Source organism: Lactuca virosa, chromosome 3 (genome assembly GCF_052849685.1).
Source record: "Lactuca virosa cultivar CGN04683 chromosome 3, Lactuca_virosa_CGN04683_v6, whole genome shotgun sequence".
Lineage (NCBI taxonomy): Eukaryota > Viridiplantae > Streptophyta > Magnoliopsida > Asterales > Asteraceae > Lactuca > Lactuca virosa.
In genome coordinates, this window is record NC_136428.1 from 339,695,912 (window position 1) to 339,768,000 (window position 72,089).

Sequence of the window (72,089 nt, forward strand, 5' to 3'; positions counted from 1 at the left end):
GAGGCTTCCACACTATTGGGGCTAAGCTCTTAAAGCTTGAAGACATCAAGCTACATCAAAAGTTATGTTATCTAACTAGAACTTTGTAGTATAGGTGCTTCATAATATGCTAGTTAGGATGAAACCTTGGAATAGTTAATATTTGCATGTATAATAGAGAAAACATAGATCCAAGGTTTATAGGGTTGCATGTACACCATAGGAGTGTTAGAATGCTCAAAATCCAACAGTGGTATGAGAGCCATGGGTTGTTTTCTGTTATATTCATGCAAATGTTCGGTTTTCAAAGTTGAAAAAAAAAAGAAAAAAAAACATGAAATTTGTCAAATTTTAAGATAATTACTTGTTTTGTGAAAAACTAATTATTTGTAAAATTTGAATCATTTGCTATATGAGTTGAATTAGGTCAAATTTAGTAAAAGATAAAATGATATGATTATTTTATTAGTTTTAAAAGTTTGATCTAAATGTTTTAAGGAGTTACATATTTTTTCATAAAATTTTGGAGCTCAAAAGTTTTTTTTTTAAAGTTGTGATCTTAAGGGTTTTTGAAACTTCCATAAGTTATGGATATGAAAGTTTTTTTTTAAAAAAAAATTTGATTCAAAGTTTTTATGGAGTTACAAAATTTGGTGTTAATGTTTTAAATAATTCCATAAGTTGTTCTTAAGTTATGGAACATGAAAAGTTTCATCATAAAACACCATTAATTCCATAAGTTATGGAATCCAAAGGTTTTCAAGAATTACAAAACTTGCCCTCAAGTTTTGGAATTTGAGAAAAGTTTTTTATGAAAAAAAGAATTGAACTCTAAAACTCTTGGGTTCATAAATTAAACAATTAATTAAATGGTTTTAATTTTGAGTTTAATAATTGGAATTATGATGTTTTGTTGAATAGTTCAAATTAACTCTTATGGACTTTATTAATAGTTAATTAAAGTGTTTAATTAAAAGAGTATTATTAATCCATAAATATATGGTTTGAGTTTAATTAAATTAAAAGTCTAGTTTAATTAATAGATTAAACCACCAAGTATTTTAAATGTCTAAAATACACCCTTATACTATTATAATATTAAAAGTTTAATATATTATATGTATAAGAGCAAGTCGTCTTACCATTAGTAGGCCTCATTCACGAAGTCGGTCTATAAGGGGGGTATAAGGTTACTGCCTATAAAATGGCAGTTTAATGGGTGTCCACTCTCACTCACCGCTTCCTTGACCAGTGGAGGGTCGTTAGCCGAACAGGTAGGACAAGGACTATAATTCTCCCTTCATTATAAGTATAATGATAAATACTAAGTAACTAAACACTTATAAATTCCCAATCTTAGTTACTTAGGAAAATGTGAATAAGGTGCTAATCCATGAAATTACACTTTGCACTTGGTTTAAGCTATTAGTGGAGCGTGTGTGGTTAACCGGCACACTAACCTGGACTTAACAAGGTAGGCAAAGGGTAACTTAATGTTTATCATAGTATCGTTGGAGCGTGTGTGGTTAACCGCCACATCGATTGAGGGGTAAATATTAAGGGTACCAAGTATATTTGCATGGTTACTTCACACCTTGTTTTGTGATCCTCGGCATCCCAGTCATAAAACCTGAAGGGCACACTCGAGATTGAAACATGCCATTAAAAAGTTCAATGAATCTCAAAAGAATCTAGGAGTTTCAAAACCAATTAAAGCCTAATAATTATTTCGTTTTTCATGGTGGAAATTGGTAAATCGTCATTTACCTACCTTCAACTATTTTATAACTCGGATTACGGCATCCCTCTTCCAGTTATAAATAGGTTGTTGGATCCTAGCCTTAATATTTCATATTGGGTGTTATATTAAGGACTTTAAATCAACTATCTTGAATATCTCCCAAAAGATGTCGAGTTCAGACATCTATGATCTTCCCAAATCTCTTGGAACTTTACTTCGTCCACCTCCTCCAATTATTCTCCCTAACCCACAAGTTCAAGGTCACTCAAGCCCTACTGGCAAGCAAGGTCTATGTGTGATCACATCTTAGAGATGAAGTAACATATTGACAAGCCGGGAGAGTTGGGTTTCAAAGTCTTGAGAAAGTTGGATGTTCAATCACTTTCTAAGTCACATAGTGAGTTCCTTTGGGACTACTATGATACAGACTATGACATGAACCTTAATGATCATATCTATTTGCTTGGTGCTGCTGAATCAACAATGATTTGGAACGATAGTGAAGCAAATTTTATTAGAAGATCAACTTCCCAAAAACTTTATGGACAGTGACAATGGTGACACTGGAAATCCAGAAAAAGCATTCTCTTCCCAATGGAAAGGGATTGGCCATAGTCAACCCGGTTGACCAAATGGTAAAGAGAAAGGCTAAGTATGAGATAGTCCCATTACCAAAGGGTCCATATGTTTATTTTGCCAAAGGAAGGGGCGTTGATTGCAAAGCTGCCAAATTTACCTAAGGATGTTAAAGTCAATAAGTTTGACTCTACATCAGGTAGAGCCCATTATCTAACTCTGTTAAGTTCTTTTCTGAGATCCTCATTACATGATGTGACTGGGTCACATGTTGATGTTTTAAGAATCAAAGAATAGAGATAAATCTTAAAGTAAGTATATGCGGATTCTGATCGCGAAGGTGGATTTCGATCGCATCAGAATTTTGAGCAGTTGCTTAAGAAGTTATGATATATTGCTAAGGAATAGATAACAACAATTTTCTATGTGGATTATAACGATAAGTTTTTCCGCAAAGTTTTAAAATAAAAGAAAATTGTTTAATTTTGTTTATTTGAAGTATCCTTACAATGGCATTTGTGGAAAATTGTTGCTTATATGATTCCACTGACAGCAATATTGGAAAATGGATTTGATTCTTTCATTTGTGGTAGTGTCTAAATTTACCAAATCAGGAAAGTTCCTCATCACCCAAGTTTCAATTGGACCGAAACTTGGAATCATGCAAGTTGAATAGTATGATGAATGAGAACTTTCAAGCATTGGAAAATCAATACTAATTACTTGTTCACATGGATGTGTGAGTCAAGTGAAGGACTAAAGGGATCGAGTACACATTCTTGTGCAGTGGTCATGTCCACCACAAAGCTCGTTAAGACTATTTGATTTACTAAAGTTTAGTAAATATGGTTATACTTACAAGTTTAAGTATAATTCTGAAACATTGGAAAAGTCTCAATGTATGGCAGAACGAATGGGAAGAATCAAATTAGGAAGAAAGATAAAAGTTTCTCAAATCTGAAAATATGGGAGAGTACTTTAGTATCATGTTTGTGATCATCTTAATGATTTAGAAATCATATCACAATTAGTCCTCTAAAGGTCATCTTAGTGCATTCTTATGACTAAGAAGAGGAGTCATGAATTGTTGAAATGGTTAGATCAGGAAGATGAGTCATACTTCGTTCCAAAACAATTCTTAGAGTCATACTCCAAGATTGTAACTTGAGTGACATATCTTAAAGAAAGGTTTAAAAGACTTGTCAAAGGTAAGAGTAAAAGTGTCCTACTCTTGTACATTTGAAATTGGTAAGTTGTGATGTTTTGGATAAAACAAAGACCAAATAAGGCCAATTGTGTGAAGTGTTTGTCTTGATAAAGAATCCGCACTATCTCTTGAATATTTGGCAAGATAGTCTTATATGTCAAGAGGATAGTGGGAGTCTTAAAGATCCTAAAAATAATTTCAAGAACTAATCAAGAATAAAACCTGAGGTTCTTCACTAGCACACGACTTGAGGTTTATAACCTATCGTGTTGACATATTATGTCCCCATTCCAGTTAAAGTTGGCTTTGCATAGGAGTTTTGAAAGTTCTCAATTGGTTGCATAACAACTTGGAAGCAATGGCAGGCCCTGTACTGCCAGGTGGCAAGAGGTTAAGATTGCATAAGTTCAGTCCATATGAGTTTGGATTTGTCATTATCCTTGTCTTGTGACTATGGTTTTGACGATTCACATGGATAAGAACACATACACCATAAAATCTAAGGGTCATAAGGTTTCTCTCCGATTCATGAAAATGATGGTGAGGAAACACTTCCACCAAGTAGATTTGAAGCAGATGGCAAAAGGTCTAAACAATTGAGACTATGATTACGACATCCCTTTTCATAGTTTTGAAATTGTTTAGACACACATGCATGCTATCTAAGGAAAGGTGTATGATTTTGATAAAGTTTTATCAAAGCATCTCGTATCAGAAATCTAAACTTTGGTAAGAAATTCAATAAAGTATTGATTTCTAGAAGTCCAACTGATTTCTGAGTACATGTCAAAGCTAGTGGGAGCATAAGTGTTATGCTAATAATCATCATGTAAGTGGGAGCATGATAATTATTGTTAGTGTTGCAAGTTAGCAATGTTAATTATAGAAAACAAAAGTTTCAATTCTTTAGGCTGCAGGGATTGAAAAAGTTGTTTTGCTATAATTAAGGGAGAGGATATACTTCATTTCAGTTCTAAAGGCTTAGATTGAGACCTTAATCATCTTTAGTCAAGAATATATATATGAATTTCATGTTGGATTGGTTCAACTTAAGGAAATTCTATATATTGCGTTCTCAAAATTCGATTATGATTATGGCATCCCTCTTCATAGTCAAATTTTGAAAACATGGCAAATAAAAATATTGTAGCAAAAGACTGGTCTAGAATCATGTCTTTATGTGAGACATCATGAATCGTGTACCATTTGCTTTGGGTACAGGATCGATTGCATGTGCTATAATATTTGTCATTTCTAAATTTTTCCAAATGCCCAAAGGCATTAAGAAGGGAAAAGGTCTAGAATTGGATATGACTAAAATGATTAAGCAATTGTCGAGGACAATCTGAGGTTTACCAAAGATTGGTTGCTCAGGGACAGTTGGAATTATAGTGCTAATTTTGGAAGGACCATATTGACATATTCTGAAAAGAGGCATCTCTTATTCAGAAGTGATAGTCAAAATGAGAATATGGAGTTGTCTCCATAGGTGGAAGTTATTTGTGTAAGATTAGAAAACTTAATGCAAGAAGCATGTCCAAAGCAATGTAATTTGAATATGAGACTTAGTTTCCATGGAGTTGATCTCCATTGGAATACCTTATAATGACTATTGACAAGTCTTTGTGACTTTGTACATATTCATTATAGGAGGGTCAGTGCATATAAGTTTAAAATCTAAACAGATTTCGATAAATGATAGGAATTTGAAATTCTCACATTTTTCGATAAGGATTTGGGAGTGTGAAATTAGAATCATTGAAAATATGTTCAATTGGTTTATTTCACAAAGTAACGATCAGAGACAAACAGAGTGCATACTTGGTGTATGGCAAAGCTATTGTTGAAGAAAAACATTGTGTACATGCTTGGAGCATGGGACGACTAGTGTTTTTAATTCAAGTATAAAGTTGATAAAATCGAAACAATGAATAATGAGTAATCAGTATGGTGATAAATAAAAGTGTTTATTTATATTCATAGGGTTTGATACCATATTTGATTCATTTATTCTTGTGTTTCACTTTGCATGTTTTGACTTCCAGAATAACTAAGTCGCTCTTCCTGAATGATTAAGTTATTCAAACCATCCACAGTCGGTCATATGTTGGAAGTAGATATGAATCAAGACTGTCATGGGTTGGTTTGTAGAGGTCCAAGTTGGTGGACAAAGTGGTGCTACAACACTCATGAGTGCTCATAAGTTCTGAGTATTGGATTAAACCCACGCTCATTTGAATCACTTCATGTATTTTATCACGAGTGATCATGAGACGATAATATCTTATATTCTTAAAACCTAGAGATATGAGTTGTTACTATGAGTTGGTTATACATTGATTGCACGAAAACGCATTGGTAACTCGATGTTATAAAACGTGCCTTTGTGTATGATTCAACAAGTAGTAGAACAAGCCATATGAGTCGAAGTTTATCCATTCCTTTTACCTTCGGGATAAAAGCGATATCTGTGGGCCTCTCGATGATTTAGCGATGACACATGTGAGTGCTTGGCCAAGCCAGGACTGATTTGATTTGTTCAATCAGTCAGTCATCATAAATCGAAAATCGGGAAACAACAAATGGACAGAGAATGATTATAATCCATGTCTCAGTCCATATGATATCTAGAATGGAGGAATATATGATCCCTTATCTAATGGACAAGTCATTGACAAGGTCAGAGTTCGACAGCAGCTTTAAGAGCTACGATTGCCAGTTAGGTTTTGAAGTCATACTCAATAATAGTTTTAGACTTATCCAAGTGGGAGACTGTTGGATTAATGTCTAAGTCCATAACTATATTTGGTATGTACTTGACCCGACCCGGCATGGTTCATTTGGGTTGTACTTCACCGTCACAATTTATATGGATAGTCTTTTGAGAATAGTATATTTATGATTTATATTAATATATTATAAGTTCTAATATATTAATATGGAATCATATTATTTAATTAGTATTGATCAAGAATTAATTTAGAATTAATTAAGTGATCAAAAAGAACTAATTAAATATGGACTCTTATATATATGGATTGGGCCAAGTTCATTTAGGTTGGGCTAAGCTTTCATGGATGGCCCATGGAGCTTTTAACCCATGGATCCTATGTAAATGAAAGGTCATGGGTATTAGGGTTTACATGGATGTAACCCTAATCCTCCATAATATATAAAGGGGTCCTTGGCTCACAAAATTGGCACAAGTGTGTGAAAATAAGAGTGGGCCGATTTTAGTGTGCATACATATTCTCTCAAGTTCTTCCAAGGTGTTTTGGTGATTTGTGATTCCATTTGAGGCTTCCACACTATTGGGGCTAAGCTCTTAAAGCTTGAAGACATCAAGCTACATCAAAATGTATGTCATCTAACTAGAACTTTGTAGTATAGGTGCTTCATAATATGCTAGTTAGGATGAAACCTTGGAATAGTTAATATTTGCATGTATAATAGAGAAAACATAGATCCAAGGTTTATAGGGTTGCATGTACACCATAGGAGTGTTAGAATGCTCAAAATCCAACACATACAACACCAGGAAAATGACTATACTCCCACTAGCTTTGACATATACACAAGATTCATATTCACTTCTAGAAAAGCCAAACTCTTTAACCTTTACGTCAAAGCAAAGATTCCATCTGCGAGAAGCTTATTTCAATCCATAGATTAATTTCTCAAGCTTACACACTCTATTGAGGTACTTAGCATCCATAAAACCCTCTGGCTGACTCATATAAACATCCTCAGTCAACTTTCCATTAAGTAAAGCGGTTTTGACATCCATCTGCCAAATTTGATAGTCATGAAACACAGATATGGCTAACATAACCGTAATAGATTTAATCTTAGGCACTAGTGAGAAGGTCTCATCATAGTTAACCGCTGGGGTTTGATTAAAGCCCTTCGCAACCAATCGAGCCTTGAAAGTATGTACCTTTCCATCCATGTCATTCTTCTTCTTGAAGATTCATTTGCACCCAACTGTCTTACGACCCGGTACATTGTCAACAAAATTCCAAACTTGATTGTCATACATGGGCTTGATCTCATTGTCCATTGCCTCTTTCCACTTAGCAAACTCAGGGCTTGCCATAGCTTCCTTTTAGTTAGCAGGTTCATCCAAATTTACCAGTGTACTATCACTGATAAACATATCACCTTCTACGGTTATATGGAAACCATATAATACAGGTGGAACGCTAACTCTACTAGAATGCCTAAGAGGTAATGACTCGTCAACAGGTTCAATAAGAACTTCTTCCTCATGTTGATTGCTAGTGTTAGAGGTTCCTTTATCGTTTGACTCTTAAATTACTTAAAGATCAATTGTACTCCTATTATCCTTTTTGCATCTGATCTCTCTCTCTTTCTCGAAAGACTCCCCTTCGTGATACAAAGACCACATTCTCATTAGGTCTGTAGAACAAGTACCCAAATGAATTTTGTGGTAGCCGATGAAAATACATCGCTCACTTCGAGGTTCAAGCTTGTCGTGAGTCTCTCGTCTAACAAATGATTCACAACCCCAAACCTTGATATGTGCCAACGAGGTAACCTTCCATGTCCACATCTCATGAGGTGTTTTGGCAACTTTCTTAGTTGGAACAAGATTAAGAATGTGGGTGGCAGTCTCTAAGGCATACCACCAGAATGATATTGTAAGTGAAGCTCGACTCATCATGGAATGAACCATGTCTAACAAGGTTCTATTACGTCTCTCAGCTACACCATTAAGTTGTGGTGTCCTAGGAGGTGTTAATTGTGAAACAATGTGACAACCCAGAACTTCTATCCTGTACACTTAGTCAATTCAATCAATATTCAACTCGTTTTGTTGATTTCTGGTATTGTTTAAGGGTTCATTTAAGTCTTCTAAGCTTGAATTTGACCAAGGTTGAGATTAGGAATGAGTTAGCATGTCACATAATGAGAAAACCGGGCCATACACACCTCTTGGAGGAGTGTATGGCCGTACACATGGGTGTGCGGCCGCACACCCACTCCTTGGCCACACTCTCACTTTTTGGCAGCACTCTCTCCCCTATATAAAGGGTAGACTCTTTTCCCCTTCATTCTTTTCACTCCTTGGCAGCACACTACTCTATTCTCTCAAGTTTCTCCAACCTTGAACCCTCCAAAGCTTCAAGAACGTGAGTACTTCATCCTCTAGCTTGTAATCCATGAAAAACCACTCTATCTAAGCCTTAAGTGTGCAAAAATTGACATGTTCTTCATGTTTCGAAGTGAGTGCGGCCGCACACCCTCTTAGGGTGGCCGCACACCCTTAAAAGACCCTCCAAAGTGAGAGTTTGAATTCCATATTCGAGATAGACATGCCCCTAGCCTTGTTGCACCTTGGAATGGACATTTTGGACATCATCTTGTGGGGTGTACGACCGCACACACCTGTATACGGCCGCACACATCCTTGTGCGACCACACACTCAAGTGTGCGACCACACACCCAAGTGTGCGACCACACACCCAAGTGTGCGACCACACACTCATCATAGGGCCGCAAACCCTCTTCTAGGACCCTTAACTTGCACTACAATTGAGTATAACCTAGAACACTTTGTGTATGCAAGTATGGACCTTGAGAACACTTCAAAGGCACCTTATTTCATGAGTGTACGGCCGCACACCCATTGGGCCGCACACCCATGGCCGCACACACCTTAAAGGTGGCCATACACTCCCCTTACTCAATCCTACAAGGTTTTAACACTTGGTGCAAGTAATTCCAAGTCCCTAGAGTGATTCTCTATCGTATCTAGTAGTGAACAACCTTTATTTGACTCCTTTATGTGTCATTAAATGTTATTAGGATCAAATTGAGTTTGAGGTTTCACTTGTCACTCAGCATCTTGTACCGATCTTGCATACAAACCACTCGCTCAAGGTGAGTTCATACCCCTTCATTTTCCGTGTTTTTAATGTTTTCAGGGGGGGGAATACAAGCCCAAGATAAATTCCTTTAACAATATAAAACTCATGGAATTCTCTTACTTTAACCCTTTTGTACTGTGTTGAGCATAAGGGACGTTTTCACCAAAATTGCATAGTTTTCCAAACTCGATACTCACTACACTGTACATGCAAACTATAATAGGTATAGTTTGGGATTTTCGAAACGTAAGACGCACAGAAACTTTCACTACTAAACATATACACTATGACAGATTTAACTTACGGTTTACATCGCTACATGAACATAACATTCGTAACAAAAAGTGTCACTATATGCGGTATACATACGGATTTCAATACGGTATAACGCTACAACACTACATGTAAACTAGATTATAAGATACTATGAGGCACTACTTCAATACTGTACCCTTAGGTGTGCAGGGATAAATCCTATCATAGTATAACCAGAATCTCCTGGAGGGAGAGCGTGAGATTTGTGAATAGATCTATTCGGGACTGACAATCCCACACCTGTACTAGTAGCTACAGTTGGGTAGGCATGACTAGGGTGACAAATGTCATTTAACTCGATGCCTGAAGAACGTTGGAAAGGTCTCTAGTCATATCAAGTATGGTTATACGACTCACAATATGTATAAATCACCTTTAGTTTGCAAGTTGGCACTCTTCAACAGTTTTATTTATACTAAATAGAACTAATACACACTACAACTGGAGAATTTCCAGGGTTTTTAAACAGAATCGATCCTCCAATAGTTTCACGTACGAAATACTTATACATCATGATTAGCATTAGCTAGTCACATGAAGTATTATTTTCGCATATCACTACAGTTTTCAGTAACGAACATTCATGGTTTTACATTTTCACTAAAGAAAATATCGGATTTTCTTGAAACTATACGAACACCTTTACAAGCTCCTCAACAAGTTTTCATTACAAAATACCGCTTATGAACTCACCAGCTTTATGCTGATATTTTTCAAAATGCTTGTATTCTCAGGAAATCAGTAGACATGTACCATCTGGATTTTTGAGAAGCCGGAGCAATAAGAGTTTTATGTTTATATTTTACAAACTATTTGATGTAATTCAAACAAGTTTCAGACAAAGTTCCAAACTGATGTAATCATTTTTATTTAAGTATTCACTGTAATGGTTGTGTTGCTATGATTGCTATTATTCATTGGTTGTGATGCTACACATGACGTCCTCCACCCCAGAATGTTTTCGCCATTCCGGTTTTGGGGTGTGACAGATTGGTATCAGAGCCCTTGTTTATAGCGAACTAGTATACCGAACCTTACGTGGCATACAACTATAAACACTAAGGGGCCTAAGTGCTCTACACTAAAAGTATACTTTCAAAAATATAATTATTTTTATAAAAAGTATACGAGCATGCATACATAACAGAATTTGTGTCATTAGTAGAACAAAACAAAAAGTATTTGGATGTTGGGGAACTGCGGTTAAACCTGGGCAGTTATGTAATCATGTTTAGGGTGAATATAGCCTGATCAACTATATTCAGTCAAGACATGACTAACATGTGCTTGGGAATGACGGTGGTGTTACAGCAGGCCTAAAACTTACCAAAAACATCCAACATAAAATACTATAGGAGTATTTTAGCTAGAGCCAAACTCAGTATACAGATTCATTCCAAGTGTTGCTACCTCTTCTTTCTTAAGCGATAACTTATTTGCATTAGTAACCTTTCTGTGCTCATCTCTTGGTAGAACACTTTTGCTATCAGGATGAGCTATATCTTGTTTCATATATCTTGAGGACTTACCATCCTTTTCTTCCTGATTGTTTCTAGAAAAAGATGCCTCCCCGACCAAGACCCACCAGAAGGAACAACACTCCGCCACCACCACCTCCTCCTCAGTTCGACCCCGTCATGTGTCAGGTAGTAGTTACAGCCGTCGTGACTGCAGTAATGGCACAAGTGAATGGTGGTGGGGCTGGAGGTGGAACCGACCCACAAAGACAAGACGGAAGTCAGGGACATCAAAAGGAGTGTTCCTACAAGGACTTCATGACTGCAAAACCCAAGTCCTTTGACGGAAATGGAGGTGTCATCGCTCTGACTCGATGGTTCGAGAATATCGAATCCATCTTCGAAATTTGCGCCTGTTCCGAAGCAAATAAGGTGAAGTTCGCCGCCTGCACTTTCACCGAAAGAGCTTTGACCTGGTGGAATGGTCAAGTGAAAACCCTAACCCTGTCGGTGGCTAATGTCATGGGTTGGGAAAGACTGAAGGAACTCATGCTTACGGAATACTGCCCGAGGGGCGAAGTGCAAAAGTTGGAGCACGAACTCTGGAATTTGAAGATGAAGGGTTCCGACATCGCTGCCTACACCGCTAGATTCTGTGATCTGGCTCTCCTCTGTCTGGGAATGGTCACCCTGGAGAGCAAGAGAGTCGAGAGGTACACTTGGGGACTAGCGCAACCAACCAAAGGGAATATATTGGCTGCTAGACCGACTACATTTGAAAGCGCCAAGGATCTGGCGCAGACTCTGATCGATCATGGAGTCGATCTGGATGAGGTGGCAGCTGTCTCTGAGCCACAAAAGGAAAGTGGTGGGAAGAAGAAGAGATCCTGGAACAAGCGGAAGGGCCAGTCTTCGTAGGAGGCCTCCAAGAAACAACAAACAGTGGCAGTTCATGCTGCTAGTACTCCTGCTGCTGCTCCAACTACTGTTCCAACCACCCAAGCTCCTACCGGTGTTTATGCTGGGAAACTACCTCTGTGCAACAAGTGTAACTTCCATCATCACGGACCCTGCCGTGAGTTGAGTTGCAATAGCTGTGGAAAGAAGGGACACACAGCTCGATACTTCAAGGTGCCAACCCAACCAACCAACCAGGCTCCGGGAGCGGGTGCTGGTCAAGCTTGTTATGGATGTGGATAGGCTGGGCACTTCAGGAGAAACTGCCCCAAGGCAACAACTGGTGGCAATACAAGAAGAGTTCTGGCGATGGGCCTGGAGGAAGCGGTCGCTGATCCTACCGTTGTTACGGGTACGTTCCTCCTTGACAACTCTCATGCATGCATTCTTTTCGATTCTGGTGCAGAGAGGAGTTTTATTAGTCATGCATTCAAACATATAATCAAATGTAAATCCTAACCTTTAACCGAAACGTTCACCGTCGAGATGGCTAACGGAGAGAAAGAGAGCGCGAACGACATATTCGTAGGCTGTACTCTTACCTTAGGCAATCATTCCTTTCCCATCGATCTTATGCCTGTATCTATTAAGATTTTTGATGTCATTATCGGTATGGATTGGTTAAGCCCCAATCGTGCTGATATCCTTTGCTTCGAAAAATCCATTCGCCTCAATCTTCGCTCAGGCGAAACCCTCATGATTTATGGTGATAAACTCATTTCGAACCTTCGTATCATCTCGTGCATCAAAGCTTAGAAGTACCTGCGGAAGGAATGCCATGCGTTTCTACCTCATCTTGTTGATGAGACACAAAAGGTTAAAGACCTCGAGAGCATCCCCGAAGTCTGCAACTTTCCTGATATCTTCCCTGAAGATCTCCCAGGAATTCCTTCCGAGCGTCAAGTTGAGTTTCGTATCGACTTGATCCCCGGAGCTACTCCTGTAGCTAAGTCTCCTTACCGTTTAGCGCCAGCGGAGATGCAAGAGTTATCCAGCCAGCTCAATGAGCTGATCAGCAAAGCGTTCATCAGGCCGAGTTCCTCACCTTGGGGAGCTCCGATCTTATTCATGAAAAAGAAAGATGGATCCTTTCGGATGTGCATTGACTACCGAGAACTGAACAAGCTGACCATGAAGAACCGTTATCCCTTACCCAGAATCGACGATCTCTTCGACCAACTTCAGGGAGGCAGTTACTTTTCAAAGATAGATCTAAGATCAGGGTACCATCAGTTGCGGGTTCACGAAGATGATGTGCCCAAGACAGCATTCCGAACTCGCTATGGACACTACGAATTTGTAGTAATGCCCTTTGGTCTGACCAACGCACCGGCAATATTCATGGACCTGATGAATCGGGTGTGCCGCCCTTTCCTGGACAAGTTCGTGATCGTGTTCATCTACAATATACTTGTCTATTCTCGGAGTGAGAACGATCATAAACAGCACTTGAGGCAGGTGCTGGAAACACTAAGGACGGAGAAGCTATATGCAAAATTTTCAAAGTGTGAGTTCTGGATCAGGAAGGTGAATTTCCTTGGTCACGTGGTTAGCAAGGAAGGCATACACGTGGTCCCTTCCAAGATCAAAGCGATAGAGAATTGGTCTGCACCAAAGACACCCACAGAAATCCGGCAATTCTTGGGTCTCGCGGGCTATTATCGCAGGTTTACCCAGAATTTCTCCAGAATCGCTAAGCCTTTAACTACACTGACACAAAAAGGTGTAACCTTTAACTGGGGAGTTAAGCAAGACACTGCGTTTCAAACATTAAAGCAGGCCCTATGCAGCACACCTATCTTGTCCCTGCACGAAGGGATAGAAGACTTCGTGGTCTACTGTGATGTATCCAATCGGGGCCTAGGCTGTGTGCTCATGCAACGAGGAAAGGTTATCGCCTATGCCTCGAGGCAGTTGAAAACATACAAGGTCAATTACACAACTCACGATCTAGAGTTGGGAGCAGTGGTCTTTGCATTAAAGATCTGGAGACACTATCTTTACGGAACCAAGTGCACTATCTTCAGCGACCATAAAAGCTTGTAGCATATCTTTGATCAAAAGGAGTTAAACATGAGACAGCGGCGATGGGTGGAGCTACTCAGTGACTACGAGTGTGAAATTCTTTACCATCCCGGCAAGGCCAATGTGGTAGCAGATGCCCTCAGCCGAAAGGAATATTTAGGGCGTAGGGTGAAAGTGCTAACGATGACCATCCATTCCCATTTATCCGCGCAAATCAAAGAGGCTCAGCTGGAAGCTTTGAAACCAGAGAACGTGGCGAATGAATCATTGCGGGGAATGGACAAGAACTTAGAGGTCAAGGGAGACTGAGTGTACTATTTCATGAACTGGATCTGGACCCCAAAGTACGGTGGTTACAGGGAGGTTGTCATGAACGAAGCTCACAAGTCTAGATACTCCATTCACCTAGGTTCAGATAAGATGTATCTGGATCTCAAACAACTCTATTGGTGGCCAAACATGAAAGTGGAAATTGCAAACTTTGTGGGCAAGTGTTTGACTTGCGCCAAGGTAAAGGTGGAATATCAAAAGCCCTCAGGTTTACTTCATCAGCCAGAGATACCTTAGTGGAAGTGGGAAAGAATAATGATGGATTTTATCACCAAGTTACCCAGATCTCCGAGTGGGCACGACGTCATCTGGGTAATTGTCGATCGGTTGACGAAGTCCGCCCACTTCCTGCCAATCAAAGAAAACTTCAAGATGGAGAGACTCACGCGGATCTACATTCAAGAGATAGTTCACCTTCATGGGGGTACCTGTATCCATTATCTCCGGCCAAGATAGCAGGTTTACCTCGAGATTTTGGCAATCGCTACAAAAGGCTCTTGGAACTAAATTGGTTATGAGCACGGCTTATCATCCTCAGACAGATGGACAGAGTGAGAGAACAATTCAGACATTGGAAGATATGTTGAGAGCTTGTGTCATTGACTTCGACACGTCATGGGACGCTCATCTTCCTCTGGTCGAGTTTTCCTACAACAACAGCTACCATACCAGCATCAAGGTTGCGCCGTTTGAAGCTCTCTATGGTCGTAAGTGCAGATCCCCTCTGTGCTGGGCTGAGATGGGTGGCACGCAGCTAGCCAGGGGTCAAGTCCCCGACAGTACTCTCACTGGTCCTGAGATCATCCGAGAGACAACTGAAAAGATCGTACAAATCCGGGAACGACTGAAAGCCTCACGAGATAGACAAAAGAGCTACGCCGATAAGAGACGAAAACCCTTGGAATTCCAGGTTGGTGACGGCGTCCTTCTAAAGGTCTCGCCCTGGAAAGGCATGATACGTTTCAGAAAACGTGGAAAGCTAAACCCAAGGTACATTGGACCATTCGAGATCCTAGCTAGGATCGGTCCCATAGCATACAAACTCCAGTTACATCGAGAGCTCAGCAACGTCCATCCTGTCTTCCACGTGTCAAACCTGAAGAAGTCTCTATCCGACGAGACACTTGTGATTCCTCTCGACGAGATCGAATTAGACGAGGGTCTACACTTCGTGGAAGAACCTGTCGAAATCATGGACCGGGAAATCAAACGTAAGAAACAGAGTTGCATCTCGAGAGCGAAGGTCCGCTGGAATGCCAAGCGGGGTCCTGAATTCACTTTGGAGCGTGAGGATTCAATGAAGAAGAAGTACCCCCATCTCTTTCCAAGTTCATGATTGTACTATATTCTTGAATTTTGGGACGAAATTCCCTCTAACAGGGGGATGATGTGACAACCCGGAACTTCTATCCTGTACACTTAGTCAATTCAATCAATATTCAACTCGTTTTGTTGATTTCTGGTATTGTTTAAGGGTTCATTTAAGTGTTCTAAGCTTGAATTTGACCAAGGTTGAGATTAGGAATGAGTCAGCATGTCACATAGTGAGAAAACCGGGCCATACACACTTCTTGGAGGAGTGTAAGGCCGTACACATGGGTGTGCGGCCGCACACCCACTCCTTGGCCACACACTCACTTATTGGCAGCACTCTCTCCCCTATATAAAGGGTAGATTCTTTTCCCCTTCATTCTTTTCAATCCTTGGCAGCACACTACTCTATTCTCTCAAGTTTCTCCAACCTTGAACCCTCCAAAGCTTCAAGAATGTGAGTACTTCATCCTCTAGCTTGCAATCCATGAAAGACCACTCTATCTAAGCCTTAAGTGTGCAAAAATTGACATGTTCTTCGTGTTTGGAAGTGAGTGCTGCCACACACCCTCTTAGGGTGGCCGTACACCCTTAAAATACCCTCCAAACTGAGAGTTTGACTTCCATATTCGAGATAGACATGCCCCTAGCCTTGTTGCACCTTGGAATGGACATTTTGGACATTATCTTGTGGGGTGTACGACTGCACACACCTGTGTACGGCCGCACACATCCTTGTGTGACCACACACTCAAGTGTGCGACCACACACCCAAGTGTGCGACCACACACTCATCATAGGGCCGCAAACCCACTTCTAGGACCCTTAACTTGCACTACAATTGAGTATAGACCTAGAACACTTCGTGTATGCAAGTATGGACCTTGAGAACACTTCAAAGGCACCTTCTTTCATGAGTGTAAAACCGCACACCCATTAGGCTGCACACCCATGGCCGCACACACCTTAAAGGTGGCCATACACTCCCCTTACTCAATCCTACAAGGTTTTAACACTTGGTGCAAGTAATTCCAAGTCCCTAGAGTGCTTCTCTATCGTATCTAGTAGTGAACTACCTTCATTTGACTCCTTTATGTTTCATTACATTTTAGTAGGATGAAATTGAGTTAGAGGTTTCACTTGTCACTCAGCATCTTGTATCGATCTTGCATACAAACCACTCGTTCAAGGTGAGTTCATACCCCTACATTTTCCGTGTTTTTAATGTTTTCAAGGGGGGAATACAAGCCAAACATAAATTCTTTTAACAATATAAAACTCATGCAATTCTCATACTTTAACCCTTTTGTACTGTGTTGAGCATAAGGGACGTTTTCACCAAAATTGCATAGTTTTCCAAAGTTTATACTCACTACACTGTACCTGCAAACTATAATAGGTATAGTTTGGGATTTTCGAAACGTAACACGCACAGAAATTTTCACTACTAAACATATACACTATGATAGATTTAACTTACGGTTTACATCGCTACATGAACATACCATTCATAACAAAAATTGTCACTATATGCGGTATACATACGGATTTCACTACGGTATAACGCTACAACACTACATGTAAACTAAATTGTACGATACTATGAGGCACTACTTCAATATTGTACCCTTAGGTGTACAGGGATAAATCCTATCATAGTATAACCAGAATCTCCTGGAGGGAGAGCGTGAGATTTGTGAATAGATCTATTCGGGACTGACAGTAACGAACATTCATGGTTTTACTCAGGATTGAAAGCACTAAATCTTCACTAAAGAAAATATCGGATTTTCTTGAAACTATACGAACACCTTTATAAGCTCATCAACAAGTTTTCATTACAAAATACCGCTTATGAACTCACCAGCTTTATGCTGATATTTTTCAAACTGCTTGTATTCTTAGAAAATCAGTAGACAGGTACCAGCTGGATTTTTGAGAAGCCGGAGCAAAAAGAGTTTTATGTTTATATTTTACAAACTATTTGATGTAATTCAAACAAGTTTCAGACAAAGTTCCAAACTGATGTAATCATTTTTATTTAAGTATTCACTGTAATGGTTGTGTTGCTATGATTGCTATTATTCATTGCTTATGATGCTACACATGACGTCCTCCACCCAGAACGTTTCCGTCATTCCGGTTTTGGGGTGTGACAAACAATTTCACATTCCTTGAGGTAATCGTGGAATTCGATACTTAGATACTCATCCCCTCTATCAGATCCGAGCATCTTGATCTTCTTCCCTACTTGATTCTCGACTTCATGTTTGAATTATTTGAACCTTTCAAAGGTTTCTGACTTATGCGTGATTAAGTATATATATAGCCATATCTTCTATAATCATCAGTAAAAGTCACATAAAATTGATTTCCATCCCTTGTGGTAGATCTGAAGGGCCCACACACATCCGTGTGTATGAGATCCAACAATCCTTCACCTCTTTCAAAAGAACCAATGAAAGGTGATTTAGTCATGTTCGCATGTATCATCCGACCTTAAGTTAAATGATTCTATCACTCCATCCTTTTGCGTTGGGCAATGCACTTCTTGTTGACATGTCCAAAATGACAATGCCACAAGCATGTTTTGTCTAAACCATTAAACAAGTCATTTTTCAACACACTCTTTCCTAAATTGTCTACAACCATCGCAGTTTCTTACACACCATCACAAGGTAATGCTTCAAAATAAAATACACCATTATAATAATCATAAATAGAACCATGAAACAAAATAATATTTCTTGTCATTTCTGACGAGTAGCAATAATTATTTAAATCTAAACATAACCCACTACTAAGCACTAAAGAGTAAACACCAATCTTGGTCACATGTGACGATCTCCTATTGCCCATGATCAGGTTCATCTTCCCATGCTCCACATATTCACTTCTTTTTAGTCCCTTCAAGTCAGAACAAATGTGAAAACTATTGGATTATGTGTCTTAGCCCATAACTATCATTGGTATGTACTTGGCCCGATACAGCATGGTCCATTTGGGTTGCATTCATCAAGGCAATATGTTAGGAAGGATATTTGAGTAAGAGGTTAATTATGATTTATTAATATATTATAAGTATAATATATTAATTGAGTAATCATATTATTTAATTAGTATTGGTCAAGAATTAATTAAGAATTAATTTAGTGGTCAAAAGAGGCTAATTAAATTGATACATACGGATTGGGCTAATGATCCATGATTTGATTTGTGATGGGCTTATCTGTTAGTCCATGAAGTGGTTATCCAAATCAAATGGGTGGATCATAAGCTTATGGGTATGGATTAGGGTTACACATGACCCTTGATATTCTACATATATATATATATATATATATATATATATATATATATATATATATATATATATATATATATATATATATATATATATATATGTATATATGTATCTATATGCACTAAAATCGGTTAGACCATATACTCTAAGAAAAGAGAACCGATTTTGAGCCTCCATAACCTCTCCATATTCATCCTAATTGCTCTTAGTGTTTTGTGATTCCATTTGACAACACTTGGGGTGCTAAGTTCTTAAAGGCCAAACTCAACAAGCTGCTACTAGAGGTAATTCTATAACTCATTTTTATGTTATTTATGTCAATTGTATGCTAGTTGTAGGCTTCATGCTTTGGAAACAATATTGCATGTATAATTAGAGAAAACATAGATCCAAATCATTTAGGGTTGTATGTGCACCATAGGAGTTGTAGTATACAAAATCCAACAGTGGTATCAGAGTCATGGGTAGTTTTCTATTGTGTTGATGCAATTGTGTAATTTTCAAAGCTGAAAAAACTGCAAAAACTGGATTCTACTAGGCCTACTTGACGAGTCCATGTTTAAACTCGACGAGTGGGTGCCTTATGATGATGAAATCATCAAGTTCATAAGTGCACTCGACGAGTTGAATTGTCAGTGGGCATGATTTTCGAGTTTTTGGCCTGTTTTGGATTAGGATCATTACCACAAACTGTTTTGGTTCATAAATTTTGATTTTACTAGTGTGGTAATGTTTATCCCCATACAATTAAATGAAGATTGTCAAATTTTATGATAATTACTTGATTTTGTGAAAAACTAATTATTTGTAAAATTTGAAGTTATCTTGTTATATGAATGAAATTATGTCAAATTGGTAAATGATGAATCATGTTATAATTGGATTAGTTTAAATGTTTGATCTAAAGAGTTCATGAAACCTCCATAAGTTATGGATATGAAAATTTTTCACTTATAAAACAAATTAATACTGAAGTTATGAATTCCAAGAGCCTTGGAAGGTTATAAAGTTGGTTTAAATGTTGTTAAAGAACTCCATAACTTGTCCTCAAGTTATGGAAAATGAAAGGTCTCATTCTTAAAAGAATGTGTTAAACTCATAAATTATGGAAACCAAAAGTTTTAAAGAGTTACAAAACTTGCCCACAAGTTTTGGAATCTAATAATTGATTAAAAAAGTTTTTAATTGTCAAATATTAAATACTAAACCTTTTGACTTCAAAACTTAAGTTTAGAATTAAAAGTTTTAATTATGGCTTTGTTGATAATTAATTAAAAGTGTATTAATAAATCCATAATTATATGCTTTGAGTTTAATTAAATTAAAAGTCTAGTTTAATTAATATATTAAACCATCAAGTATTTTAGAAGTTTAAAATACACCCTTATACTATATAAAATTAAAAGTCTAATATATTATATATGTATAAGTTAAAAAGTCAGTCATACCATTAGTAGGCCTCATTCAAGAAGCTGGTCTATAAGGGGTGTTTAAGCAAATTGTCTATAAAATGGCGATTGAATGGGTATACATTCTTACCCACTTCACTCTTGACCAGTGGAGGGTCGTTAGCCGAACGGGTTTGACAGGACGTTTAAATACTCATTAAAAGTATAATGAAAATACTAAGTAACTAAATACTTATAAATTCCCAATCTTAGTTACTTAGGAAAGATGTGAACTTTATGTTAACCCATGAAATTGCACTTTGCACCTTGTTAAGTTGTTAGTGGAGCGTGTGTGGTTAACCGACACACTAATTTGGGACTGACAATGTGTGGCAAAGGGTATCTTGATGTTAATCGTGGATCAATGTAGCGTGTGTGGTTAACCGGCACATTGATTGGATGATTTGTAACATTAAGTGTACCAAGCTAATTTACATGGTTATTCACACCTTGTTTGTGATCCTCGGCATCCCAGTCACAAACTTGAAGGGCATAATCGAGATTAAACATTCCATTGAAAAGTTCAATGAATCTCAAAATATCTAGGAATTTCAATCCATTAAAAACCTAAAATCCATTTTCGTTTTTCATGGTGGAAATTGGTAAATCGTCATTTACCTACCTTCAAATATTTTGCAATTGGATTACGGCATCCCTCTCCGAATTGTAAAATATTGTGTTGGGTCCTAGCCTTGATATTTCATGTTGGGTGCTATATTAAGGACTTAAATCAACTAACTTGAATTTCGCCGTTGTAGATGTCTAGTTATGACAACAATGGATTACGACCTGACCCTTATCGATCTCACCTATTTGCTAATTGCTGCTGAATTAGCAATGATTTGGCGTACTGGTCAAGCAAATTTTATTGGAAGATCTACTTCTCAAACTTCCATGAACACTGACAATGGCAACACTGGAAGTCCAGAAAAGCTTTCTCTTCCCAATAGAAAGGGATCGGTCATGGTCAAGTCATTTGACCAAATGGTAAAGAGAAAGGCTAAGTCTGAGATAGTCTTGTGTACCATTCCCAAAGAGTCCATATGTTTCTATTGCTAAGAGAAGGGGTATTGGTTGTGAAACTGCCCTATTTACCCTAAGGATCATAAGGATGGTAGTCAAAAAGTTTGACTCTGCTTTAGGTAAGTCCACTATCTAACTCTATTAAGTTCCTATTTGGAGATTCTTGATACATGATGTAATGTAATTACATTTTGATGTTTTGTAGGATCGAAGAAAAGAGAGGAAGCTTAAAGGAAGAGTAAGCTGAGTCTAATTGCGAAGAGATGGATTTCGATCGCATGGTTCCATGATCAGATTTTTGAGTTGCTACTTAGGAGTTATGATAGATTGCTTAGAAAAATATTTAGAAACATAGTTTACTTTTGTAATTGCATTGTAAGCAAAAGTTTTCTGCATTTTATAAATAAAGAAAAATTTTAATTTTGTCTTGTTTTATATTTCCTTGCAATGGCTTTTGTGAAAATTGATGTTTATATATATATATATATATATATATATATATTAGCAATGTTGAAAATGGATTTGATTCTTACATTTATGGTAGTGTCAAAATTTAGCAAATAAGGAAAGATTCTCATCACCCAAGTTTTAGTTTGCTAGAAACTTGGAATCACGAAACCTGTATTGTGTGATGAATGAGAATTTTCATCTTTTGGAAATTAAGACTAATTCCTTGTTCACATGCAAATGTGAGTCAAGTGAAGGACTAGGAGATCTGGTACTCTTGGTTGTGAACTGATCAAGTCCACTACAAAGAACGATAAGACTATTCGTCATGATTTACTAAAGTTTTGTAAATATGGTTATGCTTACAAGATTAAGTATATTTCTGAATCATTGGAAAAGTTTCAATGTATAGCAGAACGAATAAGAATAATTAAATTAGGCAGAAAGATAAAAGTTTCTCCAATCTGAAAAGATGGGAGAGTACGTTAGTGTCATGTTTTATGATCATCTTAATGATTATGAAACCATATCACAATTGATCCTCTATGGACATCTTAGTGCATTTGTATGACTAAGAAGAGGAATCATGAAATTTTTGAAATGGTTAAAATTAAATAGATGAATCATACTTCGTTCCAATATCAAGTCTTAGAGTCATACTCCAAGATTTTACCTTGAGTGACATATCTTATTAAATGTCTTTTCTTGATAAGAAACCACACTAACTCTTGAATATTTATTTGGCAAGTAATGTTTCTTGACATAGACAATCCTATATGTCAAGAGGTCAGTGGGATACTTAAACATCTTGAAGAGTTTCAAGAACTAATCAAGAGTAAACCTATTGTTAATCACTAGCACAGGAATTGAGGTTTATAACCTATCGTGTTGACATATTCTTGATTCTATTCCCATTCCAGTTAAAGTTGACTATGATGGGTTTTAGTATACTACACTCCTATGGTGCACACACAACCCTAAATACCTTGGATCTATGTTTTCTCTATTATACATAAAAATATTTAATATTCCAAGGTTTTATCCTAACTAGCATATTATGAAGTAACTATACTACAAAAGCCTAGTTAGATAACATACCTCTTGGTGTAGCTTGAAGTCTTGAAATTTAAGAGCTTAGTCCCAATAATGTGGAAGCCTCAAGTGGAATCACAAATCACCAAAAAACACCTTGGAAAACTTGAGAGAATAGCTAGCACTTCTAGAAATCGGCCCACCCTTTGTCCTCACACACTAGTGCCAATTTCAAGTGCAAAGGACCTCTTTATATAGTATGGAGGATTAGGGTTACATTCATGTAAACCCTAATACCCATGACCTTTCATTTCCATAGGATCCATGGGTTAAAAACTCCATGGACTATCCATGCAAGCTTAGCCCAACCTACATGAAATTGGCCCATTCCATATATATATATATATATATATATATATATATATATATATATATATATATATATATATATATATATATATACAAGAGTCCATATTTAATTAGTTCCTTTTGATCACTAAATTAATTATGTATCAATACTAACTAAATAATATGATTCCATATTAATATATTAGAACATATAATATATTAATATAAATCATAAACATACTATTCTCAAAAGACTATCCATATAAATTGTTCAGGTGAAGTGCAACCCAAATGGACCATGCCAAATCGGATCAAGTACATACCAATTATAGTTATGGACTTAGACACTAATCCAACAGTCTCCCACTTGCATAAGTCTAAAACAATTATTGCGTATGACTCCAAAACCCAACTAGCAATCGTAGCTCTTAAAGCCGTTGTCGAACTCTGACCTTAGTCAATGACTTGTCCATTAGATAAGGGATCATATATTCCTCCATTATAGATATCATATGGACTGAGACATGGATTATAATCATTCTCTCTGTCCATTTGTTGTTTCCCGATTTCTGATTTATGACGACTGACTGATTGAACAGATCAAATCAGTCCTGGCTTGGCCAAGCACTCACATGTGTCATCGCTAAATTATCGAGGGGCCCACATATATCGCTTTTATCCCGAAGGTAAAAGGAATGGATAAACTTCGACTCGTATGGCTTGTTCTACTACTTGTTGAATCATACACAAAGGCACGTTTTATAACATCGAGTTACCAAATGTGTTTTCGTGCAATCAATGTATAACCAACTCATAGTAACAACTCATATCTCTAGGTTTGAAGAATATAAGATATTATCGTCTCATAATCACTCGTGAAAAAATCCATGAAGTGATTCAAATGAGCCTGGGTTGAATCCAATACTCAGAACTTATGAGCACTCATGAGTGTTGTAGCACCACTTTGTCCAACATCTTAGACCTCTACAAGCCAACCCATGACAGTCTTGATTCATATCTACTTCCAACATATGACCGACTGTGGATGATTTGAATAACTTAGTCATTCGGGAAGAATAACCTAGTTTATTCTGGAAGTCAAAACATGCAAAATGAAACACAAGAATAATTGAATCCAATATGGTATCAAAACCTATGAATATAAATAGAACACTATTATTTATCACCATACTGATTACTCATTATTCATTGTTTCGGTTTTATCAACTTTATACTTGAATTAAAAACACTAGTTGTCCCATTCTCCAAGCATGTACACTATGTTTTTCAAAACAATAGCTTTTCCGTACACCAAGTATGCACTCTATGTTTGTCTATGATCCGTACTTTGTGAAATAAACCAATTGAACATAATTTCAATGATTCTAATTTCACACTCCCAAATCCTTATCGAAAAATGTGAGAATTTCAAATTCCTATCATTTATCGAAATTTGTTTAGATTTTAAACTTATATGCACTGACCCTCTTGTAATGAATATGTACAAAGTCACAAAGACTTGTCAACAGTCATTATAAGGTATTCCAATGGAGATCAACTCCATGGAAACTAAGTCTCATATTCAAAGTACATTGCTTTGAACATGCTTCTTGCATTAAGTTTTCTAATCTTACACAGATAACTTCCACCTATGGAGACAACTCCATATTCTCATTTTGACTATCACTTCTGAACAAGAGATGCCTCTTTTCAGAATATGTCAATATGGTCCTTCCAAAATTAGCACTATACTTCCAACTGTCCCTGAGCAACCAATCTTTGGTAAACCTTAGATTGTCCTCGACAATTGCTTAATCATTTTTGTCATATCCAATTCTAGACCTTTTCCCTTCTTAATGCCTCTGGGCATTTGGAAAATTTAGAAAGGACAAATATTATAGCACATGCAATCGATCCTGTACCCAAAGCAAATGGGTCACGGTTCATGATGTCTCATATAAAGACATGATTCTAGACCAGTCTTTTGCTACAATATTTTTATTTTCCATGTTTTCAAAATTTGACTATGAAGAGGGATGCCGTAATCATAATCGAATTTTGAGAACGCAATATATAGAATTTCCTTAAGTTGAACCAATCCAACATGAAATTTATATATATATTCTTGACTAAAGATGATTAAGGTCTCAACCCCTGCAACTTCACGAATTGAAACTTTTGTTTTCTATAATTAACATTGCTAACTTGAAATACTTATAATAATTATCATGCTCCCACTAACATGATGATTATTAGCATAACACTTATACTCCCACTACTTTGACATGTATCTAGAAAACAGTTGGGCTTCTAGAAGTCAATACTTTATTGACTTTCTTACAAAAGTTCAGATTTCTGATACGAGATTGCTTTGATAAGACTTTATCAAACTCATACACTTTATCTTAGATAGCTTACAGGTGTGTCTAAACAATTTCAGAACTATGAAAAGGGATGCCGTAATCATAGTCTCAATTGTTTAGACCTTTGCCATTTCTCATAAGTCCATGTTAGTGTGTCGGTTAACCACGCACGCTCCACTAACGACTTTGAAAACTACAAATATCACAGTTGCTATCTTCTTAAAATCTACTTAGTGAAAGTGTTTCCTCACCATCATTTTCATGAGTCGGAGAGAAACCTTGTAACACTTAGATTTTATGGTGTATGTGTTCTTATCCATGTGAATTTGTCAAAACCATAATCACAAGACGAGGTTAGTGACAAATTCAAACTCATATGGATTGACCTTGTGCAATCTTAGCTACAGGGCCTGCCATTGCTTCCAATTAGTTATTGTCACACCCCCAAACCAAGGATGGCGGAAACGTCCGGGGGTGGAGGACTTCATGTATAGTATCATAACAGCAATTGTAATAGTAATTCAAGCAAACACAACCAACATATATATAATTGAAAAAAATTACATCATTGTATGAATTACATGTTTACGAATCAATTACAATATGTTGATAAAATATGAAATAGTAGACGCCTTAGCGTCCCATCCTCAAAAGCACTTGATTACCTGTTTAATGATTTCCTGAGAATACAAGTTGTTTGAAAAAGTGTCAACACAAAGGTTGGTGAGTTCATAAGCTTTTGTTTGGTATTATTAAAAGCCTTTCGTTTGTAAAAGTAGTATTTGTGTTAGAAAAATCCAATATTTTCCTTAATGTGTAAATGTAGTCTTAAAACCCAAAGACCGAAATGTACAAGTAATTTGTCATATTTATAGTAAAACAATGCAAGTTTAAATCGACATAAACTCGTTAAATTTTAATGAAGTTCCCGTAAATTCCAATGTTTGTTAATACTTTATGTGAGTTTATTATAACCATACTATGACCAAGGTTGCCTAAAACGACGTTCTTCAGGCGTCGGAAATGTTATGACATTTGTCACCCCAGACCTATCGGTCTAACTGTTGCATGCAGTTTAGGTGTGGGTTTGTCAAACCCAATATAGATCTATACACAAGTATCACGCTCTCCCTCAAGGAGACTCTGGTTACAATACAGGACTTAATGGTAATTTGAAGTAAATGTCTCACAAAGTCATTAACGGAATTACGTGTTATGAAAATTTGGTACCGTATGGCCGTACCTTGCTTAATGAAAATATCCTTTGTATAAATGTACCCTTTTTAAATGTATGTGTTATGTAATGTATCATAAACTATACCTATTATAGTTTATCAACCAAGGGTAGTACGTGGTAATGTATGCAAACTATATTCAAAATAGTTTATTTAATGTTTGAATGTATCGATTGTACTTTGATTATAATCACTTGTTATTCTTTATATTTTATATGACCAAATCCATTTGTAAACTGATGTGTGTCTAAATATTAAGATAAAATGTCATATATTGCAGTAACATATAATCACATAAAGATATACACCTTGCTCAACATGTTACAAGGTGAAATGAAATTAACAACAACTTTTCGTTAAAAACAGTTTCTGTTACCGTTCTTAGAAAATTTATAGAAAAATCATCAAAGCTCTAAATCCAAATCCACAAATTTTGAGAGTTTGGAATATGAGTCTAGTTTGTTCGTAAATTTTATCATGATTTTTAGTGATCTCTAACAGAGGTGAAAATGTTCATAATCACAGACTGGTCCGGGTTTGCCTCTGAAATGACAGGCAGTTTTGTAAAAATCACCATAAATTGTAGAAAAATCATATGGAGATGTGGAAGTAGCCATTTTAAAGCTAAGATTTTGAACTACTTGCACCTGAAACAGTTTTGAAAACTAAAATATTTAAGTTGACCAAAACAGTCCGTGATTAACGTCCATCTTTTCTGATGTAATCTGTTAGAAAACGTTTAATTGTGTTCTTGATGATTTTACTTGTATTCCCCCCTTAAAACTTAAGAAAAACATGTAAATGTATGGGTATGAACTCACCTTATGTGGTTTCAGTAGATGAAAGTGAGAGAGAGGAAGTGTTCAACTCAAGAACACTAAGAAGATGTCTTGATGATTCGAGAATCTAACACCGAATAAGATGGAACTTGTGTAAGATATCAATGATTTGAGTAGAATGGAGTTTAATAATTATGTGAATGATGAAGATACTTACTAATTGAAGAAAGAAATCCCTGGAGAAAGCCTTGAAGTTCTTGAAGTTGAGAGAAAAGATGAGAGAATTTTGGAGAGTGTTCTTGGTTGCTAAGTGTAGAATGAAAGAGTTTTATGGAGAATGAGGAGAGAGGATCAATCCTCCAGCTCTTAGAACGTGGGAAGAGCTGGAGATTGGCTGTAAAGGTCCACTAAGGAGACAAGGGGTAGTGGGAAAGAGTGGCTAATCATAGAGTGAGGTGGTGGTGGTTTGATTTTGCCATAAATTAAGGAAAAGCAAATATTCCCTCAATAATTAGTTCAATCACTAATTCTTTTAATATATTTTATAAAAACCCTGGAGATTTATATATTTTGGGGCCTTAGTTTATAAAATAAAGTTTTGGGTGAAAATCCCACATTAAAATAATGAAAAACGGAGTTAAAACGAAGTCGTAGTCGAAAAACCGGTAAAAAGGGGCTGTCCGCGAGACCCTCGGTCTGCTGGCTTCGGACCCTCGGTCTGCTGGCTTCGGACCCTCAGTCTGCTGGCTTCGGATCAGAGGCCTCGGATGCGAGGCTTCGGTCCTGAAGCTTCGGTTTCGGATCCTTAAAGCTATTTTACTCGCTTTTACCCCGTTTCAAGCGATTTTTGACCCGGTTAAGGGTCGAGATGACCCAAATGATTACAAAAAGTTAAAGTAACTTTTTGAGAGAGATTTGGGAGAGATTTCAAATAGAAAGAGATAGAGTGAAAACGATTTAGAGAGGTTTCGTTTGTGATTAATTTGAGTGTCCGGCTTCACAACGCAAGGTTCGTAAACCCCATTAAACCGTGTTTTAGTGTCGTACACAATCCCGATGATTGTGCAATAGTGTTTTATCGCTTTGGTTCGTTGTTTAGCACTGTTAAGGCTAAGGAAAATCAAACACATGAACTTTCCAAATAATGATTTCTCATTAAAATAGCGAATTGTATAGTGATTACATAACGTAAACCCTAACATACAAGGGTTATTGGAGTTGACCGGTTTGACTTGTTGATTTTGAATTGACCGAAATTTGACGGTTGTCACATCATCCCCCCGTTAGAAGGAATTTCGTCCCGAAATTTTCATTTTTGACTGGGATTTCAAGAGTTTGGGAAGAGATGTGGATACTTTTGTTTCATCTGATCCTCGCGTTCCCAGGTGAATTCGGGTCCTCGTTTAGCGTTCCAACGGACCTTCACGATGGGAATACGACTTTGTTTCGTTCGTTTGATTTCCCGATCCATGATTTCGACTGGTTCCTCCACGAAGTGGAGATTTTCGTTAACTTTGATTTCGTCGAGTGGTATTACGAGTGTCTCATCAGACAAATACTTCTTTAGGTTCGACACGTGAAATGTGGGATGTACTTTGTCGAGTTCCTGAGGTAATCGAAGTTTGTATGCTACTGGCCCAATCCTAGCAAGGATTTCGAATGGCCCGATGTACCTTGGATTTAGTTTCCCGCGTTTGCCGAATCGTATCATTCCTTTCCAAGGGGAAACTTTTAGTAGTACTCGATCACCCACCTGGAATTCCAAAGGTTTGCGTCGTTTGTCTGCGTAACTCTTTTGCCGATCGCGAGACGCTTTCAGTCTCTCTCGAATTTGAACGATCTTTTCTGTGGTTTCCCTTATGATTTCAGGGCCAGTGAAGGTGCTATTAGAGACTTGCCCTCTAGCTAGCTGTGTATCCCCCACCTCAGCCCAACACAGGGGTGATCTGCATTTGCGACCGTAAAGAGCTTCGAATGGAGCGACTTTGATGCTAGTATGATAGCTGTTATTGTAGGAGAATTCGATAAGCGGTAGATGGGTATCCCATGCTTTACCGAAGTCTATCACACAAGCTCTTAACATGTCTTCCAACGTTTGAATGGTTCGTTCGCTCTGTCCGTCGGTTTGTGGGTGGTAGGCCGTATTCATGTCAAGCCTAGTTCCCAATGATTTTTGTAGAGACTGCCAAAACCGTGAGGTAAATCTACCATCTCTATCGGAGATAATGGATATCGGCACACCATGGAGTCGTACAATCTCTCTGATGTACGTTCTAGTCAGCTTCTCCATCTTGTCGGTTTCTTTTATCGGTAGGAAGTGTGCTGATTTGGTCAATCTGTCTACAATTACCCATATTGTGTCAAGCCCGCCCGATGTCTTAGGCAGCTTGGTTATGAAGTCCATGGTTATTCGTTCCCACTTCCACTCAGGTATATCCGGCTGTTGTAATAGCCCGGATGGTTTCTGGTATTCGGTTTTGACCTTAGCGCAAGTCAGGCACTTGCTCACATAGGTAGCAATCTCAGCTTTCATGTTCGGCCACCCGTATAATTTCTTGAGGTCCAGATACATCTTATCCGACCCGGGATGGATGGAGTATCGAGTCTTGTGTGCTTCATTCATGACGACATCTCGGAGTCCACCAAACTTCGGTGTCCAAATCCGGTTCATGATATAACGTGCTCCATCATCCTTGACTTCTAAGTTTTTATCCATTCCCCTTAATGTCTCTCCTGCCACCTTTTATGGTTTCAAAGCTTCCAGTTGAGCTTCCTTGATTTGTATGGTCAGGTGGGAATGGATTGTCATTGTTAAGGATTTTACTCGGCGGCCCGAGTACTCCTTCCTGCTTAGAGCATCGGCCACTACATTGGCCTTGCCCGGATGATAACGAATTTCGCACTCGTAGTCATTCAGCAACTCTACCCATCTCCTCTGTCTCATGTTGAGCTCTTTCTGATTGAGGATATGCTGAAGACTTTTGTGATCAGTGAAGATAGTGCATTTCGTGCCGTAGAGGTAGTGTCTCCAGATCTTCAAAGCGAATACTACTGCTCCTAATTCCAGGTCGTGGGTAGTATAATTAACCTCGTGCGTCTTAAGCTGTCTTGATGCATACGCGATAACCTTCCCTCTCTGCATGAGCACACATCCGAGGCCTTGATTCGAAGCATCACAGTACACTACGAAGTCCTCGGTTCCCTCTGGGAGAGACAAGATCGGTGCGCTGCATAGGGCTTGTTTTAACGTTTGGAAAGCAGTTTCTTGTTTATTTTCCCACTTGAATATCACACCTTTCTGCGTCAAGGTGGTGAGTGGTTTCGCAATCTTGGAGAAGTTTTGTATAAATCTTCGGTAGTAGCCAGCAAGCCCAAGGAATTGCCGAATTTCGGTTGGCGTCTTGGGTGCTGACCAATTCTCGATTGCCTTGATCTTGGAGGGATCCACATGTATGCCTTTCTCACTTACCACATGTCCAAGGAAATCCACTTCTCTAATCCAGAATTCACACTTAGAGAACTTAGCATAAAGCTTCTCCGCTCTTAGTGTCTCTAGCACTTGGCGTAGATGTAGGTGATGCTCTTCTTCGCTTCGCGAGTAGATCAAGATATCGTCGATGAATACGATTACAAACTTGTCTAGGTAGGGTCGACACACTCTATTCATTAGGTCCATGAATACCGCAGGTGCGTTTGTTAAACCGAAGGACATCACCACAAACTCGTAGTGCCCATAGCGAGTTCTGAATGCAGTTTTGGGAATATCTTCTTCTTGAACTCGTAGCTGATGGTAACCTGACCTTAGGTCGATCTTTGAGAAGAAATTTGCTCCTTGGAGTTGGTCGAAAAGGTCGTCGATTCGGGGTAGAGGATATCGGTTCTTGATGGTGAGTTTGTTTAGTTCCCGATAGTCGATGCACATGCGAAAGGATCCGTCCTTCTTCTTTACAAAAAGGACTGGTGCTCCCCAAGGTGAGAAGCTTGGTCTGATGAACCCTTTGCTCAAAAGCTCGTTCAACTGACTGGACAACTCTTGCATTTCTGATGGTGCGAGGCGGTATGGAGCTCTGGCTACGGGGGTAGCTCCGGGTATTAAGTTAATTCTGAAATCGACTTGTCGTGCGAGTGGTACACCAGGAAGATCTTCTGGGAACACATCCGGGAAGTTACACACTTCGGGGATGTCTTTGATGTCTTTCACGTCTTGTTTCTTGTCTACTACATGGGCTAAGAAGGCGTGGTACTCCTTCCGGAGATACTTTTGGGCTTTGATGCATGAGATGATTTGTAAATTCGCACTAGGTTTGTCACCATAGATGAGAAGGGTTTCGTCATTTGGTAGATTGAGGCGAACGGCCCTTTCGTAACATAGAATGTCGGCACGGTGAGGAACTAACCAATCCATCCCGATGATTACGTCGAAGCTTTTTATGGTGACCGGCATCAGGTCAATTTTAAATGTATGGTTGTCTAGAGTGAGAGTACATTCTGAGTATATATTGCTAGTGCGTTCTACTTTCCCATTTGCCATTTCTACTACATAATTATCCTTTAGTGATTGGGGATTTTGTTCAAGTAAATGTTTATATTGGTGGCTCACGAAACTCCTCTCCGCTCCACTATCGAATAGTACGCATGCATAAGAGTTATTGAGGAGAAACGTACCGGTAACCACCGTGGGATCCTCGACTGCTTCCCCATGTCCTATTGCCAGGACTCTTCCTACTCCACCAGCATTAGGGGCTTGTGCTTTGGGGCAGTTTCTTTTGAAGTGGCCTGCGTCTCCACAGTTGTAGCAGGTTCGGGTTGCCCCCGTACTGGCGACTTGGTTGATTGGTCGAGCCGGCGCTTTACAGAAACGAGCAGTGTGCCCCTTCCTGTCGCAGTTGTTACAGTGCATCTCCCTACAAGCACCATTGTGGTGAAAGTTGCACTTGTTGCACTTAGGTAGGGTTCCAGCATATGGCTTCGGTGGTGCTGGAGTGGTAGCAGTAGTGGCAGCATTAGTGGCAGCATGGACAGCAACAATTTGTTGCTTCTTTGCGGGGTCCTATGCTGGTTGGCTCTTCTTTTCGTTCCAGAACTTCCTTTTGTTGTTTCCCCCTTTTGATTTATCAGTGGTGGTTGTTGTAGTATTATGACCGGCTCGGTGGTCAACAAGTTGTTGTGCCAGCTCCCTGGCACTGTCAAAAGTAGTTGGCCTTGAAGCCAGGACACTACTTTGCACATGGAGAGACAGTCCCCAAAGGTATCGCTCCACCTTTTTCTCCTCCGGAGTAACCATTGTTGGGCAGAGGAGAGCCAATTCATTGAATCGGGTGGTGTAGGTTTCAAGGTCAGAGCCCGTCATCCTGAGGTTCCAAAGTTCTTGTTCCAGCTTTTGAATTTCACCTCTCGGGCAGTACTCCTTCATCATCAACGTTTTTAGTTCTGCCCAGGTTATGGAGCTAGCCACTTCGAGAGTAAGTGACTTAATCCGGCAGTTCCACCAAGTAAGGGCCCGGCCGGTGAAGGTGAAGGCTGCGAACTTAACTTTGCTCGCTTCGGGGCAAGAGCACACCTGAAAGACTACTTCGGTCTTTTCAAACCATTGCATCAAAGTGATGACTCCCCCGCTTCCATTGAAGTTGTCGGGTTTGCCATTGGTGAAGTCTTTGTATGAACACTCTCTTGCACGCCACGTACTGTCTCCGTGGTTAGAGTTTGTAGCCCCCGATCCCGAACCACCAGCTCCGTTTGTCCCTATCTGCGACATTGCGGCCGCTACGGCTGCTGTTACTGCAGCCTGGAACATCGCAGGATCAAACTGTGGAGGCGGCGGCGGAGGAGGTGTTGTTGTGTTGCTGGAAGGTCTTGGTCTTCTCCTTGGCGGCATGGTTCTGTCATAAGTCGTAAACCAATGTACTTTTAGTAAAAGTGTATTTATAGGAAGAGAAATATTTTATACATAAAGTATATTATTACGTTGTTTTCCGGTATGTTTACGATACATACGATTTTATACTTTTAATTGACCCAATACATTGGGTTATGAGGTAAAATGAAAGTATAAAATATTTTATTTGAGTTTCCTTGTTTCCAAGTATATGACTGTTTGTAGAAGTTTCACATATACTAATTTAGTCGGGACATAATTAATATATTATATTTTAAAATGATCTTTATCGGTTACTTAATTAGTTGCAAAGTGCATACCAGTCATATGTGATTAAGATATAATAGTCCTTCGAATAGATGACCCTAACTCCAAGACCACAACCAAACAAGGACAGGAAGTGAAACAAAGATACATAAATTCTAAGTCTATAGTATCTTAGTTACATATGACCTTAGCGCATCCACTTAGCAGCTATTGATCTATAAATAAAGACCTATTTAATTCTCAGATAATTTATTATAGTAACACAAAATACTCCTATAGTATTTGTAAATGTTTAGTTTTGAGTTCTTAAAGTATCCTTTGTAGTCTGTTATTAGGTTTGTTAGATTTGTTGTCCATCCTGACCATCCCCCGGTATATGCAAGTCAATTCCCAGACAGATATAGTTGATCAGGCTATATCCTTCCCAGACTTGATTTACATATACCAAGGCATACCCATAATGTACAACTCCTCTTCTTTTATTTTATGTTCTTCTAGTTATGACACTATATGAGCATGTATGCATGTATTTATACTTTTAATAAAAAATCATTTATTTTCTAAAAGTATATTTATCTGAAAAATGCACAAATCAGAGACTATTAGTCCCAATTGTGTTTATAGTTTGTATATCTTATGTGGTTTGATATACTTAATTCACTATAAACTGTGCTCTGATACCAATCTGTCACACCCCCAAACCAAGGATGGCGGAAACGTCCGGGGGTGGAGGACTTCATGTATAGTATCATAACAGCAATTGTAATAGTAATTCAAGCAAACACAACCAACATATATATAATTGAAAAAAATTACATCATTGTATGAATTACATGTTTACAAATCAATTACAATATGTTGATAAAATATGAAATAGTAGACGCCTTAGCGTCCCATCCTCAAAAGCACTTGATTACCTGTTTAATGATTTCCTGAGAATACAAGTTGTTTGAAAAAGTGTCAACACAAAGGTTGGTGAGTTCGTAAGCTTTTGTTTGGTATTATTAAAAGCCTTTCGTTTGTAAAAGTAGTATTTGTGTTAGAAAAATCCAATATTTTCCTTAATGTGTAAATGTAGTCTTAAAACCCAAAGACCGAAATGTACAAGTAATTTGTCATATTTATAGTAAAACAATGCAAGTTTAAATCGACATAAACTCGTTAAATTTTAATGAAGTTCCCGTAAATTCCAATGTTTGTTAATACTTTATGTGAGTTTATTATAACCATACTATGACCAAGGTTGCCTAAAACGACGTTCTTCAGGCGTCGGAAATGTTATGACATTTGTCACCCCAGACCTATCGGTCTAACTGTTGCATGCAGTTTAGGTGTGGGTTTGTCAAACCCAATATAGATCTATACACAAGTATCACGCTCTCCCTCAAGGAGACTCTGGTTACAATACAGGACTTAATGGTAATTTGAAGTAAATGTCTCACAAAGTCATTAACGGAATTACGTGTTATGAAAATTTGGTACCGTATGGCCGTACCTTGCTTAATGAAAATATCCTTTGTATAAATGTACCCTTTTTAAATGTATGTGTTATGTAATGTATCATAAACTATACCTATTATAGTTTATCAACCAAGGGTAGTACGTGGTAATGTATGCAAACTATATTCAAAATAGTTTATTTAATGTTTGAATGTATCGATTGTACTTTGATTATAATCACTTGTTATTCTTTATATTTTATATGACCAAATCCATTTGTAAACTGATGTGTGTCTAAATATTAAGATAAAATGTCATATATTGCAGTAACATATAATCACATAAAGATATACACCTTGCTCAACATGTTACAAGGTGAAATGAAATTAACAGCAACTTTTCGTTAAAAACAGTTTCTGTTACCGTTCTTAGAAAATTTATAGAAAAATCATCAAAGCTCTAAATCCAAATCCGCAAATTTTGAGAGTTTGGAATATGAGTCTAGTTTGTTCGTAAATTTTATCATGATTTTTAGTGATCTCTAACAGAGGTGAAAATGTTCATAATCACAGACTGGTCCGGGTTTGCCTCTGAAATGACAGGCAGTTTTGTAAAAATCACCATAAATTGTAGAAAAATCATATGGAGATGTGCAAGTAGCCATTTTAAAGCTAAGAGTTTGAAATACTTGCACCTGAAACAGTTTTGAAAACTAAAATATTTAAGTTGACCAAAACAGTCCGTGATTAACGTCCATCTTTTCTGATGTAATCTGTTAGAAAAAGCTTAATTGTGTTCTTGATGATTTTACTTGTATTCCCCCCTTAAAACTTAAGAAAAACATGTAAATGTATGGGTATGAACTCACCTTATGTGGTTTCAGTAGATGAAAGTGAGAGAGAGGAAGTGTTCAACTCAAGAACACTAAGAAGATGTCTTGATGATTCGAGAATCTAACACCGAATAAGATGGAACTTGTGTAAGATATCAATGATTTGAGTAGAATGGAGTTTAATAATTATGTGAATGATGAAGATACTTACTAATTGAAGAAAGAAATCCCTGGAGAAAGCCTTGAAGTTCTTGAAGTTGAGAGAAAAGATGAGAGAATTTTGGAGAGTGTTCTTGGCTGCTAAGTGTAGAATGAAAGAGTTTTATGGAGAATGAGGAGAGAGGATCAATCCTCCAGCTCTTAGAACGTGGGAAGAGCTGGAGATTGGCTGTAAAGGTCCACTAAGGAGACAAGGGGTAGTGGGAAAGAGTGGCTAATCATAGAGTGAGGTGGTGGTGGTTTGCTTTTGCCATAAATTAAGGAAAAGCAAATATTCCCTCAATAATTAGTTCAATCACTAATTCTTTTAATATATTTTATAAAAACCCTGGAGATTTATATATTTTGGGGCCTTAGTTTATAAAATAAAGTTTTTGGTGAAAATCCGACGTTAAAATAATGAAAAACGGAGTTAAAACGAAGTCGTAGTCGAAAAACCGGTAAAAAGGGGCTGTCCGCGAGACCCTCGGTCTGCTGGCTTCGGACCCTCGGTCTGCTGGCTTCGGATCAGAGGCCTCGGATGCGAGGCTTCGGTCCTGAAGCTTCGGTTTCGGATCCTTAAAGCTATTTTACTCGCTTTTACCCCGTTTCAAGCGATTTTTGACCCGGTTAAGGGTCGAGATGACCCAAATGATTACAAAAAGTTAAAGTAACTTTTTGAGAGAGATTTGGGAGAGATTTGGGAGAGATTTCAAATAGAAAGAGATAGAGTGAAAACGATTTAGAGAGGTTTCGTTTGTGATTAATTTGAGTGTCTGGCTTCACAACGCAAAGTTCGTAAACCCCATTAAACCGTGTTTTAGTGTCGTACACAATCCCGATGATTGTGCAATAGTGTTTTATCGCTTTGGTTCGTTGTTTAGCACTGTTAAGGCTAAGGAAAATCAAACACATGAACTTTCCAAATGATGATTTCTCATTAAAATAGCGAATTGTATAGTGATTACATAACGTAAACCCTAACATACAAGGGTTATTGGAGTTGACCGGTTTGACTTGTTGACTTTGAATTGACCGAAATTTGACGGTTGTCACAGTTATGCAAACAATTGAGAACATGTAGAACTCAAATATATAGCCAACTTTACTGGAATGGGCACAGAAATGTCAGCACGATAGGTTATAAACCTCTATTCGTGTGCTAGTGATGAAATACAGGTTTTATTCTTGATTAGTTCTTGAAACTATTTCATGATATTTTATACTCCCACTGTCTTCTTGACCTATAAGACTTTCTTGTCAAATATTCAAGAGATAGTGTAGATTCTAATCAAGACAAACACTTCACACAATTGGCCTTAGTTGGTCTTTATTTTTATCCAAAACATCACAACTTACCAACTTCAAATGTAAAAGTAGAAAACTTTTACTCTTACATTAGACAAGTGTTAATAAACCTTCGTTAAGATATGTCACTCAAGTGACAATCTTGGAGTATAACTCTAAGATTTTTTTTGGAACGAAGTATGAATCGTCTTCTTGATTTAACCACTTCAACAATTCATGACTCCTCTTCCTAGCCATCAGAATGCACTTAGAGGATAAATTGTGATAAGGTCTCATAATCATTAAGATGATCATAAAACATGATACTTAAAGTGCTCTCCCATCTTTTCAGATTTGAGACATTTTATCCTTCTGCCAAATTTTATTCTTCTCTTTCGCTCTGCCATACATTGAAACTTTTCCAATGTCTCAGAATTATACTTAAGCTTATAAGTATAACCATATTTACTAAACTTTAGTAAATCATGACGAATAGTCTTATTGATCTTTTGTGGTGGACTTTAACTAGTGCACAAGAATGTGTACTTGATCCCTTTGTCCTTCACTTGACTCACATATACATGTGAACAAGGAATTAGTCTTAATTTTCCAAAGATGGAAGTTCTAATTCTTCATACAACTTTCATGATTCCAAGTTTCGGTCCAATTGAAACTTGGGTGATGAGAATCTTTCCTTATTTAGAAATTATGACTCTACCACAAACGAAAGAATCAAATCAATTTTCCAATATTGCTATCAATGGAATCATATAAATAACCATTTTTCACAAATGCCACTGTAAGGATATTTAAAATAAATAAAATTAAAACCTTTTTTTTTATTATTTTAAAAACTTGCGGAAAAACTTATCCTTACAATGCAAATGCATATGAAAACTTGTTGTTATCTATTTCCAAGCAATACATCATAACTCTTAAGCAACTGTTCAAAATTCTGATCACCGAACCATGCGATTGAAAACCATCTTCGCGATCAGAATCAACATATACTTCCTTTAAGCTTCCTCTTTTCTTTGATTCTTAAAACATCAACATGTGAACTAGTCACATCATCTATAAGAATATCAAATAGGAACTTAATAGAGTTAGATTAATGGACTTTACCTGAAGTAGAGTCAAACTTTTGACTTTACCATATCTTTCAGGTAAATCTGGCAGCTTCGCAAACAATACCCCTTTTGGGAAGTTGATCTTCTAATAAAATTTGCTTTACTAGTCCTCCAAATCATAGTTGATTTAGCATCACCAAGCAACTAGATAAGATCATTAAGGGTCATGTCATAGTCTGTTTCATAGTAGTCCCAAAGGGACTCACTATGTGACTTAGAAAGTGATTGAACGTCCAACTTTCTCAAGACTTTGACACCCAACTCTCCCGGCTTGTCAATATGTGACTTCATCTCCAAGATGTGATCACACATAGACCTTGCTTGCCAATAGGGCTTGAGTGACCTTGAACTTTTCAAGTCTTTAAACTTCTGGGTCAGGGAGAATAATTGGAGGAGGTGGAGGAAGAGAAGTATGACTTCCATGAGCCAAACTCGGGAAGTCATATTCATTAGGAAAGTTTGGTTTGGGAAGATCATTGTTGTCTAAACCAGACATCAACAATGGGAGAAGTTTAAGTAAAGTTGATTTAAGTCCTTAATATAGCACCCAATATGAAATATTACGGCTAGGACCCAACAAACTATTTTATAACTTGGAAGAGGGATGCCGTAATCCAAGCTATAAAATATTTGAAGGTAGGTGAATGACGATTCACCAATTTCCACCAAGATAAACGAAATGTATTATTAGGTTTTAATTGGTTTTGAAACTCCTATATTCTTTTGAGATTCATTGAACTGTTCAATGGCATGTTTCAATCTCGAGTGTGCCCTTCAGGTTTTGTGACTGGGATGCCGAGGATCACAAAACAAGGTGTGAATAACCATGCAAATATACTTGGTACACTTAATAATTTACCCCTTAATCGATGTGCCGGTTAACCACACACGCTCCACCGATACTATGATAAACATTAAGTTACCCTTTGCCTACCTTGTTAAGTCCAGGTTAGTGTGCCGGTTAACCACACGCGCTCCACTAACGACTTAAGCAAAGTGCAAAGTGTAATTTCATGGGTTAGCACCTTATTCACATTTTTCCTAAAGTAACTAAGATTGGGAATTATAAAAACATTTAGTTACTTTATATTTAACATTAATACTTTTAATGAAGGGAAAATTATAGTCCTTGTCCTACCCGTTCGGCTAACGACCCTCCACTGGTCAAGGAAGCGGTGGGTGAGAGTGGGCACTCATTAAACTGCCATTTTATAGGCAGTAACCTTATACCCCCTTATAGACCGGCTTCGTGAATGAGGCCTACTAATGGTAAGACGACTTGCTCTTATACATATAATATATTAAACTTTTAATATTATACTAGTATAAGGGTGTATTTTAGACATTTAAAATACTTGGTGATTTAATCTATTAATTAAACTAAACTTTTAATTTAATTAAACTCAAACCATATCTTTATTTATGGATTTAATAATACTCTTTTAATTAAACGCTTTAATTAACTATTAATACAGTCCATAAGAGTTAATTTGAATTATTCAATAAAACATCATAATTCCAATTATCAAATTCAAAATTAAAACCATTTAATTAATTGTTTAAGTTATGAACCCAAGAGTTGTAGAATTCAATTCTTTTTTTTTCATAAAAAGCTTTTTCCAAATTCCAAAACTTGAGGGCAAGTTTTGTAACTCTTGAAAACCTTTGGATTCCATAACTTATGGAGTTAAATACTTGTTTTATGATGAAACTTTTCATGTTCCATAACTTAAGAACAAGTTATGGAATTCTTTAAAACATTAATTCCAAATTTTGTAACTCCATAAAAACTTTAAATCAATTTTTTTTTTTTAAAAAAAACTTTCATATCCATAACTTATGGAAGTTTCAAAACTCTTAAGATCACAACTTTAAAAAAAAACTTTTGAGCTCCAAAATTTTATGACAAAATTTGTAACTCCTTAAAAGCTTTAGATCAAACTTTTAAAACTAATAAATTAATCATATCATTTTATCTTTTACTAAATTTGACCTAATTCAACTCATATAGCAAATGATTCAAATTTTACAAATACTTAGTTTTTCACAAAACAAGTAATTATCTTAAAATTTGACAAACTTCATGTTTTTTTCCTTTTTTTTCAACTTTGAAAATCAAACATTTGCATGAATATAACAGAAAACAACTCATGACTCTGATACCACTGTTGGGTTTTAGTATACTACACTCATATGGTGCACACACAACCCTAAATACCTTGGATCTATGTTTTCTCTATTATACATATAAATATTTAATATTCCAAGGTTTTATCCTAACTAGCATATTATGAAGTAACTATACTACAAAAGCCTAGTTAGATAACATACCTCTTGGTGTAGCTTGAAGTCTTGAACTTTAAGAGCTTAGCCCCAATAATCTGGAGGCCTCAAGTGGAATCACAAATCACCAAAAAACACCTTGGAAAACTTGAGAGAATAGCTAGCACTTCTAGAAATCGGCCCACCCTTTGTCCTCACAAACTAGTGCCAATTTCAAGTGCCAAGGACCTCTTTATATAGTATGGAGGATTAGGGTTACATTCATGTAAACCCTAATACCCATGACCTTTCATTTCCATAGGATCCATGGGTTAAAAACTCCATGGACTATCCATGCAAGCTTAGCCCAACCTAAATGAAATTGGCCCATTCCATATATATATATATATATATATATATATATATATATATATATATATATATATATATATATATATATATATATATATATATATATATATATATATATATATATATATATATATATATATACAAGAGTGCAAACTTAGCCCAACCTAAATGAAATTGGCCCATTCCATATATATATACAAGCGTCCATATTTAATTAGTTCCTTTTGATCACTAAATTAATACTAAATTAATTCTGGATCAATACTAATTAAATAATATGATTCCATATTAAAATATTAGAACTTATAATATATTAATATAAATCATAAACATACAATTCTCAAAAGACTATCCATATAAATTGTTCAGGTGAAGTGCAACCCAAATGGACCATGCCAAATCGGGTCAAGTACATACCAATTATAGTTATGGACTTAGACATTAATCCAACAGACTATGCATGTGAGTTCTAAGAGTTCTCAATTGTTTGCATAATGTCACACCCCCAAACCAGACGGCGGAAACGTCCGGGGGTGGAGGACTTCATTTGTAGTATCACAACACATGCATCATAGTAATCAAAGTACAAACAACCATTGTATTTAAAAAGTATAAGTATTTACATGTGTTCAATAATTGTATATTGAAACCAAAATAGTTATACAAAAGAAGAAGATATGACTCAAAATAGCTCCATCTTCTCAAAAAGCTCGGGGAGTACCTGTTTATTATTTCCCTGAGAATACAAGTAAGCTGAAAAGAGAATATCAACATAAAGTTGAGTGAGTGCATAAGTATTTATGTTTGAAAGGATGTCTCTGTATCTTGAATATGTAAACTGTTCCAGAAAATCCTATATTTTCTGATGTATATGAAAAGTAGTTTTATTTCCATAAACCGTTCTATTTGTAAATCAATGTTCTGTATTTGTATTCCTTTATGTAAAGCTTGTAACTGAGAATGTGCCTGGTTTCACCAGCTGTTATTGAAAACTGTAGTGTACTATTGTAGTTTGTATTTCGTAAACTGGTACTTTGAAGATGTACTTATGTTTAGTTGATTATATACTAATGTGTTGTTAATATCTTTTGAATGAGTTATTATAACCATACTGAGTCTAGATGGCCTGAAACAAACGCTTTGTAGGCGTTTAAACCGTTCATAACAATTGCCACTCATTGGCGTGCATGTCTGACTGTAGCTAGCAGCCTGAGTGAGGGGTTGTCAATCCCAATATAGATCTACACACAACTTGTTTCGATCCCCTGACTGGAGACTCTGGTTATAATATCAGGGTTTAACTATGTTTTTTAAAGGAATTAAACAACCTGAATTGAATGACTCATAAAAAGCGTATAAACGTTACATGTATAATAGTTATGAAAACCCAATCATCCTGAAATAATGATTGATTGTATGTTCATGAATAAGTATTCTTAACATGTATTTGAAAATTGTATATCCCTTGATTTGTTTCAAACCAAACCTTTGTTTCTTGTAAAACGGTGTATTCTAGTATACTTGAATCATGTATTAATGTTCTATGTATCATAAATTATACCTATTATAATTTATATGTACTTTCTGAATTGGTATTTAACTGTTTTTTAATGAAACCCCTTTTTCTCAACATGTTACAAAGGGTATTTAGACTGATGAAATAACTTTTATATTTATATACATATACAATTATATATAAGCAAAATTTAAACGACATTTGGACAAATAACCGGTACTATAAGCCCACATCCAAACAAGGAAAAGGACCCAGAATGAGTTATCAGTCCTAAGCCTTTTAAATCTATATATATATATATATATATATATATATATATATATATATATATATATATATATATATATATATATATGAATTTTGGGGAAAAATATAAGTTTATAAAAGAGTTTAATGTTTTGAGTCTTTTTGATGATTTAATGTCGTTTTATCATGATTTGAAATCATTTATTTGTAACACATAGTTCTTGTGTTATACTTGTATTCCCCCCCCCCCCCCCTTAAAACAGTAAAAATTATGAAAACACGGGGGTATGAACTCACTTGATAGATGGTGATTTGGATAGCGTTTCGTTTTCTGGAAAGGAGTTTATTTGAAGAAAAAACCGGCTTCATTCGGGCAGAGTGTCGACTGGGGAAAGGTGTTTTTCTCGAGAATATCGGGGCTTCGAGGCTTGCTTAGGGTTTTAGATATGATATCGGGGATTTGGGGGTTGTAGGTGAAGTTGTGGGAGTGAAAGAGATGAAAGTGTGTAAATTATGGTGTGAAAATGTGCTTCAAACAGGAGAGTCTCGCATGCCTTATATAGGCCGAAGTTCGGACTGAGGGCGAGGAGTCAGCAGGCGAGGTGGCAGCGAGGGAAGGGAGGCACGTGGCTCAGCTCGCAGGCGGACACGGGTCCAAGCTCGGAGGCGTCTTCATGCGAAGGTGTCGGATGCGCAGTGGACCGCAACTTCGGTCCAATCAGAAACAGCCACGAGGCGACACGTGTCAGTATCGCATGCGAGGAGACGTGGCCGGTTCTCAGCCTTGCCAAATTTCCCGGTTCTCTATAATTTCTTGATTTTTGAGCCAAAAACTTCCGAAATTCTTAACATTCGCATACGAGCTCCGTTTTTGACGTTCTTTATATGCACGGGTAGGTAAAACTATACTCTACGACTTTTGTTTAGACTTCTTCGGCTAATATTGATTTATTTTTAATATTATTATTTTAACAGACCGGGACAGGAAATCCATTAAAAATTCATAACTTCTTCATCTGACGTCCGTTTTTCTCTGTCTTTTTACCTTTGTACTACTATTGACGAGACCTTCAATTCTCGTTTAGGTTGTGTTGGCTAAAAATCACTTGATCTTTATTTCGAGTTTTTAGTTGTATACTGCTATACTGAACTTTAGAAAAATCATAACTTCCTCATACGAAGTCAGATTTTGACGTTCTTTTTATGAAAGTTCTCGGTTTAACATAATCTACAACTTTCATTTAGATTGTTATGGCTAAAAAGCCTTTTATTAAAAATTCACTTTTTACACTGAACAGTGTTTTGCCGGTTTTGTCGCGGATCTTCGATTGGTCATAACTTCTTCGTTATAACTTGGATTTTAGTGTTCTTTATATCTTTGGAAACCTTGCTACAATCTCTACTACTTTGTTTATCCCAATCGAGATTGTTTAATACTTTATTTTTTAGGGTCAATTATGTAAATGTACACAGTATGCTAAAATTTCTTTTTATTATTTTAAAATGAACTACAAATTGACCTATATTTTTACATTGGTTTGAAATAACGGTTTGTTACATTATCCCCCGTTAGAGAGAATTTTGTCCCGAAATTAGCATTACAGATAGACTAGGGAAAAAGATGTGGATATTTCTGTTGCATTTGATCCTCCCGCTCCCAAGTGAATTCAGGTCCCCGTTTTGCATTCCAACGAACCTTCACTATCGGGATACGGCTTTGTTTGGTTTTCTTGAATTCCCTTTCTAGAATCTCTACGTGTTCTTCCACAAAGTTGAGGCTCTCGTTTAACTCGATTTCCTCAAGAGGGATCACAAGAGTCTCGTCGGATAGACACTTTTTCAAATTCGAAACGTGGAAGGTAGGATGAATGTCACTTAGTTCTTGGGGTAGTTGAAGTTTGTAAGCTACAGGACCGATTCTGGCAAGAATCTCGAATGGTCCTATGTACCTTGGATTCAGTTTGTCACGCTTCCAAAGTGTATCATGCCCTTCCAGGGTGAGACCTTTAACAAGACGCGGTCACCAACCTGGAATTCCAAGGGTTTTCTCCTTTTGTCAGCGTAGCTTTTCTGTCTCTCTCTGGAAGCTTTAAGTCGCTCCCGAATTTGTACGATCTTCTCTGTAGTTTCTCGAATAATTTTCGGACCAGTAAGAGCACCGTCAGGAGTTTGAACTCTAGATAGTTGTGTGTCAGCCACTTCAGCCCAGCACAGAGGGGATCTGCACTTGCGGCCATAGAGGGCTTCGAATGGAGCAGCCTTTATGCTAGTGTGATAACTGTTATTATAAGAGAATTCAACAAGGGGTAAATGAATATCCCATGCCTTTCCAAAGTCTATCACGCAAGATCACAACATGTCTTCTAATGTTTGAATCGTCCTCTCACTTTGTCCGTCGGTTTGTGGATGGTAGGCTGTACTCATGTCCAGCCTACTTCCCAGAGAGTTTCGTAAAGACTGCCAGAAACGAGAGGTGAATCTACTATCTCGGTCTGAAATAATAGATATTGGCACACCATGCAGTCTAACAATCTCCTTGAGGTAAGTTCTTGTTAGCTTCTCCATCTTCTTGGTTTCTTTTATTGGCAAGAAGTGTACAGATTTGGTTAATCTATCGACGATTACACAAATAGTATCATAACCACCCATTGTCTTGGGTAACTTAGTTATGAAATCCATCGTAATTCGCTCCCACTTCCATTCAGGGATTGCAGGTTGTTGTAATAAACCTGAAGGTTTTTGGTACTCTACCTTGACTTTAGCACAAGTAAGGCACTTGCCCACAAAGGTAGCGATTTCGGCCTTCATGTTAGGCCATCAATATAGTTTCTTCAGGTCCAGATACATCTTGTCTGAACCTGGATGAATGAAGTATCGGGTTTTGTGTGCTTCATTCATAATCATGTCTCTGTAACCACCGAACTTTGGCGTCCAGATCCGGTTCATGAAATAATATACTCCATCATCCTTGACTTCAAAGTTCTTATACATTCCTCTCAGAGTTTCACCTGCCACGTTTTCGGGTTTCAAGGCTTCAAGTTGAGCTTCTTTGATCTGTGTGGACAAATGTGAATGGATTGTCATGGTCAACAACTTTACCCGGCGTCCCGAGTATTCTTTTCTGCTAAGGGCGTCAGCTACTACATTTGCTTTACCAGGGTGATAAAGAATTTCACATTCGTAATCGTTCAGTAGCTCCACCCATCGTCGTTGTCTCATGTTCATCTCTTTCTGATCGAAGATGTGCTGGAGACTTTTATGGTCTGTGAATATTGTGCATTTCGTGCCATATAAGTAATGTCTCCAGATCTTCAGAGCAAACACCACTGCTCCTAGCGCAAGGTCATGTGTTGTATAGTTGACCTCATGCGTCTTAAGCTGTCTTGAGGCGTAGGATATAACCTTTCCTCTTTGCATAAGAAAACACCCAAGCCCTTGATTTGAAGCATCACAGTACACTACAAAGTCCTCTGTCCCTTTGGGTAGAGACAAATCGGTGCACGGCAAAAGGCTTGTTTAAGCGTTTGGAATGATGTTTCTTGCTTCTCTCCCCAACTAAAAGTTACACCCTTTTGCGTCATGGTGGTAAGCGGTTTAGCGATTCGGGAGAAATTTTGGATGAATCTGCGATAGTAGCCAGCAAGACCTAAGAATTGTCGGATTTCTAGAGGTGTTTTGGGTGCTGGCCAGTTTTCAATTGCCTTGATTTTGGAAGGGTCCACGTGTATTTCTTCTGAACTGACCACGTGACCTAGGTATTCAACCTTCCTGATCCAAAACTCGCACTTTGAGAACTTCGCATAGAGTTTCTCTGTTCTAAGAGTTTGTAATACTTGACGAAGATGTTGGCCATGTTCCTCTTTGCTTCTTGAGTAGATAAGAATGTCGTCAATGAAGACTATGACGAATTTGTCCATGAATGGACGACACACTCTATTCATTAGGTCCATGAACACAGCAGGTGCATTCTTCAATCCGAATGGCATTACTATAAACTCGTAATGACCATAACGAGTTCTAAACGCGGTCTTGGGAATGTCTTCCTCCAAAATCCATAACTGGTGATACCCGGATCTTAAGTTTATCTTCGAGAAGTAGTTCGCACCTTGAAGTTAGTCGAACAGATCTTCAATGCGAGGCAGAGGATACCGATTCTTGATGGTAAGTTTATTCAGCTCGCGGTAGTCTATGCACATGCAAAATGATCCATCCTTCTTCTTTACGAACAAAACTGGTGCTCCCCAAGGTGAGAAGCTTGGTCTTATGAAACCTTTGCTTAGGAGTTCGTTAAGCTGGCTAGATAATTCCTGAGTTTCAGAAGGTGCAAGACAATAGGGGATTTGGCTACAGGGGTAGCTCCAGGGATTAAGTCGATTCAGAATTCGACTTGTCGTTCGGGAGGCACTCCTGGAAGATCATCGGGAAATATATCGGGAAAGTTGCAGACCTCAGGAATGTTTGCGATGTCTTTCACTTCTTACTTTTTGTCTACCGTGTGAGCTAAGAATGCATAGTACTCCTTGCGAAGGTATTTCTGTGCCTTGATGCAAGAAATGATCTGAAGGTTCGTTCCGGGTTTGTCGCCGTAGATAATAAGAGTTTCATTAGTTGGCAAGTTCAAACGAATACCTCTTTCATAGCATAGGATGTCAGCATGGTTGGGGCACAACCAATCCATACCTATTATGATATCAAAACGTTTGATAGAGACCGGCATAAGGTCTATTGGTAAAGACAAGTCATTCAAGGTAATGATACATCCTATGTATATATCGTTGGTGGATTCGAATTTCCCGTTAGCCATTTCGACTGTGAAAGTTTCATTTAGTGGTTGGGAGTTTTGATTTAGTAGATGTTTAAAGATATGGCTCACGAAGCTCCTCTCAGCACCATAATCAAATAGAATGCATGCATAAGTATTGTTGAGAAGGAACGTACCCGTGACCACTGCAGGGTCTGCCACCGCTTCTTCGTGACCCAATGCTAAAATTCTCCCAACTCCACCGACATTTCCAGCTTTTGGACAATCTCTCTTGAAATGCCCCACATCACCGCATTGGTAGCATGCTTGACCTACTCCAGCGGTAGGTACTTGGTTAATTGGTTGGGGTGGTGTTCTACAGAATCGGGCAGTATGCCCTTTCCTGTTGCAGCTACGGCACTGTATTTCTCGGCAATTTCTGTTGGGGTGAAAATTGCACTTGTTGCATTTAGGGAGGTTACCAACATAGGGCTTAGTTGGTGCAGGGTTATTAGGGACAGCAGCAGGTATAGTAGCAGGTATGGTGGCAGGTACAGTAGTATCATGGACTACCACTACTTGTTGCTTCTTTGAAGGTTCCAGAGGAGATTTTCCCTTCCTCTTGTTCCAACCTTCTTCTTGATGTTGTTGTTGTTCTCCTTAGGTTGTTCTGGGGCAGCTACCACAGAGTTTTAACGATTTCCATGGTCAATAAGTGACTGTGCTAGTTCCTTGGCACTGTCAAAGGTAACAGGCCTAGAGGCAACGACACTTGCCTATATCTGGGGCGACAGTCCCCAAATATACCTTTCAATCTTTTTGCTCTCCAGTGCAACCATTTCTGGACACAGAATCGCCAAGTCACAGAATCGATTCGTGTAATTTGTTATGTCTGCACCAACAATGGTAAGACCCCAGAACTCCTGCTCAAGTTTTTGAATTTCCCCGCGCGGACAATATTCTTGCATTAGCATGGCTTTTAAGTTCTCCCAGCTTATCGTATTAGCCACTACCAAAGTCAGTGACTTAACATGGTCGTTCCACCATGTTAGGGCCCTATCTGAAAAAGTACAAGCAGCAAATTTAACTTTGCTACCTTCCGGACAGGAGCAAATTTCAAAAATTGCTTCCGTCTTCTCAATACATTGCCATAAAACCATCACTCCTCTAGTTCCATTAAGGGTCTTGGGTTTGGCGTTCAAGAAGTCTTTATAAGTGCACTCTCGCGAGTGCTCATGACTCTCGCCATGATTAGAAGGATGTGCACCAGCTCCCGACCCACTAGCACCAGGAGTATTGATGTGAGACATGGCAGCCGCTACAGCCATCGTGACCGCTGCTTGAAACATAGCAGCGTCGAATTGAGGAGGTGGTGGTGGAGGTGGCGTCGGTGCTTCATTGTTACGTCTTGGATTTCTACGAGGAGGCATTTTTTTCTATAAAAGTTAAAAGACAAAAAGATGGTAAGATATCAAGAATGAATATGAATTTGATATCTCTGAACTAAACACTTAATTCAATATGAATCTTGTAAAGGATTGGAAATAGAAATCTATTGAAAATACAACTTGCAACAGGATAATATGAATTTGAGTGGTTATTTTTCAAAGAGTATGAAAATACATGTCGATTGTATTGGTATATTAAGTATATGTAATCTGGAAAACTTGACCTTAAAGCAGGTCTATAATATACCACAATATTGAGAAAGTGTCGACATCAAACCGACCTACCGAAAATAAAATTTTCGCGGTCGTATTGAAAAACATGAAAAATAACACTAGAACATATCTGTAGATTTACACTATAACCAAAACTTTGAAACAGGATGTTTATGAAAATTGTAATAACTCTTGTTGAAGTAAAGTGCTTATTATTTTATTGATACACGGTTTTGTACATATCATGAAAAAGTAGTATATACATTCGATATATTAAAATAGAAAGTAGAAGTAGTGTAAACACTACTTGTGGCGGTTGCTACGGCGGTTGCTGGGTCCCGCTTCATCTTGTGCTTTCCAGCGCCTTTCTTGTGCAGCTGGATGCTCTCTCAATTCTCTTATCTCAGATTGAGCAGCATTGACTTGCCTTTGAAGGGCTTCTGTATGATATTGGGTGTCATCCAGCATTTCATCAAGACGAAGGATATCTACAGTGTTAGCCTGCGCATCCGTATTTACTTGTAGGATTCAATTGATCGAAATCCTTGCTTTTTTCGGCTTGACGGGCTATTCGATTTACTATAACCGGAAGAGCTCTATCAGCTGTACCTCCTCTAGAGACATTATAGAAACCTTGTGCCATCCCGTAAGGAGGGCGTTGGCCATCTTGCTGACTCAAGTGGTTTATATACTGGTCCTATTCTGGTCTAGGTTCTGCTTCACCTTGTCTCAGGAGACGTTCCCCAGGATTGCAGACTTGTGGTTCTTTGTCGATACCACTTGATTCACTGTCTTCAAAAGGTTCTTCATCTGAGTCTGAACTCCAACCCGCACCTTGTTGATTGTAGGGGTCCCCAGGTAAATTGTGTTCAGCCATATTGTCTGTATTAGAAGTAAGGATAGTAAAATACTCTCCATAGTATTTTAATCTTTGTGTTCTGTTCTATAGTTATTCTGAATATGTATGGTAAGTTTTAGACATGTCGCAACACTACTATCACTCCCAAACACATGTTGGTCATATCTCAAATCAATATAGTTGATCAGGCTGTATTAATCCCAGATATGATTACATAACTGCCCAGGTTTGACTATAATGTTCAACATTCAAATACTTTTAAGTTCTTATGACTGTGATATTGTATTTGTAGGTATGAGTGTTAGTATACTACTTGTAAAAATACTTAGAATTTTAAAAAGTATACCTGTAGTCAGAGCTCTTAGCCCCGATGTATTTATAGTTTGTATATCTTTTATGGATTGATATACTTAGTTCAGTATAAACAATGCTCTGATACCAATCTGTCACACCCCCAAACCAGACGGCAGAAACGTCCGGGGGTGGAGGACTTCATTTGTAGTATCACAACACATGCATCATAGTAATCAAAGTACAAATAACCATTGTATTTAAAAAGTATAAGTATTTACATGTGTTCAATCTTTGTATATTGAAACCAAAATAGTTATACAAAAGAAGAAGATATGACTCAAAATAGCTCCATGTTCTCAAAAAGCTCGGGGAGTACCTGTTTATTATTTCCCTGAGAATACAAGTAATTTGAAAAGAGAGTATCAACATAAAGTTGAGTCAATGCATAAGTATTTATGTTTGAAAGGATGTCTCTGTATCTTGAATATGTAAACTGTTCCAGAAAATCCTATATTTTCTGATGTATATGAAAAGTAGTTTTATTTCCATAAACCGTTCTATTTGTAAATCAATGTTCTGTATTTGTATTCCTTTATGTAAAGCTTGTAACTGAGAATGTGCCTGGTTTCACCAGCTGTTATTGAAAACTGTAGTGTACTATTGTAGTTTGTATTTCGTAAACTGGTACTTTGAAGATGTACTTATGTTTAGTTGATTATACACTAATGTGTTGTTAATATCTTTTGAATGAGTTATTATAACCATACTGAGTCTAGATGGCCTGAAACAAACGCTTTGTAGGCGTTTAAACCGTTGATAACAATTGCCACTCATTGGCGTGTATGTCTGACTGTAGCTAGCAACCTGAGTGAGGGGTTGTCAATCCCAATATAGATCTACACACAACTTGTTTCGATCCCCTGACTGGAGACTCTGGTTATAATATCAGGGTTTAACTATGTTTTTTAAAGGAATTAAACAACCTGAATTTAATGACTCATAAAAAACGTATAAACGTTACATGTATAATAGTTATGAAAACCCAATCATCCTGAAATAATGATTGATTGTATGTTCATGAATAAGTATTCTTAACATGTATTTGAAAATTGTATATCCCTTGATTTTTTTTGAACCAAACCTTTGTATCTTGTAAAACGGTGTATTCTAGTATACTTGAATCATGTATTAATGTTCTATGTATCATAAATTATACCTATTATAATTTATATGTACTTTCTGAATTGGTATTTAACTGTTTTTTAATGAAACTGCTTTTTCTCAACATGTTACAAAGGGTATTTAGACTGATGAAATAACTTTTATATTTATATAGATATACAATTATATATAAGCAAAATTTAAACGACATTTGGACAAATAACCGGTACTATAAGCCCACATCCAAGCAAGGAAAAGGACCCAGAATAAGTTATCAGTCCTAAGCCTTTTAAATCTTATATATATATATATATATATATATATATATATATATATATATATATATATATATATATATATATATACAAATATGAATTTTGGGGAAAAATATAAGTTTATAAAAGAGTTTAATGTTTTGAGTCTTTTTGATGATTTAATGTCGTTTTATCATGATTTGAAATCATTTATTTGTAACACAAAGTTCTTGTGTTATACTTGTATTCCGCCCCTTAAAACAGTAAAAATTATGAAAATACGGGGGTATGAACTCACTTGATAGATGGTGATTTGGATAGCGTTTCGTTTTCTGGAAAGGAGTTTATTTGAAGAAAAACCGGCTTCATTCGGGCAGAGTTTCGACTGGGGAAAGGTGTTTTTCTCGAGAATATCGGGGCTTCGAGGCTTGCTTAGGGTTTTAGATATGATATCGGGGCTTTGGGGGTTGTAGGTGAAGTTGTGGGAGTGAAAGAGATGAAAGTGTGTAAATTATGGTGTGAAAATGTGCTTGAAACAGGAGAGTCTCGCATGCCTTATATAGGCCGAAGTTCGGACCGAGGGCGAGGAGTCAGCAGGCGAGGTGGCAGTGAGGGAAGGGAGGCACGTGGCTCGGCTCGCAGGCGGACACCGGTCCAAGCTCGGAGGCGTCTTCGTGCGAAGGTGTCGGATGCGCAGTGGACCGCAACTTCGGTCCAATCAGAAGCAGGCACGAGGCGACACGTGTCAGTATCGCATGCGAGGAGACGTGGCCGGTTCTCAGCCTTGCCAAATTTCCCGGTTCTCTATAATTTCTTGATTTTTGAGCCAAAAACTTCCGAAATTTTTAACATTCGCATACGAGCTCCGTTTTTGACGTTATTTATATGCACGGGTAGGTAAAATTATACTCTACGACTTTCGTTTAGACTTCTTCGGCTAATATTGATTTATTTTTAATATTATTATTTTAACAGACCGGGACAGGAAATCCATTAAAATTTCATAACTTCTTCATCCGACGTCCGTTTTTGTCTGTCTTTTTACCTTTGTACTACTATTGACGAGACGTTCAATTCTCGTTTAGGTTGTGTTGGCTAAAAATCACTCGATCTTTATTTCGAGTTTTTAGTTGTATACTGCTATACTGAACTTTAGAAAAATCATAACTTCCTCATACGAAGTCAGATTTTGACGTTCTTTTTATGAAAGTTCTCGGTTTAACATAATCTACAACTTTCATTTAGATTGTTATGGCTAAAAAGCCTTTTATTAAAAATTCACTTTTTACACTGAACAGTGTTTTGCCGGTTTTGTCGCGGATCTTCGATTGGTCATAACTTCTTCGTTATAACTTGGATTTTAGTGTTCTTTATATCTTTGGAAACCTTGTTACAATCTCTACTACTTTGTTCATCCCAATCGAGATTGTTTAATACTTTATTTTTGAGGGTCAATTATGTAAATGTACACAGTATGCTAAAATTTCTTTTTATTATTTTAAAATGAACTACAAATTGACCTATATTATTACATAGGTTTGAAATAACGATTTGATACACATAACAACTTGGAGGAAATGGTAGGCCCTTGGGTTGCCAAGTGGCAAGAAATTAAGATTTAACAAGTTCAGTCCATATGAGTTTGGATTTGTCACTAACCTTGCCTTGTGATTATGGTTATGGCAAATTCACATGGATAGGAACACATACACCATTAATCTGAGTGACAAAGGTTTCTCTCCAATTCATGAAAATGATTGTGAGGAAACACTTTCACTAATTAGATTTTAAAGAGATAGCAATTGTGTTAATTGCATTCTCAAATTCGTTTATGATTACGACATCCCTCTTCATAGTTCAAATTGTGAGAAATGGAAAAAAGGTCTAAACATTTGAGACTTATTGCTGTTGTTGAGTCTATGGGTTACGCCATTTGGCTTCATTAATCTAGTCCAATGTATTCACGGTTTGGGCATGTCCAACTGTGTATTTGTTTTTAGGGTTTAGTATTTATCGTGCATGCATGGATCACATTAGATACGCTTCTTGAATATTTTGTTTAACAAGTATTGTAACCCTAGCACGCCTCTAAAGTAGAAGTTCTTCATCGAGCTCTTCTGAGGTGTTGCTTTTTTAATCATTCGACATCTGTTTGATTCATAGTGTGTTTGTTCTTTGGTTTACTTTCTGTTTTATTTGTTAAGAATCTTATCGATCTTAAAAGAGTTTTCAACTCATCAATTGGTATCAGAGCAGGAGGCTGTGTAAATCATACGAATCTCTTCTATTTGAAGAATTTTCTTAGGGTTTCCGCTTTTATTGGATCTGTTGAGCCGTCATTCTTTCATTGACGTTGTTCATACATCTCGATATTACCCTATTCAATCTTTACAAGTCTGATTCTTGACAAACATTCTAAACAGGTCGTCATGTCTCTCGATGATTCACAAACCAACCCCATCGACATATCTAACAACATCGGATCTACTACGAGAATCCCAATCTTGTATACTCAAGACTATGAAGTTTGGACGCATCACTTTGAAGACTACGTTCTTGGTTCAGAAGACAATGGTTATATAATATGGGAAGCGATCACCGTGGGTCCTTTTTCTCATACTAGAACTCATAGAGTCATCAAGACTCAAAAGGAGTACAACCAGCTAATGATTGACGTGAAAGATGTTGCTAAAGACGAGAAGGACAAGCTGCTTTGCAAAATTAAAGCTATGAGGATGATCCGATTTGCATTGCAATCAGATACCTTTCGTCTGGTTAGTACATGCACAACAGCGAAACAAATCTGGGATAGACTTAAAGAGCTTTATTCTACAGATGAAGATTTAGAGCATTCAATACAAACTCTTTTTCTCTCTGAGTTCGGTGATTTCAAGCAGAAGCCTGAAGAAACACTCATCCAGGCCTTTGATCGATTCAATCATCTCCTCAGCAAAATGATCAAGCATGGAATTGGTAGAGAAGTAATTGAGCAGAAGGTCACCTTTATGAATGGCCTAAGACCCGAATGGATGGAGGTGGTTTCGACTGTAAAAGCCCATGAACAGTTCAAATCCTATTCGTTGGCGAAGCTTCTGGGAATACTGAAATCACACGAAAGCGTTGTGACTAAGGAAACAAATGTGGTCTCTAGCATGGGATCATTGGCTCTTCTTTCCAAAGGAAAGAATGTGGATGAAGAAGAAGAAGAGTTGGATCTCTCTGAATGCAATCTGACGAATGATGAATATGCTTTAATGGTCTCCAATCCCAAAAAGTTTGCTCGTAAAAAGTTCCCTACCACTAAGAAACGAAACCGGCAGGGTAGCTACAGCTCCGAAAAGGCGAAAGAGGAACCTAAAAGCGCTCCTCAACATGAAGAAGCGAAGAAGGAGAACAAGGTTGTTGGTGACTCCGGATATGATTGCAATTACTGCCACGACAAAAATCACTTTGCCAAAGATTGCATGTTGAGAAAGCAGGCTGAGAAGAAGGATGTAGAAGATGATGAAGCATACTATTAACGCAAGCTAGAGGAAATAAAGAAGAAGAAAACATCTAACAACAATATGAATGCTTTGATTGTGCAGGGAAATATTGCTGATGATGAGTTCAGTGGTGTAGAAGTCTGGTCTACAGACTCTGAAGATGAAGAAGTTCGCAAGCCCACACATGGCAGATCTTTTGTGGCGAAGGAAGGAAACTCTGAGCTTGGTGGAAGATGTTTGATGGTGACTGCTGGAGTGTCACAGATGAGAGGCTATACAACTGAAGGAGAAGGTGAGGAAGCGAAGTAAAGAGAAGACAAGTGTTTCGCAGCCAAACCAATGGGGGAACAGATCAACGAATGTGATCAGTTGATAAAGAAGGTACAATCTATCCTCGAGTCTCTGAAAATACCAGTTAATAACTATGAAAAGGAATTAAATGATTTATAATTCAAGTTTTCTAGTTTAAGTGGTAGTCTAAAACAAAATCGCCTAGAGAATTCTAACATAACTGATCAACTCAGCAGGGTGTCTTCAAAGAGTGAGGAAAGAAGAATTTGGATAGAGCAGAAGGAGGTGGAGTTAGTTAGGGCGAAAGATGAAGTTATTTATTTGCAACGTCATAACTTGAAGCTTTTGAAGCAAAGAAACATTTTTTGCTTGATTGCTAAACGTTTATATACTAATATCACTCAATTGCATTTAGACTGTGAAATCGGCAAAAAGATTGACAAAATGATTTTTCCCTTCCTGGAGTTAAAGGAGGACGAAGTTGATATTGATGGTTATAACTATGAATCTATTGTTTCTTCAGATAACATCTCTGACGCCTATAGGATTGGTCTGGATAAAATCGAGTCCTTTGTTAAGTCCAAAGACCATAAGGACATGTGTAAAAACCTTTTGGACGAAAATGATAAATTGAAAATAAAGACCGAAACCATGCAGAAATTTGACTCATTGAATGCCAAGTTAAGTTCAGAAAACAAGATAAATGTAGAAAACACTTCTGAATTTGACGAGGACAGTGATATGAGTGAAATTTATGTAGAGGATGTAGTTGACTGTTCAGAATTCGTCAAAAGCGAAACCGAACCTACCCAAGGTCTTATATCTGAGAATTCGGTTGAGTTCGCTCGGATATCCCAAGATAAATCCAAAGTTCTGAAACCGCAGACAGTGGTTTATCAAAAAGTACAAACTGTACCAAATCAAGTATACACCACAACAGGAGTTACTCAGAAACACTCAACCGAACTAACAGCCATAGTAAACGAAGATAACGCAGGTGGTTGTGATAATTATTTTTGTTCTGCTCCAATTGATAATGCAGATGAAATCGTTGGTTTATCAGAAAGAACATCATGGAGAGTCGAAGGCAGATATGTGGAAGAACCACTCAACAAGCTTACTAGCTTTGATGTACCAAGCACGAGTGGTACCAAAGAAATTCCAAGTGAACCTATGAAGGCTGCAAGAGAAACCTCTTCAATGAAGAGCGAAACTCATGCTGAGAGACCGAAGCCAAGGGCAAACATACACAAGTCTCAAAAGCAGCTTGCTGGTCAAAAACGCCAGCGAAACAAAAGATATCAAAAGAATCTCAATGAAAGGAAGCAGTTTTGGAACTCCCAAAACTCCAATTATGTTCGCACAGAAAAGGCGTCAAACCTCAAGGCGAAAGCAGGATCAAAGGATAATTCTGATCCATGCACTCACTGCCAATCCTGTAGTCAAGCGAACCGAAAGACCAATTTCGGTCCCAAATCTTGCAGCGACAAGAACCTAAAGACTAGTTTCGGTCCCAGATCAAGTGGTGAAAAGAACCGAAAGCCTAACTTTGGTCCTAAGCCCCATTCTCCTCATTCTCGACCAAAAGCAGAATCCTAACAAGGATGTCAAGGATGGCAAGGAAAAAGGGAAGCTCGTCTCTGAATACAAAACGCAAACAAAGAAGACGTCAGCTAACCCTAGGAAACACGAAAACAAGTCTGTTAAGAATCAAAATAAAAATCATCAACCTGATTTAAACAAACTCAAGGTCTTTACCATAAAAAGGAAAGACCAAACCACACTAATAAAAAGAACTTATATGGTTGATCTTTCAATTGCTATTCCCTGTTCTGTAAAAGGCTCACGTGGACCCAAGCAACTTTGGGTTCCTAAATCTGCTTGATTTTTGCAGGTTATAAGTGACGAGCAGTTCGACGATGAATGGTACACAGATAGTGGCTGCTCGCGTCACATGAAAGGAAGAAGGGAAGAGCTAAGAGAGTTTCAGGCACTAAAGGATGGTGGATGTTTCAAATATGTTAACAACTCATATGGCACAAGAAAAGGCTATGGAATGATCACAAACGGAGATTTCTCGATTCGAAAGGTGGCATACGTGGAAGGATTGCAACACAATCTCATCAGTGTCTCACAATTGGTTGTTGGGACTGGCTTGAAGGTCTCATCTGATGATGAAGGATCAGAGATCATTGAGAAGAAACCTAAGACGGTTCTGCTGAAGTCACAGCGTAAAGGCGAAATGTATCCATTAAATCTGAACCAGATACGTGGAAAGCCTACTGTATGTCTCCTAACGAAAGCTCATTCTGATGAAAGTTGGTTGTGGCATCGACGACTTTGGCACCTTAACTTCAAAGAAATCAACAAGTTAGTTCTTGGTGATCATGTGCGAGGACTGCCACTTCTAAAGTTTGACAAGGAACATCTGTGTGCTGCATGTGAAATGGGAAACCAAAGCCGAAAGAATCATCCCATAATTATCAACACAAAGATCATCGAACCTCTTGAGCTTCTTCACATCGAGCTATGTGGTCCTTCGGCCATAGAAAGCATTGGTGGTAGTAAGTACATTCTTGTTGAATTTGATGACTTTTCGCACTTCACCTGGGTTTTCTTTCTTAAACAGAAATCAGAGGTGACTCCAAAGCTCAAGAACTTTATTAAGCAAGTGGAGCTTCAACTGTGAAAGGTGGTTAGAAATGTCCGAAGTGACAATGGGTCAGAATTCAAAAACCAAGAGTTTGAAGAATTTCTCAATAAAAAGGGAGTGTCTCACAACTTCTCTGCTCCCTATACTCCACAACAAAATGACATAGTTGAAAGGCGAAACCGTTGATTGTGTGAAGCAGCCCGAACCATGCTCAGTTTCGCTTCTCTACCTCTGTACTTCTGGGCTGATGCTATTGCAGCTGCCTGCTATACCCAGAACCGAACCTTCCTGAATAAGCGATTTTCAATCACACCGTATGAAATTCTGAATAATCGCAAGACTAATGTGATATTCTTCCATGTCTTTGGTTCTAGGAACTTCATCCTCAATTCTAAAGAGAACTGAAACAAGTTTGATGTGAAGGCAGATTAAGGGATCTTTCTTGGCTACTCTATGACCTCCAAGACATATAGGGTTTTAAATAGAAAATCAAAGAAGATTGAAGAAACCTATTATGTCACATTCGATGATAGTTACGTGAAGAAACTTCATTCAAGTGAAAGTCCAATGAGGGAGATCTTTCTACAAAAAGATCAAGTCACAGTTCCACTATCAAATTTGTTTGAAGAGTACATAATGCTCTTTGATGAACTGGAGAAATCCATTCTCTCTGAAGCAAAAGAAGCAGATAATAAAGTTGACAATCTGAAGGAGATAATAAACAAAGCGGCACAAGACATGGACAGCGAACCTGAGGATCAAGGAGAACCCCAAAGCTCAAGCGAACCTCAAGATCAAGGCGAACCTCAAAGCTCAAGCGGACCTCAAGATCAAGGCGAACCCCAAAGCTCGAGCGAACCAACTCCTAGATGTTCTACATTCCAGGGGGAGAGTTCATCTACACCAAGGCGACCTGACTTACCATTCTAGGGGGAGAACCCATCTCCAACAATGACCCATGAAAGTCCAATCAAGGGGGAGAATTCTGAACCGAATGTTGAGATTGTTTTGTCATTCGAGGGGGAGAATAACAATACAAATGACGAAGATTCTCAATCAGAATTCGAAGTAGAAATAAATGCTGAATTGGATCCTGCTTATGATCCAGATTATCCTCCACTCGTAAAATGGACACGCGATTATCCAAAAACTCAAGTAATTGGTGATCATCTGAGGGATTTCTCACACGTTCTCAACTGAAAGCGAAGCAAACTGCTTTATTCTCTCAAGTAGAATTCTGCATGTTTAATTCGTTTGTCTCCAAGATTGAGCCAAAAACAGTGAATACTGCACTTGATCACTCCGATTGGGTACAGGAAATGCAAGATGAACTCAATGAGTTTGAGTGAAATTGAGTATGGAGACTGATTCCCACACCAAAGGATGCATCTGTGGTTGGATTGAAATGGGTATTCAGGAACAAGATGGATAAAGAAGGGAACGTAATTCGCAACAAGGCAAGGATGGTAGTCAACGGATATTGTCAGGAAGAAAGTATATATTACGAAGAAACCTTCGCTCCTATAGCAAGGTTAGAATCCGTTCAGATCTTGCTGGCATATGCTGCTCACAAGAATTTTGAAGTTTTTCAAATGGACATCAAATGTGCGTTCTTGAATGGAGAACTGGAAGACACAATGTACGTTGAGCAACCTCCTGGGTTTGTGAACGAAAAGTTTCCCAATCATTGCTACATCTTGGACAAGGCAGTTTACAGTCTGAAGCAAGCCCCGAGAGCCTGGTATGAAACATTAACTCGTTTTCTGAAAATGTCTAAATTCAAACAAGGTTTGGTTGACCCAATCTTCTTTCGCAAGAAAGAGGGCGAACATCTAATGATCGTCCAAATTTATGTCGATGACATCATCTTCGGTTCCACGAATCCTAGCTTAACATTGAATTCCGGAAGTTGATGGAGACTAAATTTGAGATGAGCTCAATGGGTCCGATTAACTTTTTCCTTGGACTGAACATTAGACAGGGACCCAAAGGAATATTCATCAATCAGGAGGCTTATACTAACACACTACTGGCGAAGTTCGGTATGTTGGGAGATTCTAAAGTGAAGGTTCCAATGGCATTCAGAACAAAGCTAACACCATCTCTGGAGAAACCGGCTGCTGATATGACTCTCTATCGTCAAATGATTGGGTCTTTTATGTATCTAACTGCTAGTAGACCAGATATCATGTTTTCTGTCTGCTATTGTGCTAGGTTCCAAGCTAATCCACGAGAACCTCATATCGTGGTTGTGAAAAATATCTTCCGATATTTGAAGAAAACCTCATCTCTCGACCTTTGGTACCCGGCAAAATCCGGCTTCTTTGTTCAAGCTTCCTCTGGTGCTGATCTTGGAGGATATGGTTTAGACCGAAAGAGCACAACTGGCGGGTGTCAATTCCCTGATGTAAAACTCGTTAGCTGGCAATCCAAGAAGCAAACGTGTGTGTCTCTTTCTACAGCCGAAGCTGAGTATATTGTTGCTGCATCTTGTACTTCACATGTCATTTGGATACAAAGTCAACTTAGAGACTATGGCCTAAACATGAAGAAGATTCCACTTTATTGTGACCCAGAAAGCGCTATTCGAATATGTCACAATCCAGTGCAACACTCCAAAACGAAACATATAGCACTGAGATACCACTTCATCAAAGATCACGTTGAAGATGGTAATGTGGAAATACACTTTGTTAGATCTGCTGATCAACTAGCTGACATCTTCACGAAAGCCTTACCTGAAGTAAGTTTTAATAAAATCCTCCAAGGCTTAGGAATGATGGAAGCTGAATCAGTACCGAAACTACTTTCCCCTCATTAAAATTGAACAAGCGAAATAGAGCGAACGCTCGGTCTATTTCGGCTCCGGATTTTCGGGAACCGAAATGAACCGAAGCTCGGTCCATTTCGCTTCACTACTTTTAGGTGAAGTTTCGGTTGTATACTTTGTACACTATGTATATCTTTTTTTAATTCTTTTCTTTTCATAAAACTCAAATATATTTTCCTTTCTATTTTTATTTCTTTTTTTAGAAAATTCATAAAACTCAAAAATATTTTCCTTTCTGTTTTTATTTCTTTTTCAGAAAATTCATAAAACTCAAAAATATTTTCCTTTCTGTTTTTATTTCTTTTTCAGAAAATTCATAAAATCCAAAAAAAAATTTGTTTGTTTTGTTTTTGTTGTTCTTGTTGCTTTTTATCAAAATCAGAAATACCAAAAATATGACTGAAAGGTATCATGGATAATTCAAATGATGGAGCTGGGACATGTATTAATCTCTTTATCTTTGTACTAGTTAAGTGTCCCTAGAAGCATGCTGCTGTATGTTGAACAAAGCCTCAAAGACTTCAAGTGAAGCCTTACTGATTTGATATACACAAATCAATTCTTCCCAATCAGGCTGATAAAATCACTTATGTCATGAGCTACCTTACTCGTCTCACATTGAGTTAAGAGTTGTCTGCTCGGTCCTTACTATATAGTAGAGGTACTTTTGGTTCTTTAACCTCCTTATCTCTTTTCTCCATCACACTTCGGTTCATAATCGTAACCCTTGAGACTCTCAGAATTTACCACTCAGGTTTATGATTACACAACATCTGTGTTAATGATCTTAGCTTCGTTTCACCACGGGCCAAGTGAAACCCAAAATCCAACACCTACAATGAATTGACGGTGAACAATCAATTGTTCTAGTTTTCACTTAAGTATTAACGATACTACTATTAGTTATTGGTACCAAGAAATCTCTTTTTAATTTTTGTGCGATCTTTATGAAATTTTCTGACACCAAGGCTTTTCTTCCCATAAGATCCAGTTTGTTTTTGTTTTTGAGATTTCTACAAAACTCACCAAGTCACTGAAAATGATCAAACCTAGTTGTTTTATAGACTACACCGGTCTCACAAATACTTCATCCAACTTTCGGTCTTATATCAAGTTCCGTAGTTTGAATGAAGCGAAAGCCACCCTAATAGCCATACAATTAAAAGATGCCTTTCAATGTTTCTTAATAAACATTTGATCGTATTTCAACAGGAAACCACACAGACACTTCTAAGTCTTTCTTGACTTTGAAGGAAGAGATTCGTGCCCGGGATCCACAATTTCGTGTCTTAATTGACATCACTTAAATCCCACAAATTATTTGCTTTATTTCTTTTTCGTTGGCACACTCTTACACGAAGATCTTTATGATTTTCCACAAGTCTTGATCGGGGTACTAATTGCTATTTCTCAGATACAACGTTCGGTTCAATAGGCTGTAGTGCTACACTATGTTGGGAGCGAAGGGCAATTTCATATGAAGCGAAAAGATGACTCAACATTTCAAAGGGAATTTGGATCGTTTCAAAATTGAAAAGAAGATGAAAGGATAAGATTTTAAAGGCGTGTGAATTTGAATCGTTTCTTTTCTCACGCCGCCTGACACGCGTGACACACTTTTCAGGGTAACAGTTGTCAAATCGCACTTTTTCAGGCGATACATCAGCAGATCGTACAATCATAACTCTGGATTTTTCTCTCTCATGGTAATCGTATAAAGGGATTTCTCAACATCCTTTTACGCTCTTATCACTTACAAATCCTCTCAAGCACTATACGGCGAATTCTCTCTCTACTGTTCATCTCTTTCTTCAAGGTTCAACAATGGCGGATTCCTCTTCTGTTCATGAACACAGTGCCCAGTCCTCTCTTCTCACTATTAAACCAAATCAAAACCTCATCATTGATTTCTCACCTTTCCAGTATGATCCCTATGATGGGTTTAGCGCATTCTAACACTCCTAAGTGTACATGCAACCCTATATACCTTGGATCTCTGTTTTCTCTATTATACATGCAATTATGAACTTTCCAAGGTATTACCCTATCTAGCATACAATACTTGATACTTGGGTAATCAAATGGATAGAATACATACCTTTGTTTGATGTAGCTTGTCTCCATGAAGCTTGAGTGCCTAGTGCCCCAAGTGTGACACCTCAAATGGTTCACACAACACCAAATGCACATGGAATGACTTGAGAGAAATGGAACACTCCTTGAAATCGTCTAGCCCTCATATTAACACATTAGTGCACGATTTCTTGAGCCATGGGATTCTTTTATATGGTGGCTATTAGGGTTACACCATGTAACTCATAACTTTACCCATTCCTTATGCTCCATGGATTTTAACCTCCATGGAGTATCCGTGGGTCACCCCATGGACTTAGTCCAACATAAGAATTCTTGGATTACAAGCCCACATATATAAGAATGAATGATTTACGCAATCAACCCATATATTTAATTAGTCTCCTTTTGATCACTTAATTAATTCCAAATTAATTCTTGATCAATAATAATTAAATAACCTTATTAATATATTAGAACTTATAATATATTAACCAACCTTAAGTGTTATTTCTCTCATTATAGTCTATCCAAATGCATGATGCCATGCAACCCAAATGGACCATGCCGGGTCGGGTCAAGTCTTACCAATTATAGTTATGGACTTAGACATTAATCCAACAGTCTCCCACTTGGATAAGTCTAAAACTATTATTGCGTATGACTTCAGGAACCGATCAGCAATCGTAGCTCTCAAAAGCTTCTGTCGAACTCTGACCTTGTCGATGAACTCTGACCTTTGTCAATGACTTGTCCATTAGATAAGGGATCATATATTCCTCCATTCTAGATATCATATGGACTGAGACATGGATTATCAATCATTCTCTCTGTCCATTTGTTGTTTCCCGATTTCCGATTCATGATGACTGACTGATTGAACAAATCAAATCAGTCCTGGCTTGGCCAAGCACTCACATGTATCATCTTTAAATCATCGAGGGGCCCACATATATCGCTTTTATCCCGAAGGTAAAAGGAATGGATAAACTTTGACTCATATGGCTTGTTCTACTACTTGTTGAATCATACACAAAGGCACGTTTTATAACATCGAGTTACCGAATGCGTTTTCGTGCAATCAATGTACAACCAACTCATAGTAATAACTCATATCTCTAGGTTTGAAGAATATAAGATATTATCGTCTCATGATCACTCATGATAAAATCCATGAAGTGATTCAAATGAGCGCGGGTTGAATCCAATACTCAGAACTTATGAGCACTCATGAGTGTTGTAGCACCACTTTGTTCACCAACTTGGACCTCTACAAACCAACCCATGACAGTCTTGATTCATATCTACTTCCAACATATGACCGACTGTGGATGGTTTGAATAACTTAATCATTCAGGAAGAGCGACTTAGTTATTCTGGAAGTCAAAACATGCAAAGTGAAACACAAGAATAAATGAATCAAATATGGTATCAAACCCTATGAATATAAATAAACACTTTTATTTATCACCATACTGATTACTCATTATTCATTGTTTCGGTTTTAGCAACTTTATACTTGAATTAAAAACACTAGTTGTCACATGCTCCAAGCATGTACACTATGTTTTTCTTAAACAATAGCTTTGCTATACACCAAGTATGCACTCTATGTTTGTCTATGATCCTTACTTTGTGAAATAAACCAATTGAACATAATTTCAATGATTCTAATTTCACACTCCCAAATCTTTATCGAAAAATGTGAGAATTTCAAATTCCTATCATTTATCGAAATCTGTTTAGATTTTAAACTTATATGCACTGACCCTCCTGTAATGAGTATGTACAAAGTCACAAAGACTTGTCAACAGTCATTATAAGGTATTCCAATGGAGATCAACTCCATGGAAACTAAGTCTCATATTCAAAGTACATTTCTTTGGACATGCTTCTTGCATTAAGTTTTCTAATCTTACACAGATAACTTCCACCTATGGAGACAACTCCATATTCTCATTTTGACTATCACTTATGAATAAGAGATGCCTCTTTTTAGAATACGTCAATATGGTCCTTCCAAAATTAGCACTATACTTCCAACTGTCCCTGAGCAACCAATCTTTGGTAAACCTCAGATTGTCCTCGACAATTGCTTAATCATTTTAGTCATATCCAATTCTAGACCTTTTCCCTTCTTAATGCCTCTGGGCATTTGGAAAAATTTAGAAATGAAAAATATTATAGCACATGCAATCGATCCTGTACCCAAAGCAAATGGTACACGATTCATGATGTCTCACATAAAGACATGATTCTAGACCAGTCTTTTGCTACAATATTTTTATTTGCCATGTTTTCAAAATTTGACTATGAAGAGGGATGTCGTAATCATAATCGAATTTTGAGAACGCAATATATAGAATTTCCTTAAGTTGAACCAATCCAACATGAAATTCATATATATATTCTTGACTAAAGATGATTAAGGTCTCAATCTAAGCCTTTAGAACTGAAATGAAGTATATCCTCTCCCTTAATTATAGCAAAACAACTTTTTCAATCCCTGCAGCCTCACGAATTGAAACTTTTGTTTTCTATAATTAACATTGCTAACTTGCAACACTAACAATAATTATCATGCTCCCACTAACATGATGATTATTAGCATAACACTTATGCTCCCACTAGCTTTGACATGTACTCAGAAATCAGCTGGACTTCTAGAAATCAATACTTTATTGACTTCTTTACCAAAGTTCAGATTTCTGATACAAGATGCTTTGATAAAACTTTATCAAAATCATACACCTTTCCTTAGATAGCATGCATGTGTGTCTAAACAATTTTAGAACTATGAAAAGGGATGCCGTAATCATAGTCTCAATTGTTTAGACCTTTTGCCATCTGCTTCAAATCTACTTGGTGGAAGTGTTTCCTCACCATCATTTTCATGAATCGGAGAGAAACCTTATGACCCTTAGATTTTATGGTGTATGTGTTCTTATCCATGTGAATCGTCAAAACCATAGTCACAAGACAAGGATAATGACAAATCCAAACTCATATGGACTGAACTTATGCAATCTTAACTTCTTGCCACCTGGCAATACAGGGCCTGCCATTGCTTCCAAGTTGTTATGCAACCAATTGAGAACTTTCAGAACTCCTATGCAAAGCCAACTTTAACTGGAATGGGCACAGAATATGTCAACATGATAGGTTATAAACCTCAAGTCGTGTGCTAGTGAAGAACCTCAGGTTTTATTCTTGATTAGTTCTTGAAATTCTTTTTAGGATCTTTAAGACTCCCACTGTCCTCTTGACATATAAGACTATCTTGCCAAATATTCAAGAGATAGTGCGGATTCTTTATCAAGACAAACACTTCACATAATTGGCCTTAGTTGGTCTTTGTTTAATCCAAAACATCACAACTTACCAACTTCAAATGTACAAGAGTAGGACACTTTTACTCTTACATTTGACAAGTGTTATAAACCTTTCTTTCAGATATGTCACTCAACTTATAGTCTTGGAGTATGACTCTAAGACTTGTTTTGAAACGAAGTATGACTCATCTTCTTGATTTAACCATTTCAACAATTCATGACTCCTCTTCTTAGTCATAAGAATGCACTAAGATGTCCTTAGAAGACCAATTGTGATGTGGTTCTTTAATCATTAAGATGATCACAAAACATGATACTAAAGTACTCTCCCATCTTTTCAGATTTGAGAAACTTTTATCTGTCTGCCTAATTTGATACTTCCCATTCGTTCTGCCATACATTGAGACTTTTCCAATGTTTCAGAATTATAATTAAACTTGTAAGTATAACCATATTTACTAAAATTTAGTAAATCATGACGAATAGTCTTAACGAGCTTTGTGGTGGACTTGACCAGTGCACAAGAATGTGTACTCGATCCCTTTAGCCCTTAACTTGACTCACACATCCATGTGAACAAGTCTTAATTTTCTAATGCTTGAAAGTTCTCATTCATCATACTATTCAACTTGCATGATTCCAAGTTTCTATCCAACTGAAGCCTTGGGAATGAGAATCTTTCCTTATTTGGTAAATTATGACACTAGCACAAACGAAAGAATCAAGTCCATTTTTTTTCAAATATTGCTATCAATGGAATCATATAAACAACCATTTTTCACAAATGCCACTTGTAAGGATATTTAAAATAAATATAAAATTAAAAACTTTTATTTTATTTCAAAACTTTGCGGAAAAAACTTATCCTTATAGTGCAAATGCATACGGAAAAACTTGTTGTTATCTATTCCTAAGCAATATATCATAACTACTAAGTAACAGCTTCAAAATTCTGATGCGATCGAAATCCACCTACGCGATCAGAATTAGCATATACTTCCTTTAAGCTTTCTCTCTATTCTTTGATTCTTAAAACATCAACATGTGACCCAGTCACATCATGTAATGAGGATCTTAAAATAGAAACTTACACAGTTAGATAATGGGCTCTACCTGAATTAGAGTCAGACTTATTGACTTTAACATCCTTAGGTAAACTTGGCATCTTTGCAATCAACGCCCCTTCCTTTGGCAAAATAAACATATGGACCCTTTGGTAATAGGACTATCTCAGACTTAGCCTTTCTCCTTACCATTTGGTCAACCGGGTTGACTATGGCCAATCCCTTTCCATTGGGAAGAGAATGCTTTTTCTGGATTTCTAGTGTCACCATTGTCACTGTCCATAAAGTTTTTGGGAAGTTGATCTTCTAATCAAATTTGCTTTACTATCGTTCCAAATCATTGCTGATTCAGCAGCACCAAGCAAATAGATATGATCATTAAGATTCATGTCATAGTCTGTTTCATAGTAGTCCCAAAGGAACTCACTATGTGACTTAGAAAGTGATTGAACATCCAACTTTCTCAAGACTTTGACACCCAACTCTCCCAGCTTGTCAATATGTGACTTCATCTCTAAGATGTGATCACACATAGACCTTGCTTGCCATTAGGGCTTGAGTGACCTTGAACTTGTGGGTTAGGGAGAATAATTGGAGGAGGTGGAGGAAGTAAAGTTCCAAGAGATTTGGGAAGATCATAGATGTCTGAACTAGACATCTTTTGGGAGATATTCAAGATAGTTGATCTAAAGTCCTTAATATAACACCCAATATGATATTAAGGCTAGGATCCAACAACCTATTTATAACTGGAAGAGGGATGCCGTAATCCGAGTTATAAAATAGTTGAAGGTAGGTAAATGACGATTTACCAATTTCCACCATGAAAAAAGAAATAATGTAATTAGGTTTTTAATTGGATTTGAAACTCCTAGATCTTTTGAGATTCATTGAACTTTTCAATGGCATGTTTCAATCTCGAGTGTGCCCTTCAGGTTTTGTGACTGGGATGCCGAGGATCACAAAACAAGGTGTGAAGTAACCATGCAAATATACTTGGTACCCTTAATATTTACCCCTCAATCGATGTGCCGGTTAACCACACGAGCTCCACCGATACTATGATAAATATTAAGTTACCCTTTGCCTACTTTGTTAAATCCAGGTTAGTGTGTCGGTTAACCACACACGCTCCACTAACGGTTTAAACAAAGTGCAAAGTGTAATTTCATGGATTAGCACCTTATTCACATTTTCCTAAGTAACTAAGATTGGGAATTTATAAAAAGTTTAGTTACTTAGTATTTATCATTAATACTTTTAATGAAGGGAGAATTATAGTCCGTGTCCTACACGTTCGGCTAACGACCCTCCACCAGTCAAGGAAGCGGTGGGTGAGAGTGGACACCCATTAAACTGCCATTTTATAGGCAGTAACCTTATACCCCCCTTATAGACCGGCTTCGTGAATGAGGCCTACTAACGGTAAGACTGACTTGCTCTTATACATATATTTATTATTAACTTATAATACTATAAAGTATAAGGGTTGAATTTTAACTTTTAAAATTCTAAGGGCTAACTTGGAATTAAAGTATTCATGGGGAAAACTTTACAAAATCCAAAACTTGAGGGCAAGTTTTGAAAATATTCAAAACTAATTAATTCCATAACTTATGTGTTTAAAGTAGTTTTAATTAAAAAAAAACTCTTCAAGTTCCATAACTTGAGGACAAGTTATGGAAGACTTTAAACTAATAAAAGAATGTAACTTTTCTTTATTTTTGTAACTTATGGAACTAATAAAGGTTACACATTTTATCATTTAATGAAGTGACTCTTGAACCTCCATAACTTGAGGACAAGTTATGGAGTCATAAAACCATTTAATGAGGACAAGACTCTTCATTTTTGTAACCATTGCCAACTTTTTATGAGTTTTATGAAACTTAAATGTGACTTTTCATATAACTTGAGGACAAGTTACAAAAAACACATTTTAGAATCAACTCTTAGATTAAAATGGATTGAAAACACAAATCAATTAACTTTTCTATTAATCTAATAAACTCATATGAACAAAGATAATTCACATCAAATTTTTTTCCAAGTAATTAGCATAACTTTTAAACTAATACAATTCGATTTTTCAGCTAATTTTGCAAGTATAACAAGAAAACAAGCCTTGGCTCTGACACCACTGATGGTTTTAGCGCATTCTAACACTCCTAAGTGTACATGCAACCCTATATACCTTGGATCTCTGTTTTCTCTATTATACATGCAATTATGAACTTTCCAAGGTATTACCCTATCTAGCATACAATACTTGATACTTGGGTAATCAAATGGATAGAATACATACCTTTGTTTGATGTAGCTTGTCTCCATGAAGCTTGAGTGCCTAGTGCCCCAAGTGTGACACCTCAAATGGTTCACACAACACCAAATGCACATGGAATGACTTGAGAGAAATGGAACACTCCGTGAAATCGTCTAGCCCTCATATTCACACATTAGTGCACGATTTCTTGAGCCATGAGATTCTTTTATATGGTGGCTATTAGGGTTACACCATGTAACTCATAACTTTACCCATTCCTTATGCTCCATGGATTTTAACCTCCATGGAGTATCCATGGGTCACCCCATGGATTAGTCCAACATAAGAAATCTTGGATTACACGCCCATATATATAAGAATGAATGATTTACACAATCAACCCATATATTTAATTAGTCTCCTTTTGATCACTTAATTAATTCCAAATTAATTCTTGATCAATACAAATTAAATAACCTTATTAATATATTAGAACTTATAATATATTAACCAACCTTAAGTGTTATTTCTCTCATTATAGTCTATCCAAATGCATGATGCCATGCAACCCAAATGGACCATGCCGGGTCGGGTCAAGTCTTACCAATTATAGTTATGGACTTAGACATTAATCCAACACCCTACAAGTTGCAAGTGGTTGAATGCCTCAAATATTCACCACTTGTAGTTGCCCCAACCAAGGTGGAGTATGTTCCCATGTCGCTACTTTCTCAGGTCTACTCAACCGCTGTCTACGATAAAGTCAATGAGAGAATTTTCTTTGAGATCTTCTATCAAAAGACGTCAATTTCAAAAACTAGGTTTTGTTTGTTGCTAAGGATTGCTATCGACGACTCCATGATCAACCCTGATTCCATTACCACCACTCAACTCTTCACAATGTTCTACGATATGGGGTACACTGAGATTCTCACCACTGTCACAAAGTTCAAGAAATCATGCCTTCCTCCTCAGTGGAATGGTATTTTTACCCTCCTCTTCAAGGGTTTATCGGAGAGGGTTGCAGGGTCTGATGCGGCGAGCAAGGCGTTCATGACCCTTCTCTACGGTCTGTGCCATGGGGTCAACATGGACTTTGGATCTATCTTATGGTCTGAACTAGTTCAAAGTATTAGTTCTACTTCACGCTACTCTGAAATCTCTTGTGCTAGGTTTTGGACTATTGTTACTCAATGGGCAATGGAGAAGCTTCAAGTTCCAACAATGGCGGACTCACTGATGTCGTCTATTGCTACCTTCCACACGACAAAGATAATAGTTTATGATCCATCGAAGTTTATATTTATTGGTTCGGTTCCAGAATCCATGTACATGTGTGTTTCTAGTGAAAGCAAAGTGATAACTGAGTACAAGAAGCTACCTCCTTCAGGACCAAGGCAGCTTACTCCCGAAATGCAAAGCTCGCTTGACGCAGCAGATAAACCAACAAAACGAGGGAAGAAGCCTGAAAGAAAAGGGGATAAGGAAGGTCAATCCTCTAAAGTTTCTACTCCCAAGAAGCAAAAGTCTGAACAAGCAGCTCCCTCTGCTCCAAAGAAACGCAAGACCAAGAAGAAGGCACACACGTCGAAGGCTCTCTCTTCAAGTGATTTTGACTACGTTCCATCTGACCCACAGCCCGAACCAGAGTCTAGTGATGATGGCGTTTCTCAAAACGAGAGTTCGCTTCGAGGTAATTCACCTCCACCCTCACCATCTCATGAAGGTAACCGAAGCTCACCTCCTCCTTCTCCTACACAATCGGTTCCTATTACCATTGCTTCGTGCCCACCTCCCATCTCATCTTCAACTACAACTTCAATTCCCATTCCCACCCCTTTATTCACCGAAGTTACCACAACTACTACTACTAAAACCGAACCTCAAGTTCGTGTCAACGTATCTGATACGGGGGCACCTACTTCAGAATCTGA